This window comes from Plecotus auritus (assembly GCF_963455305.1).
Source record: "Plecotus auritus genome assembly, chromosome: 1".
Taxonomy (NCBI): domain Eukaryota; kingdom Metazoa; phylum Chordata; class Mammalia; order Chiroptera; family Vespertilionidae; genus Plecotus; species Plecotus auritus.
Window position 1 is genome coordinate 231,485,973 of NC_137770.1, and position 72,089 is coordinate 231,558,061.

Genomic DNA, 72,089 nt, shown 5'->3' on the forward strand with positions numbered 1-72,089 from the left:
TATAATCAAGGCTGCTATGAAGCTTATTTTGAGCTAGTTTTTCCAATCAGGAGGTTTAAATTTGTAGAAAAAAAGAGGTAAGTATATGGACTCTTATTTCCTCTTCAATTTGATTCAAAACTATTATTATTAGTGCCCCGCTGCCACATTTAAAACATGCTGTTAGGTATAAGCATTAGTGTATACAATATACCTTGGACATCGTCTCACACTCAAATATATATAATGTAATAATGATGTGCTATAAAATATTTAAATACCATTAGGATAGACATGAGTGGATAGGAGGGGCTTTAAGCAAGTGGTCAGTTTTCAATGGTGGGTGGGATATGGACAAGCAGAAATACTGAGAGGGACACATTCCCAGCACAGAAAACAGTAATGTAGGGTATGTATGTGTGGATGTGGATGGGTTTTCACTCTATAGTAGTCCTTATCCTTGGTTGCATAGGTATCAATACCTGTGCTTAAAGAACAAACATTGCATTCTGAAGATACAATTACAGCATGTAAAATGTCAGGGGGGAAAACTGGAATCGGGTGCCTGAATACTATGAAGCTTCTTGGTCTGCCTCCTATTTCTGATTCTCTGTAGGTTTGCTTCATTGCATGTTTTCCTGTCTATGTGGCTTTCCAGAGCTCTGGGTTTTATTTAGGTTCCATTAAAAGAATAGTCAAACTTGGGCTGGAATCTCTTAGCTTCACCTCGAAATTTCCCAGGGGAAATATTTATTGGTCCATTTTGTTGAAGTTTTCATCTAGGGTTCAAGCAATTTTCCTAAAGCATGAAAATCACACTGAGGAAAGATGATCTCTTGAGTCCTGTTGGGGCAACCAGTTGAACAGGGTAGGATAAAAGTCTCAAATTCCTATTTAAAAAAAAAAGAGAGAGAGAGAGATCTAGAATAACCACCCTGCAAATATTCATTGAGGTGGTGAATATTTGAACATTTGACATTTTGATGTCATAAAGTATGAATATACAATTATAAAAGGTAATAAAACTAGGAAAGTTAATTGGGTTGATGTCATGAGAACTTTTAATGAAATTCCAAGGAATCAGAATGGAATGATTAACACAAGAAGGAGACACTAAAAATATTTAAATAGGGAGATTCATGTGGATTTGATGTCTGATTTTATATAGGAGAAATAGAGTAATGGGATGAGAGATTGTGAACAAATACTTCTTCAATACCTTGCTCATGTTTATGCTGCATTAATACAGCTTAGAGTTTTAAAAAGTGAAAATGTCTAGCATCTTCTTTCATTGGTATGTCCACATGCTCAGACTTTTGAGGGTGCACTGAGCAAAGGCCAGAAGAATGGGCATGTGACTTCCATTCTCACAGAACAAAACAAATGGCAGGAATTCTCCAGAGGGAAAAGCGATACTACAGAATGGGTTATCCTCTGCAATCGATAGCTATTAAATGAAGAGGGGACTTTGTAGACAAATTAATTTGGGAAATGCTGAGTTAAACAATTTTACAGACGTTTCTTATTACCAAGGCAAAGCCAGACCTTTAATATAGTAATGTTTTGTGTATCTTTAAAAGCAGCAGTACAGTATGCAGGCTCTCCCATATTACCACAAAACCACATTTTTAGAGGGAAACCTCCATGGATTAATATTGCTTGAAATGCAGTGTGAAATTCTGTTAGCTGTAGAGCTTTCTTAGGATTGAAAATGCTCTATTTCAATGGTGAATATCATTAGGATATTTTATCTTAAAGTAAAGTGATTCAACTTGAATCAGGAGATACACTTTGTACTGTGTTAAAGTGGCTGGAAATTATTAAAACAATGGACATGGTTCTCATCTGCTTTCAAAGTTATGGTCATCCTTCTGAGTATATGCTGAGTGAGGACCAGGAGAATGGGTTTGTGACCTTTGCCTCCCTAATAGAAATAAATATATGCCATGATTTTTCCAAAGGAGAAAATTATACTACTTAATGGATTTTAAAGACTTGCTAGGGCTGTGTCTAACAGAGAAAAGTGCCACCTACACTGACACTAAGGCCAGGGAAATAGAATTCAGAGTAACATATGAGAGACCTAGAGGACAGTGAGCAAAAATAGTCCTGAGATGTAATAGCCTAATGTCCTGCTATATTATGTAGAGGACCAGTTTTAGGAAAATGACTTTGAAAAGTGAAAGTGAATGTTGTTGATCTGTGGTCAACTCGTCCTTTTAGAAACAATGATCCTATATAATAAAAGCATAATGTGCAAATCAACCAAATGGCAAAATGGCCAGTCGGTGGGGGGTGGGGCTGGTGATCAGGCGATGCCAGGCCAGCCAAGGCGGGTGCCAGCAGGCAGAGGGAGGGAACAGCGATGGGGTGGGGGGGGGGGGCAGCAGCAACCAGCAGTGGGGTGATGGGGGCCAGCACCATCCCCTGATAACGCGCCTGGTCGCCTCCTGCCGAGGGAGGCCACTGGCAATAGAGGTAGGGTGATTCAGGGCAGGGTCGGCCACTAGCTGCCTGTGCCTTCCCCTGAGCAGCCCGCCAGTCACCTCCCAGAGAGGGAGGCTAAACTGCGGACATCCCCTGAGGGCTCCTGGACTCCAATAGGGCACAGGCCAGGCTGAGGGACCCCCCCCCCTCAAGTGTATGAATTTTTGTGCACCAGGCTTCTAGTAATAATAATAAAAACTTTCAAAGGAGAGGGTATTTATTTTTAAAATATGCATTCTTTTATTCTTATATAACAATAAATCTGAACATTCTGAATCACTCTTTGTCCAAGTGTGTTCCTCAAATGACCTATATCATTATTATTTAGGAGGGCTACACTGGAGACCTGCTGAATCAGAATCTCTAAAGATCTAGCCTGAAATTTTGCAATTAAATAAATACCCAGGTGAGCTAATGAACATGGCATTTGGAGAATCACTGCAGCGGGTTTTCCTGGTACAAAGAATGGATAATTGGCACTATCATTTTTAAAAATGTCCAAAAGTACAGGCCAACCAAATACACAATTATACATCGTTCAGTTGATGACAGTGCTTTCAGTGTGATGACTTCAAAGATGTATAAGGTATTGTTCCTGCTCTGAAAAGAATCTACACGACTCTGATATTAAGCCAATAAATAAAAAGCAAATCCTTGGTATACTGTGAAAGTCACAGAAATATAATTTGGCATTTCTAGAGTTCCATTCCTACAGGTAAAAGTTTTTTCTATAAATCTATCTCTCAAAAGTGGTTTACAATTAGTTTATCTACTGAGGAGGTGGGTATAAATGCTAAGACTTTCATATACAATGAATTTTTAATATGTAATTCCTCCCAAGCCTTCTGAAGAAATGTCTGTCAAATTGAATGGTTGATGCACTTTGAACACTTAGCTCCAAAAACAAGATGACATTTTTTCATTAGTTTAAGATTTCTATGCCAAAGTATCTGTCCCAATAATAATAAAATCTGACAGTATGGATCACGCAGCAGTGGTAATGTGTTCTTTGGAAGATATAAATGACAATTTGTTCAAATCAGACATTTAAAAAAAAAATTAAAAAGCACAGGAGCGCCAAAACTTTCTATTTTACCATTTCGGAATCATTCATTTGACAATATTTACATCATGTCAGCCATATTCCTGACTACTTTGTATTTAAGCATGAATTATGAATTGTTATTATATATGTAGTCATTAACATTTTCAAAATATGGTCATGTGCCAATCAGTTCATATGTATCTAAAAAGAGAGATGTTTTTAGGTATAAATTCTAACATAATTACTCTGTGCTATAGCTGAATTCTCTGTGCTTCCTGCCCCTCCCTCCCCGCCCCCCCCCCCCCCCCCCCCGCCACTTTGGTAGCTGCAGCACTTGAAATTCCAGTCTATTCTATGCAAGGGGACTAGCAAATAGTCACATACCTCAACCTCAAACAAAGAAGAAGGAAAGCCTTCTCAGAAAAATAATGGGCGAATTAATGTGGTATAGCTGCTAACTTTCCACAGTGCACCAAAAGCCTTGTTTTTGTAATCGTGCCCCAACCTGAATGCATCCCTCAAGTAAAGGGCCACGTTTTATTCTTCATCGCCATCCCCATGCTATATACTGCATTATAGCAGGTGCTTAATAAATGTGAGCCAAACACAACTGAAAAGTCCATACAATAAGTTTGCTACAGATTATAAACTGCATACATGCTATAAGTGAATTATACAGATATTTAGAGAAATTATAACCCCAAATACCTCAGTGTCTACATTCAGGAAAAAAAGTCTATTTATTTTCTAAATATTCTATATTTTCTTTAGAGCGATGCTCCCGAATATTCCAACTAACTCTGTATTTCGTTGGAAATAACTAGGGTAAAATTTGGCCTCTTCTGGTACTATTTAATGCTAAGATATAATAATTTATCTTGAAAGAATTAACACAGCTTCTAAAGTGCCTTCTTTTCTTAAGAAGTAGCTTATGTTGGGGGAGTTTAGCTTCTTAAGACTTAATTTTTCTACACATGGAATGCTTATTTCCGTTTCTTTACCTAAAAAGTCCTTTAGAACAGTCTTCATTTTTTATTCTCTAAGCCACACTTCGTAGTCAAATCATATTTTACATGAATACTGCAGAAACTTCAAGTTGCACCCTCAGGGAAAGACTCTCATCCCATCTCCAGTCCAAGGAGAATTAATCACAGACAAGTATAACGTGAAGCTATAGCATTCTATAACATCACTAACACATCATTACATCAATAGAGTGCCAAGAACTTTCAGAACTAGAGAAGCTCTCATATTAAAGCTTACTTTAGAAAGAAAAAACTTCCTCTAGAGAAAAAGTCTCTAGGAAAACTTTTGGGGGTGTACATAGTCAAACACCTTCCACAAAACACTGAAACATGTCTGAGAGGAAACTAACATACCCATCCTCATTTTGGGGGGGTCGATATGTCTCCTAGGCTTCAGTTCTGTTCTTTCATTTTTTAAGATCTGTAAATATTTACCTCTGTTAGTATATAGGCCTTAAGGGAGGTAAAATAAATTTCCCAAAGCTGTAAAGTAAACCTTGTTTAATGTCTATTTTCAAAACATTCAGGACACAAAATGACATTCCACCAGCAAACAGCTCATAAATACCTTCAGAGTCCATTATGTGGACAAATATAATATATATTTAATATTCACCCGATGATATTTTTTCATTGATTTTTTGAGAGAGGGAAAGACAGAGAGAAACATCAATGTGAGAGAAACACATCGATTGGTTGCCTCCTGAATGTTCCCTGACTAGGGCCCGGCAGGGGAGGAGCCTGCAAACAAGGTACATGCCCTTGACTGGAATCAAACCTGGGACCCTTCAGTCCACAGGCTGACACTCTATCCACTGAACAAACCAGCTGGGACAACAATTACATATTAAATAACAAGAAGAAAGCAGACTTACTCTGTGTAGGTGTGCATGTATGCATGTATATATGTATGTGTGCAAGCCATGCATGTGTGCATGCATGTGCAATCTGCAGCTTTCAAGGCCTGTTTAGAAGGATTCACAGTGCAGAAATTGATGTTTAGTCTGAAAAAAAGAGGGATAAATATTGGGAGTGAGCAATCCATCACTTCTCCTTTTCTTTCGCTTGGTTAGTTTTTTATAATAAACAATTATAAAAATAGGCAAAAACATTTTTTTTTTCAGTCAGGATGCACTGGCTAACGTTCTAGTGATAACAACACCAAAATGACAGTGACGTATATCAAGAAAGGCAGCTCCCTTGCTCGTCCTGCATGCCCACTGCACATCAGCAGGGGGAGATCTGCTCAGCTTGCTACTTCTAATCACAGCAGCTGCCATTTTGAATATTGCTGCACAAAGTGCCAGAGAGAACGAAGATAGCTCCGCCTACCAGGGAGGGCAAACTTTTTGACTCGAGGGCCACAGTGGGTTCTTAAACTGACCGGAGGGCCAGAACAAAAGCATGGATGGAGTGTTTGTGTGAACTAATATAAATTCAAAGTAAAGGAGCGGAGGGGAGAGCAAGAGAACCAGATAGAACAGCCGGATCCGGCCCGCGGGCCGTAGTTTGCCCACGGCTGCGACCTTCTCTATAAGTTAAAATCTCCACATGAGAGCGGCATATTTCCATTCTTAGTTTATGGCCTAGAATTCGTCTCTTTGTCTCACCCACCCAAAAGAGGGTCAGCAAAGACAGTCCTACAAGATGACTAGACGGAGAGAAGAACCAGATGTGGGTATTTAGCTCTGGCAGTTCCCTCTCATATGGACTCCAATCCTATGAACAGGTCTTTGCACCAGTGCAGAAATACAGACAGGATGAATGGGGTGTCCCACTCACTAAGGTGGCAAGACTGGGCAGCATGGCTGGCGTTTTCTTTGGAGGAGAATAAATACCCAATTCACTCTGTCTTTCTTTGTTCAGTACTGTGGACTACTTATTATCCTGAGTCATTTTATTGTAGCCTGAAAAATTGCCTGGCTCATCCCTGAGATTAGGAGCTCTCTGAGAAAATTTACCATTTCTCATTCCTTTCGGCAGAGAGCCAGGCATATTGTAGGTACTCAATACATTTAATAAGTAAATGCAAAGTTCTCAGAATGCCTAAAATCTTTTAATCAGAGGGCTGAATGAGATTCATACTCTATTTTGATTATTTCTTATGAATAAAGCTAAACTCTGGGTCTTTATAACATGACTCTATTCAGTTTAGGTATGGAATCAACCATTTCTATAGGTAGTCATTATTTTTAATACTCAGGTTGTGCTATCCTCATATGTGATGCCATGGAGAGATATTTTTTGCAACTGCTGAATTTTAGAAGCCAATTCTAGAAACAAGCACTGCTTGAAAGCCAGAATTCAGTGTCAAAGACAATCTAAACAACGAAGCCTAGAGGCTTAGAGATTTCTGAAGATCATGTAAGTTATATCTTAGAAACATAGACATTTGCAATTGAATATGATTGCTTTTTTCAGGTGCATGTTTTCTTTTCTGCCCCCTTTACTTTTGCCTCATTCTCCCCTAAGGTCCAAAGAGTTGCTTTATTTCCAAACTTCATATTTTCACAGAACACTACACCAGCCAATGAACAGCAATGTATGTTTTGGTAGCGAAGAGGAAAGAAAGAGATTGATATCTTTTCTTGAAGCTCTGGAAGGTATATAACCCATACTTGGAGCCAGGAAAATGGTTCTTAACACAATTGGGGCCTTACACCTGCAGCAGTTGAGTCAAACAGCACTCAATTTGCATAGCTGAAGATTAGAAGTGGTGTTTTGCCAAAATAAGATTAGGAAATTCCTTCTAGAATCAAGAAGTATATGCTGGTTCTACCTAAAAATAAAATAAAATAAAATAAAATAAAATAAAATAAAATAAAATAAAATAAAATAAAATAAAATAAAGAAAAGAAAAGAAAGAGAAAATGATTTCAATATACTGCTAGGAACTGAGAGTGCCAACTTTACCCTAAATCACTCAACCAATACAGTTATGCCTTTTTCGTCTTATTATTTGTTCTTTGTTGGCAATTTGCATTTAGGATTCAGATAATATAAATTAAAAGCTATCACTCTCCATATACTCTTTGTCTGACTTTAATTATCCTCTCTGAGACTCAGCATTTTCAAAGAATATGAGTTAATGATAAACATGTTGAGGAAATTAAATGAGATTATGATAAATAACTAGTAAAGTATCTTTCACCTGGTAAATACCTCCCAAGGGACGTATACAGATGACCAAGAGCATCAACATTGTTATCATCAGGCCAAAAAATAGCTTAGTAAAAATGATCTATAAATGCATTTATTTTTCTTAACTGAATATTTTTACTTTCAAATTTGGGTTTTTATATTCATATATATGAATTGTTTAAATAAGTAAACACAATTAGATTTAAAACAACAACAACAACAACAACAACAAATCATGGGATGACCTGTCTGTGTTATGCTGAAACAATTCTTATACTTGTAGATGTGTTCTAGAAACACACATGATACTCCAGGGCTTCTGAGGAAATTTTATAACCACAGATATGAACATAATCTAAGTACATCAAAAGTCACTTACTCTAAGTCTGTACATTTGAAGCATGCTCACAAAAATGATTTGAAAAGAAGCAGGGAATACTGTAGCTGAAGAAGTTTAAAGATGACCTAGATTGTTGTACCAGAATTATTTCAAAACTGGCCCAAATGGCCTTAAATAGAACTAAACTAGAACTTTTTCTGAATTTAAACTTGAAATAATATGCATGCATTTTTATTATATAGCTCTATGACATGTCTCACAATGCCTTACACAGAATTTTAAAGAAGAAAAAAAGAAAAAAAACTAATGGTACCAAGACAAGGTTAATGTTAGCTGGGGCTCTTGTTTATTCTCTCCCTATTTCCAAATTGCACTTGATCTTAGTTTCTGGCTTTGGACCCCTTTTGATTTGATTATTGAGTTTTGAGGATCTGTTTTTAAAGTAACTGAGGAGCTGAAAGCCTTTCACTTCCATCCACGCTTACTGGGAGCACACAGACATGTCGTGGTAGCTCTATCCTCAGGCCCTTATTTCTTCCCAATAGCAAGCACCACTCAAAAGTATGAGAGCAGCTTGCATTAGCCCTAACATGCAAGCCCTCTCATTGCCTCGGAGACACTCGGGCAATTTATGATCATTTGTTGCAAAGAGGCTCTGCCATTTCTCTCAGCCAGGAGGAAAATAGCATTGCCTCCTCAATTCCATCTCAAGGACTCGCCTAATGCAGCCCCGGTGCTCTTTTCTGGATAGAAAAATCTACAAAGGCTTTGAGAGCTCAGATCAAATATTTTCGCTGTCAGCCACCAGAGGCATTCTGCCCCCTGCCTGCCACAATTACAGAACTTTTCTAGCCAGCAGAAATAGGCAATCTGAGATGTCTTCTAATGCTCCTGTCAATATTGAACTATGGATTGCCTGAAAAAGAGTCATTCTTTTCACTTAGTAGCTCAAGTGCATTGTGAAGGGTCTTCAACAGTCCGTGGCAGTCTGGGACATGAGGCTTAGAGGCTCGGCTATCCCCAGTCATGAATGTCCCCCACCACTTGCTACACACAATTACTGACTCACTGCTGGGTAGATAGTGGGAGCACTTGTTCCAACATGGGGCCTCATCCACAGGAGGAGACAACACCAACAAGAGGAGCTAGGATGAAAGAATGTGACAAAGTAGAATTTAGAGCATGAGTGGTTGTTTCAGCAATGAAGTTGAGAGAGAAAAAGAGATTCTACATTCAGGTCTGTTAGTGAGGAGAGAACTAAAGGAATCGGCAAGCCTGGGTAAGTTTGTTTCTTTTGTTCTTTTATTTTTTAAATATATTTTTATTGATTTCAGAGAGGAAGGGAGGGAGAGAGAGAGAGAGAGAGAGAGAGAGAGAGAGAGAGAGAGAGAGAGAGATGAAAAAGAATCATTGATTCACTGCCTCCTGCATGCACCCCACTGGGGATCGAGCCCACACCCAGGCATATGCCCTGACCAGGAATCGAACCTGTTCTGGTTCACAGGTTGATGCTCAACCACTGATCCATGCCAGTAAGGTTCTTTTGATCTTTAATGGGAAGCTATCATAGGCCGAGTTAAAGTTCCCCGGACCTGTGAGCTCAAAAAGGGGTAGAGAAATACATTGTACACAGTGACTTTCCCTTAAATTAGTACAACAATGTCAAAGCATTTCTTATTGCAAGAAACCCAATATGTCTATAACCACAATGCAACCAGATGTGAGATTCAAGAGCCAGTGTTGCTATAGATACTGTAACTACTCCTTCTGGGTACAGGTGACTTAGGATAACCAAGAGTATGTAGAGCAATATGAGAAAAAAGGCTGTGTCTCAGCTATGCTTTGTTAGCTATATAGGATTTCCAATTTAGGTAACAATGAGACCCGTTAAGTGATGGTGTTCACCTTAAATACCTGAAGTTTGAAGAGCTCGCCTGTTCTATAACTGCCACTTAACTCTGTCATCATTAGCTAATACATTCTTTATGGATGCTCGCAAACACAAAAGTGAAAATAACATTGTCTCCATATTTTTTCAAATTGAAAATACAAACTTAACCCTAAGCCCTTGATGTGCCACGAGTGAAAATAAGTATAAAATTATAGGGGCTAGAGAAAGAAAAAAAATAGAAAATGATACAAATCTCCACATAAGTTGAAATGCAAGACCTTTTAAAAACCATTTCAACCAGAGGAAATACCATTTAATTATTGTTGAGTTTTATCTGTATATTAAAAAGCAAGGAGAAGCCAGAACCAGTCTCAAAAGTTATTTAGTGAGGCCCTCCTATTTCAGATCAAATATCCATTGAAAGACCAAGCACAGAGAAAAAAAGTCAGACATCCACATTCTCAGGGTTTATAATCTGACGGAGGACACCAAATGTCAAAACAAAAAAAAAATACTAGTAAAAGCACTGAAAATCAAGGGATAAGTAAGCGTGGCACAGGGTACAAATGAAGGAGTAATTGATCGATTTTAACTGGGATACATGAAAATGCTTTTCTGGGGACACTGGATCTTAAAGGTAAACTAAGATTTCAGCATGAGGAAAGAGATCACAAATACAGTGGAATGAGAAAATAACTTGAGAGAATGTATATGGCTATGAACATACAAGGCCCATTCATAGAATGGGGTAGAGAGCAGAATAATAGAAACCTAGTGTGTGCATAGAGTGGCTAAGTTCTGAGGACCATGATTCAGAGAGATTTATATAGACATTACATAGAGCTTATATTTTTATTGTGGTAAGAAATAACAAAAAAATTACCAATTTAACCACATTTAAATGTACAGGTCAGTGGTATTAAGTATATTCACATTGTTGTGCAACCATCACCATCATCCCTCCAGAACTGTTCTCATACCCACAAACTGAAACTCTGTACCCATTAAACAAAAACTTCCCGATCCCCTATTTCCACAGCCCTTGAAACTATCATTTTACTTTCTATCTCTATAGATTTGACTATTCCAGGCACCTCACATAAATGGAATCACTCAGTATTTTGCCTTTTGTGGCTGGCTTATTTTACTTAACATAATGTTTTGGAGGCTCATCCATATTGTAGCATGTGTGAGAATCCCACTCCTTTTTAAGGCTGAATAATATTCCATTATGTGTAAATAACATATTTTGTTTCTTCATTCATCCAATGGACACGGGTTGTTTCCACCTTTTGCCTGTTGTGAATAATGCTGCTATAAATATTAGTTTACAAGTACATATCTGTTCAACTTTTTGCTTTCATTTCATTTGGGTATATACCTCAAAGAAGAAATGCTAGATCATATGGAAATTCTGTTTTTTAATTTTTCAAGGAAACTCCATACTTTTTTCCATGATGTGGAAGCATCATTTTGCATTCTCACCAGCAGGGCACATGTTCTATACATCCTCACCAACATTGGCTATTTTATGTTTGTCGTATAATAGACATCCTAATGGGTATAAAGAGATATTCAGGCTATTTTACTGATTTATTTATTTATAATTTTTTTTTAGAGAGAGAAGAGGTGAGAAGGAGAAACATCAATGCAAAGCAAAGCATCCATGGTCTGCCTCCTGCACACCCCCTACAGGGGATTGAGCCCACAACCTGGAATGTGCCATGGCTGGAAATTGAACTGGCAACCTCTTGGTTCATGGGATGATACCCAACCAACTGAGCCACACTGGCCAGGGCCAGGCCATTTTCAATTACTATTTTTCAGAACAACATTGCAAGGATGACTATTTGTATTCCAATTTTAAAGAAATAAACTGAGAGACCTGAAGTAATATCTCCAATTATCTTGGTTAGTAAACGGTATAATTTGGATGGTATTTGAAACTAGGTATGTAAAAATGTAAGTACATGTTTTATTATGATAAGAGCATAGTAGTTTGTTTATACAACATTAATTAGTATGGCCAGAATTTGTGGCAGATGAGACATGATCTTGTCAGCTCATCTGAGCCTTATCAATCCCACCTTGCTGTGCCCTCCATTTTATCTACAAGTGAGGCCTTGTACCCCCACATTGTGCACAGCAAAGGCCTTCATCCACTTGTCTTAATTTATTTCATACATATTAGTATACCCCAGCATTTGAACTCATAATTTGCTCCTTTATTTAGAACGTCTTTACATCCTTTCTGCCAATAGTTCAAAACCACTTTTAGGTATTCTTTCCTTAAACGTGTTATGGAGTCTTTTGGTTTTGGTTGTCTTATGCCACCATGAAAGAGATACATATGATTCACCAAGGCTCCAAGTAACTCTACTCAGCATAATTCCTCAGGAACATGATTCTTGTTTTTTGTTTTTGTGTTTTTTGTTGTTGTTGTTTTCTTTTCCTGAAACATAGAGTAGTATCAAGGAAGGGTCAAACTATTTGTGTAAGATAATTTTGGAAGCAAAATTAAGGATTCAAGAGCATTAAGGATTCAAGAAAAAAGAATTTAGAAGCTATTACAATAATGGTTTAGGTAAAGGGAATGAAGATCTGATCTAATGGGTAAGTAGTAAGCATGGAAAGAGGCAGAAATGATAGGAGTGGTCATACATGCAATGAGGAGAATTTGGAATGGATGATGGCTTGTGGAATGGCAGAACTATTAGTCTAGATAAGGGGTGAAGAGTATGTTTAAAGGAGTGAATATAATAAATATTTTTGGATCTATAAATTGTAAAGTGAGTGAGTATATTTCTCTTGGAAAAGGTTATTTAGGTAGAAGAAGTCAGGGTAATGTAATGGTTAATTTTATGTGTCAACTTGATTGAGCCACAGAGTGCCCAAATATTTGGTGAAACACTTTTCTGTGTGTGTGGGGGGGGGGGGGGGTGTTTTTTGCATGAGAATAACTTTTGAATTGGTAGAGTAAAGCAGATTGCTCTCCCTAATGTGGGTTGGACTCATCCAACCAATTACTGGCCTGAATGGAACAAAAAGACTAACCCTCCCACAAGTAAGGGGGATCTTCTCCTACCTGACTAGTTGATCTGGGACATCAGTCTTTTTCTGTCTAGGATTCGAACTGAAACATCAGATATTCTTGGGTCTCAATTATGCTAACTTTTGACCTGTCACTATACCAGGGGCTCCCCAGGGCCTCCAGCTTGCTCACTGTAGCTCCTGGAAATTCTCAGCCTCCATAATAACTGAAACCAATTTCTTAAAACAAATAAACAAATAAATCCTGTTGGTTCTGTATCTGGTGAACCTTGACTCTTACAGATTTAAATATAAAAAAAAAATTCTTGCAATTAATTGGTAAGAGTAGGCAGAGAACAGAAAAGGGAAGTTAGGAATGAAGAGGCATTCAGATACATATGTATAATTAAAAGCAAGGAATAAGATAATTTCAAGAAATAATATGGTCCATAATACTGAAAGCTACTGGGTGGTCCCTACAAGGGCAAGAAGAGGCTATGGGATTTGACCATTGAATAACTTATTAGTGATTATGTAAGAGGAGTTTCAGTGAAACAGTGGATCCAGAATTGCACTGCGGGCGACTAAGAAACGAGTCTGAGATAATAAAACAGATGAAAAGTGTAAGTTATCTACACTGCAGAAAATGCAGCTAGCAAATTCGAGTGGAGGGCGGCCTGAGGAAGGAAGAGGATGGATATTTATTTTGGCACTGAGAGGAGAGCACATGGAAAAGTAGAGGTAGAAAATGATGGAAGGGGGAGTACATGTAAAGGATGCATAAGGGGAAAGAAAGCAAAAACACATAATTAGGAGTCGTCTAGAGAAGTCATACGGGTGAACTACGGAAAGGAATAGAAAGTTCTTTCAGGAAGATTTCTTTGAGGAAAAGGGCAAGTAAAAATTCAGAATCACATGTAACTGGCATGGTAGTCAAACATACAACTTTAATTAAAAACAAAACTTGAACAGATAAAGTCAGATATAACACTAAGTCAAAATACATAGAAACAAAACAAAACTTTCGCTATGTCAGAGTTATTAGTCATTGTGTCCCAGGAATGTCCCAGTGCTTTCTTTATGCAGCATTCCAAGAATTCCTCACTGAGACCAGGAGGTAGGCTTACAGTGCCCTGTTTTAAACAAAGAAAACTGGAGGGCACAGGCTAAAGGATCTGCCTGAAGCTGTTCAGTTGGAATACAATGAATTACTTAAGTAATTCAAATAATGATAGTAGCTCCCATAGTTAGCATGTTTTGAAGAAAAACACAGCAGAATATAGTAATTATACAGCAGAGGACAGAGTGTGTATGGTAATTCACTGTCATCAATAACCAATAAATCAATAAATACTTATTGTATATCTGTTAATTACCCATGGGGTGAGAAAGGTGAGTGGCATATGGAAAATAATTAAATAATAGATATTAATTAAATTAATAAGATGTTTTTTCACTTTTCATTAGACAGGAGGTAAATATATTCATACCTTCCCACTTTTCATAACCACTCTTTCCCACATTATATGTATTTTTAACCACTGTCCTTTATGGCCTTTCCTTTCTCATATACACAAATGACTTTCTTATGACATAACATATTCTGTCAAGTATTACAGTTATTTAGATTTATTGTTAATATGTTTGAAAGGAATTGTAAATATTTGAAGGTGCTCAGCAAGTGCATATATGAAGGTTACAGTGAATGTTAAATCAATAAAAAGAATGAATCAATGAATCAATTACTTTAATTGTACACATTATTTCTGCATCAAGGAAAAACCAAGTGTGTCTGCAAATCTAAGCATGAGATCATTACAAATTAAATAAAATAAGAAAAAATAAATAAAAATTCCATTAGCAATAAAATTCCAATCAAAGAAAGAAATGGAATATTAGAAAGGAATTTAAGAAGAAATATGAACAAAGTGTTCAATCCTTTAAGAAAGGTAAGTTGACATTGACAAAAATATCAGCATTGCTGGGTTAGCAATATAACAGCAGAAAAAGCAACTGGTTGCTTGAAACACTGAAGAGCAGAGGAAAAAAGACACCAACAAAGAATAATTAGACATTAACTGCATGTGAGCAAAGTAGGTTCTGGTATTTTCCTGAGTTTCAACTTAAGTAGCAGCCATTGCCACGCTCCAGAATAAAAGCAATTTATCATCCATGAGCAACTGCCAAGGAGAGCATCACCAGGGACATGCTGAGCTGGTGTTTTGACTGGGCCCATGTTTTCATATAAAAGTATTGAATTGGTCTGGACTATGGAGAGTTGCTAAGCTCATCGTCAAGGGGGACATCCTCTGTTATTGGAGCGATGCTATCTTAGTTACTATCGTCTGTCATAGGCTGGAGGAGTGGGAAGGAGAGGTACACACAGGCACAGCTGCAGGCAAATGAGCATTTGGTTTTTAAGGAGCTCCCTGTTACTCCACATAGAGGGCCTAATTTAGGCCAGAGAACTTTGAGGGCCCTGAGATCCCATCTTAAATCCCCACAAGCTTAAGTAAATGTGTCTTAAAAGAAAAAAAATATAGCCCTAACTGGTTTGGCTCAGTGGATAGAGCCTCAGCATGTGGACTGAAGGGTCCCAGGTTTGATTCTGGTCAAGGGCATGTACCTTGGTTGTGGGCACATCCCCATAGGGGGTGTGCAGGAGGCAGCTGATCGATGTTTCTCTCTCATTGATGTTTCTAACTCTCTATCCCTCTCCCTTCCTCTCTGTAAAAAATAAATAAAATATATTTAAGAAAAGAAAAAATGTATACATTAACAGTACAACCACGTTCTTTTATTTGTAAAAACAGATTAGATTGTAGTCCCACTGACAACATCTATAGAGAAACACCCACCAACATATAATGAGAAGCTGTGTGTGGCTATAGCAGTCTCTACCCATCCACCAGAGAAGGAGAAATGTTCAGAGTTTGGAGAGGTGACTAGAGATGCTCTGAAGGTGAGGGTGCATTTCAGAACTTTTCAAAGGGCACATCCAGAGTGTACTGCTGGCTGTGAGAGCGTAAATGATTGGCATCCTTCACGGGAGTATAATGGGCTGGTTGCATGCTCCACTAAAGCCTGACGTGACAAATGGATGGGCTTGCATGCAGGCCTCAGAGAGGCCGAATGGGATCAAGTGACATGGGTTTCTATGGCTGTTTAGACAATAGGTCTCTGTTTTCCCGTCTTGGACACAGTTTCCGTTGGAGGGTAACAGATATCATCTTCCTTTCGTCAGAACACAGCTGCAGCATCTGTCTTGGGATTCTGCTATGGCACGGATGGGTGTGGATTTTCTACAAGAAATTCCTGACTGGTGATAGGCACCAAACACCCACCCCTAGAATGCCACCAGCCATCCCCACTACCCCACCACCCTGATGGGCACATGCCTTCTTGCCAGGGATGCAGGTCTAAAGGACTACTTTTGCCTTTTTAAAAAAACATATTTTATTGATTTTTCACAGAGAGGAAGGGAGAGGGATAGAGAGTTAGAAACATCGATCAGCTGCCTCCTGCACACACCCTACTGGGGATGTGCCCGCAACCAAGGTACATGCCCTTGACCGGAATCGAACCTGGGACCTTTCAGTCCACAGGCCGACGCACTGAGCCAAACCAGTTAGGGCTGATCTCTGTTTTCTAAGAAGCATCTCCAAGCATCTCCATCTTCTTTGCCCTCAACTGCTAACGGTCAGTAGTGCTGGGCCAGGTCTGATTGAGTGCTTACCGCTACTAGACAGGAGTATTTGGATTAAGTATGAGGAGTTGAAAGTGGACTTGAAAATGTACCAACATGTAAAATGATTATTGCCGTTATTACTATACTAGAGGCCCGGTGCATGAAATTCATACACAGGGGGAGGGAGGGCTGTCCCTCAGCCCAGCCTGCACCCTCTCCAATCTGAGACCCCTCAAGGGATGTCCGACTGAGCCAAACTGGTTAGGGCAGTTTTGCCTTTTCCAAGCTTGTACAGGGTAAGGATATGCATGAAATTAACTATTTTTTCAAAGTCTTTCAATAGCTACGTTTGGAAATCAGCAAGAGAGCTGCAGGGTCAGAGAGAGCTTTTAACCTCGGTAAGGATGAGTCCATCCCCTAATCTGAGTGTTGTAATGAGGTCCAACCTCAGTGTCCAGGAGAGTAGAGACAGCAAGCAAGTATATGGTACAGAATGATCACCCAGCATCACTGCCCCAGTCCTTTGCATATTCCCACCTACATTTCATTATCATCGTTTTAAACACACAGAAAATTGAAACAATTTTCCAGACCTAAAACTAACCTGTCATCACCTAAAACTAACATTTTACTATACTCATTTACCATATATTTATCTATCCATTCCCTTCTTACTCTTAATCCATTTGTCAATGTGTTTCTTCAGGTTGCAGGCATCAGTGAACTTTCCTGTCAATATTTAGGCATGGATAGCATTATGAGAGTTTTCTTGCAGTAGACAGAATAATGACACCCTACCTGCACCAACTGTCCACATTATAGTTCCCAGAACCTGTGCACATGCTAAGGGACATGGAAAGATGGCAAGCAGTAATTAAAGCGGCAAATGAAAATATGGATGTGAGTCAGGTTTACTTAAAAGAGAAAAATCACCCTGGATTATCTGGGTGGGGACAATGTAATCATAAGGGTCCTTAAATGTGGAAGAAGGAGGCAGAAAAGTTAAAAACAAAGAAATGGCATCGTGACAAATTGCTGAGTGAACTCTGAAGGGGCCACAAGCCAAGGTACGTGGGATGCATTAGGAGCTAGAAAACACACACACACACACACACACACACACACACACACACACACACGCACACGATGGCTTCCCTAAGCATCTACAGTGGAACACAGCTGCCAACAGCATTGAGGAGACCCACTGTGAACCCTTACCACCAGAAATGTTATGTAACACATTTGCCTTGTTTTATGCCACTGAGGTTGTGCTAATTTGTTATAGCAGCAAGAGTAAACTTATATACTTCTTTTACTCAATATAATGTTTTATAAGGTTCACCCATGTAATAGTATGCATTAGCTTTTTACCCTCTTTCATTGCTGCGTAGTATTCTCTTATACTCATGCTCCTGTTGAGGGATACCTGAAATGTTTCTAATTATAGAGTTTGGCAGGAGTGTTTGAGGATTCAATGTGATCTGCCCTCACAGTGACCAATTCCATCTGGAACCATCTGCTTCCAGCCCCTCTTGCCATGTAACATATTTCCATATTCTAGGTATTAGGATGTAGACATCTTTGCGTGACCATTTTCCTGCCTATCATGCTCTGAAATGAGTATTTAGCATGAGTTTTAAAAAATCACATCACACCCATGACAATATTTTGAAATTCAAGCCCTTTTGCTGTGGGTTTTTGTATGCACTTTATAAGAAATGTTTTTATAGAAATACGATTAAACCCAGAATTCTCTCCGCATCTCCACAACTCCCAGCAACTTCCAGTGTCTACAGTATGTATGGAATATGATGGATTTAAAAGCTAAACTCCTTTAGCCTCATAGTTAATCTGTTCTGAGAATTGAAAAATATCACTGCAGATAGGATGCTCAGTCTGAAAATGTATCCCCTTATTAAGTGTGTTACTCTGGTATATTAATGACTTTGACAAATAAAATTCTTTTGTTTCTTTTACAAAATCAATGTTATTAAATGAATATTGGCTTCCAGTATTAATAAAGAATTAAAATGTTACAATTATTCAATCTAAAGGGAATTTTCCTCTAGTAAATCTGTTCTTCATTAATATTTTATTAGTTGATCATTTTTCATGTACCAAATTTAGGTTATAGGATTTTTTTTCAAGATGCATCTCTTTAATCGCATAAAGTACATATTATAATCTATAGCAAAAAGACTTGAATTTCAAAATAGTCAAATATGAAGTGATATACATATTTTAGAATATAAACCCATCTTTTATGCTTGACATTAGAGAGAATGCCTCACTTCTAACCCAAAAGTACAATAAGAAGGGCTTCTCTTTGTTCTACCTTTATTTTTAGTTTTTAAATATATTTTTATTGATTTTAGAGAAGAAGGGAGAAGGAGAACGAGATAAAAACATCAGTGATGAGAGAGAATCATTGATTGGCTGCCTCCTGCATGATCCCCACTGGGGACCGAGCCTGCAACCCAGGCATGTGCCCTTGATGGGAATCAAACCAGGGACCCTGCAGTCCACAGGCCAACGCTCTATCCACTGAGCCAAACCGGCTAGGGCATCTTTGTTCTACCTTTAAAGGAAAACTCTTACATTTAGCAAGATTACTCATAATTATTTTTCTGGCATTCTGAGTATTGTCTCATTACTAACTGTTTTCTGTAGGCTTACAGTACGGTGACTTATCTCATGTCATTGCTCTCTGGCTGGGAGACTTTCCTTCAGCTGTGGTTCCTTCTGCTGTTCTCTTTCAGGCCAGGGGAGGTAGCATAAAAAAAAAAAAAAAGAACTCAAAAGTTGTGCATGATCCTTGCTTGGGAGCAACCAAATATTATTTTCTTTTGCAAGAGAATCATGTGAGTGTTTGCAAATGCCAGGCTTAGCACATATACTACTCATCTCTTTGATCCACATAACAATACTGGGAGAAAGGTATTATTCTCCCTATTTTTCTTATGAAGACCTGTATGTGGAAACTATCATTCATGGTCCACACACTGGAAACATAACTTATGTTGGGATAGGGAGAGAATGGTCTCTGTTTTCTTTAAAAAAAATATTTTATTGATTTTTTAATAGAGACGAAGGAAGAGGGATAGAGAGTTAGAAACATCGATGAGAGAAAAACATGGATCAGCTGCCTCCTGCACACTCCCTACTGGGAATGTGCCTGCAACCAAGGTACATGCCCTTAACTGGAATCAAACCTGGGACCCTTCAGTCTGCAGGCCAACACTCTATCCACTGAGCCAAACCAGTTAGGGCTGATCTCTGTTTTCTAAGAAGCATCTCCAAGCATTTCCATCTTCTTTGCCCTTAACTGCTAACGGTCAGTAGTGCTGGGCCAGGTCTGATGGAGTGCTTACCGCTATTAGACAGGAGTATTCGGATTAAGCATGAGGAGTTGGAAGGGGATTTGAAAATGTTCCAACATGTAAAATGATTATTGCCATTATTACTATACTAGAGGCCCGGTGCACGAAATTCATGCACGGGGGGAGGGGGAGCTGTCCTTCAGCCCAGCCTGCACCCTCTCCAATCTGAGAACCCTCGAGGGATGTCCAACTGCCCTGTAGGATTGGGCCTAAACGGGCAGTTGGACATCCCTCTCACAATCCAGGACTGCTGGCTCCCAACTGCTCACCTACCTGCTTTCCTGATTGCCCCTAACCACTTCTGCCTGCCAGCGTGATCACCCCCTAACCACTCCCCTGCCAGCCTGATCGATGCCTAAGTGCTCCCCTGCTGGACTGGTCACCACTAACTGCCTTCCCCTGCAGGTCTGGTCCCCCCCAACTATCCTCCCCTGCAGGCCTGGTTGCCCCCAACTGCCCTCCTCTGCTGACCATCTTGTGGCAGCCATTTGTGTCCACATGGGGGCAGCCATCTTTGACCACATGTGGGCGGCCATCTTGTGTGTTGGAGTGATGGTCAATTTGCATATTACTCTTTTATTAGATTGGATTTGTTCCCTCTCACCTGGTTACAGCACAGAACGACACTGATTAGTGTCTTTCACGTTAAAGGTCGCATTCATAACTACATGGAATCTACAATCATTTTTTTCCCTTTGCTCCTCAATATAAATCAGTCTTTTGCTGATCCTCTATATTCAACCAGTCCTAAACCCACCTGTAGATTGCTCCAGACCCCCACCCCATGGCACCCACCACTATCTCTGTCCTACCGAGGAAGGATGCTCTGTAATAGGATATAAGATTTCGGAGACACATTTGGAAAGAAGACTGACTCCCCCTGTAGATATCACAGTGCTAGAGAGTTGGGGATAGCAAGTTTTGCTGTCCAGGTCAATTCTGACCTATTAAATGTAACTTCTGAAAATAAAAAATAAAATCATTTTTTTAAAAGTCTTTGTGAAAACACTGAAGAAGGGTTCTAAAAACTCAAAGCTCTAACATGAAACCAAGATATGGGCATTTAGGGTGTGCAGATCCCCTTGGGAATTCTCCAAAGCCATTCTGCCACCTGGTGGCCTGACACTTGCTATCCAACAAGGCAAAGAGAAAAGAAGAAAAGGCCTGCAGGACTGGGCTTCTGAGCAGACTTGTCACTCCTTTACTCCAAAGAGGCACTTGCAAGGCTCCTGCAGCCAGAATCTCAGTGTCCATCACTTTAGGTCCATCTCCATGGATCGAAAAGAGCCCAAAGCTGGCTCTTTCCAGGGTGCCCTGGAGACACAACGTGCGGGGAAGGTGGACACAGAGAGCAGATGCATAGGTCAGAAAGGAACCCTAGAGATCCTTATTTTACACATGCAGGGTTGGAGGTCCAGATAAAAGGACTCATTTAACTCAGAGAAGCGGAACCCATGCTTCCCAGGAAGAAATCACACCGCAGTGCATCTCACATGCTTTACCTTGTAGGGCATGTGGTTTAGCCTGTGTGTTTATTTAGCAGCAAGCACTCTGTGCAGGTACAGAATTAATATTAGGGAATAAGTGCTGTCTACCGCTGTATTACATATCCTCTGTTAATTAAACAGGGGAACAATGGGTAAACTGTAAGAAATAGAATCAATAGATCCAGCTGAATATAATGAGCTCAAATTCAGTGGAAAAATAGAGTTGGGGGAAATCCAAATGCAGTATATTTTATGTAATTATTCTTATATAATTCTGTATTTGATAATATGCAGTGAAGCCTTTTGTTTCCATTTAACATAACATTGTGAAATATTTGGCTCCTAAAAGTATTAAGATGAGGAAATGAGAAGGAGCTAAAAAGAAGCCCTTTGTTTTTAAAAGTATTCTTTTGTGTTTCTACCTGGTTGTGAGCCTGTCCCCTGAACTCATTGCTGCCTCATTTAACATTTTTTCTACACTCTCAAATGCCTCACTGGAAACTTTCATATTGAAAAAAAAAATAGAGATGCCATTTAATTCACCTTGCTTTCCAGGGAACAAAAATTGTAAGTGGTTTCAGCACCGGTAAACAAAGCTACAATCACCCAGCCTGTGTGGCTCAGTGGTTAAGTGTTGACTATTTATCAGGAGGTCAAGGTTCAATTCCCCATCAGGGCACATGCCTGGATTGGGGCCTCAATCCCCAGTAGGGGGCATGCAGGAGGGAGCTGGTCAATAATGATTCTCTCTCATCATTGAAGTTTCTATCTCTCTCCCTCTCCCATCCTCTCAGAAATCAATACAAATATATATATTAATTATTTTTAAAGAATGCTATAATGCAGAAATTCCAATGGCAACATACAAGAACAATTGTATCTACATGTTTTCTGTTCATTTATTTAAAACACCTCTCCTTATCTGCTTCAAGTGGGAATATTCTAAAAACTACATTTGTGGTGACCAGCACTGGTAATGTATTTTTTAAAATATTGTTAAAAGCTAAAAAGCAGGCAAAAAATAGTTCTGAATACAGATTGGGAATGTAATAAGTCTCATTAAATAGGGTCACATTTTCTGCTGTGATTTTACACTTTTCAAGGGTCAGGCAGTGTTCATCTTACTTGTATGGTCTACTGTCTACAAAATGTCTGCTATATATCAGATACTATTATTAAATATTTGCTCCATTAATTTCAAATTAATTGCAGTTTCTAACTTCACGTGAACCCATGTCCTCCTGTCACCACAAACTCTACGCAGCAGGAATCTCAGAAACGAACGTGGACAGGCAGGAAAGGAGCAGAGGTGGGTGGTATCAGGGAAACCCGATGGCATAGATTCAATTCTGGGTCACACTGCACTAGGAATGAGTCAATGGGGGAGTTATTTAACACCTTGAAGCTACAGTTAGCCCTATGTAAAACTAAAGGCAGAGATAATATTTACATCACATGATTTTCAAGATTAAATTGTATCATCTTTGTGCAAAGGGTTTAGTTAGCAGAGTGCCTGATTCCAGAAGACACATCCTGTGTTAGCTCTCATGGGTACTGCTACCCTGTATTAGTTTCCTATTGCTGCTGTAATGAGGCTCTGCAAATGGCTGAAAACAACACAAGTGTATTATCTTATAGTTCTTGAAGTCAGAAGTCAAAATTGAGTCTTACAGGGATGAAATCGAGCTGTCGGCTATTTGTGTTTTTTTCCACCTGGAGGCTCCAGGAGAGAATCTATTCTTACCTTCTCCAGCTTCTAATGGCTGCTGCGTTCCATGGCTCCCACCTGCATCAGTCTAATCTCTCCTTCCCTCATCACCACATCTTCTCCATCTTCTTGCCACTCTCTTGTAAGGACCCTTGTGATGACACTGGACCCACCCAGATAACCCAGAATAATATCCCATTTCAAGATCCTTAACTTAATCACATCTGCAAAGTCCCCTTCATGCAAAGTCCCTTTTATCAGCTAACATGTTAATAGGTTCTGGGACTTCAAAAGTTGACATCTTGAAGGCCTTATTCAACCTACCATATATAACAACATGATAATGAATCCCTTCTATGAAGAGATATTTAAAAATTCACAAACCTGTGAATTCATTATAGTAGTTATTTTATTCACAATCATCTAAGAGGGAATTCTTGCTTCTTTGTGGGTTGTATATGTTTATTCATTTAAGTGAATTCGGTCAAATCTCGGGAAATGTGGGCATTTGGTGTGGTGTGTCTGAAACGGGGCAGAGGATGTGTCCAAAATTTGATTTTAAAAAGCCCCATGACATTTCTCTTAGCAATATTATTTTCTGGCATACCTCCTCAGGTTAGGGAAACAAAATAAAAAATAAACAAATAGGACTACATCAAACTAAAAAGTTTTTGCACAGAAAGGGAAAACATCAATAAAACAAAAGGATAACCTATTGAATGTAAGAAGAGAATAGCCAATGATACATCTAATATGAGCTTAATATTAAAAATTTTAAGGAATTTAGACAACTCAACACCAGAAAAACAAACAACCCAATTAAAAAGCGGGCAGAAGACCTGAATAAACACTTTTCCAAAGAGAACATACAGATGGCCAACAGACATATGAAAAATTGCACAATATCTCTAATCATCAGAGAAATGCTAATCAAAACCACAGTAATAGATATAAACTTACACCTGTCAGAATGGCTATCATCAATTAATCAACAAACAACAAGTAATGGTGAGGATGTGGAGAAAAGGGAACCCTATTCTACTGTTAGTAGGAATGCAGACTGGTACGGCTACTGTGGAAAAATAGTATGGAATTTCCTAAAAATAAAAAATAAATAAAAATAGAACTGCCTTATGACCCAGCAAGTACACTTCTGATTCTATATCCAGAGAAACGCAAAACACCAAATTTGAAAGAATATATGCATCCTCATGTTCATTGCAGCATCATTTACAATAGCCAAGATATGCAAGCAACCCAAGTGCCCATCAACAGATGAGTACATTAAAAAAGCAGTGGTACATTTATATAATAGAATACCACTTGACCATAAAAAAGAATGAAATCCTACCTTTTGCTACAGCATAGATGGACCAATAGGGTATTATGATGAGAGAAATAAATCAAACATAGAAAGACAAATACCATATGGCTTCACCTATATGTGGAATCTAATGAACAAAACAAACAAAATAGAAAGAGACTCATAGCTACAGAGAACAGACTGATGGTTATCAGAGGGAGAGGCGGTTGGGAGTTGGGGTTAGATGAAAGAAAAGATAAAGGGATTGAGCAGTACAGATTGGTAGTTACAAAACAGTCATAACAGATGGGATGTTAAGTACAACATAGGAAGTATCTATCTATCTACATATATATATATATATATATATATATATATATATATGTATAAGCCCAGCAACCAGGTGGTGGAATGACCAGAACAACTGGTCGACCAGTTGCTATGATGCACACTGACCACCAGGGGGCAGACACTCAATACAGGAGCTGCCCTCTGGTGGTCAGTGTGCTCCCACAGTGGGAGTGGGTCCACAGCCGCTTGGCTGATCAGGATGAGTGGTGCTCCCACAGCGGGCTGATCCCCACAGGCCTCACCCCCCCCAACCAGTGCACAAATCCATGCACTGGGCCTCTAGTAGTCAATAATATTGTAATTACATAATAACTATGTAAGGGGCCAGGAGGGTAAGACTACTTTTTAAAGTATATGATTGTCTAACCACTATACTGTATACCTTAAACTAATACAGATTAATATTGAATGTAAGCTATAATTAGAAAAAAGCCCCATGAATATTTTGAATTTGTTCAACTTTTGTACAATATATATTTATTAATGTTTTAGGAGCTGAAAATTTTAAAATATCTAATCACATTTTATGTTGGAACACTAAATAAAAATTTAATAGACATGACAACCAAAATATTTCTCTCTTAAATTGTGAAAGTCTCCACAAATAAAATATGAAGGAGCCTAAATTGAGCCTGAGATGAGGAAACAAAACCACTAGAAAGAATATTTGCTGGTGTTTAGTATCATCATTTGTTTTGTTTATCTTAAGCAGCTCTGAATTTGCCACATTTGGAAATGCTTTTTCTCTCCTCACCACCTGTGATGGTTAATTTTATGTGTCAACTTGACTGGACCATTCTCTTATCTCTGTTTCAATTGACAGGCAAAGTTGATTCTGCAGAGTGAGTCAGTGGAGATGAGAACATTAATTTATTTGAGCACATTTATGTCAACATCACTCTAAGGAAAGGTGCCAGTCTGCTATTCAGATGTAAAACATTCTAGGTCATTCTATTCTCACTTTTGTCCCTTAAAGCACTGTTTAAGTGATCCATTCAACATGCTGGCAGGGAGCCAGTCTGCTGTTTACATAATGAGGAGGACCAGAGAAATGGGAAAAGCACTGAGCTGGGAGGAAGATCCCTGTCCAATCCAGTCAGGTCATGCATGCGCTCTTAGGTCCCAGAAAAATACACACAACGTCTCCGTGTGTCAGAACTTTCAGATGTTAAATGTACAATATTTCATTTAAAAAATATGTTTTTTATTTTAGAGAGAGAGGAAGGGGGAGGGATAGACAGATAGAAACATGGATGAGGAGAAATGCCATTGATCGGCTGCCTCCTCCATGCCCTTTACTTGGGATCAAGCCACAAACTGGTCGTCTGCCCTAACTGGAATAGAACTGGTGTCCTCTTGGTTCCTGGGTCTATTCTATGCTCAACTGCTGAGCCTCACCGGCTGGGCTAGGATTTTCTTAGATAGGATCCAAGGTCATTTATATCTGTGAGGTTTCATGATTATAAACAGATCATAAACATAAGTCCCGATACTATAACAATATCATCAATTAAGCAAACATGCATGTGTACAATGTATTCAATAATGTTGAGAATGTTTCATAATATTAAATCTTTTAAATTTCACAAAATGCTGTGAGCTAAGTATTGCTGCTGTCCTCACTGTACACATAAGGAAAGTGGGGCACAGAGGTTTTATCTTATCCAAGGTCACAGAGCTTAGATTTAAGTGTTGTAATTCTGGCTCCAAAGTGCTTGTCTCTTTTATTCTCCCACACTAGTATTTTTCACAGAAAAATAATAAGTAGTGATCATTCAGGATAAAAAAGAATTGAGTCAATGTAATGCTAATATTGTTTTATATTTACTACTGTATATAGCCCTACATGTTTGCCTTTCATTTAATTTAGTGTGTTTTTATTCTTATTCCTATAAATAGCTTCCCTGCCTGTTCTGTTGCCCATTAATTTATCAGAAACATTATTATTTAAGTTTTAATTCCATACGAAAATGATTGGAAAGTCACCTTAATATCATGAAATATGATACAGATGCTAAATGATAACAGTCAAGGGCAGAAGTCTCTGGGATCTAACATAAGTAGATTCTGTGCATCAACTATCTTTCTATACATTCACTGAATTAAAATTTTCTTTATATCAGAGAAAACTTCTGAGTACTGAGTGAATAAATGAAATTATAGTGGGCATTAGCATCCTCACATTCAAACAAGAGAATAGCGGCTCATAAGGTTTGACTACCCCTACCCTGATCACTGTAACACATGTAGTAGTAGGTGGTGAGCCAGTCTGAAACTAGTGCACTTCTTTCTTAGAACAGTATTCTTTTCCCAAGGCTACCTCGGTCCAGCGAGCAGTACTTGGAGAAGCTTTGCACCTATCACTCAATAAAGAACCAAATTACAAGCTTCCAGATTCATAGACATGAAAAAATATATATTCTATTCTTTCTAGATGTGAGATACATAGATCATTTGTATTAATTTTATTCACTGTCACTCTCCCAAGCTCAAATGCTTATATAATTCCTTTATCTGTGTAAAACCAATGGGTGAGTCAATTCTTATTAGCAATGATGTCCTTCTTGAACCAATATTAAGAAGGTTTGGTGATACCACCTAATTAACTTTATACATAAATTCAGATTTTTTCATGCAGTGTTTAACTCTGTTTAAAAAAAAAAAATGAATGCAGTTTATTTTCAACTAGACGCCCAATGCACGAAATTCGTGCATGGAGTGGGGGGGGGAGTTCCTCATCCCTGCCTGCACCCTCTCCAATTCGGACATCCCTCTTGCAATCCGGGACAGCTGGCTCCTAACTGTTCATCTGCCTGCTGGCCTGATCCCCCTAACTGCTCTCCCCTGCTGGCCTGATCCCCCTAACTGCTCTCCCCTGCTGGCCTGATCCCCCTAACTCTTCTCTCTGTGGCCTGATCGCCCCTAACCGCCTCTGCCTCAGCCCAGCCACCATGTCTGTCTTTGTCTGGGAGGACATATGGAAGATGTCTGGTCTAATTAGCATATTACCCTTTTATTAGTATAGATTATATTGTTTCTATATATAATCTGACAAAAATATTTCCTTTGCTCTAATCTCTATGTTAAATAGAATATATCTTCCTACCCATATCTAAAGAGATTATCTTAAATATCATTTTCTCAAAACAACTTTCCTTAGCTCCTTACACATTATTATACTCTGGAATTTCTGTTTAAATTTGGAGTATCTATTTCTCCCACTAGACTTTCAACTCCGTGGGAATTCATATTTCTTACTGTCTGTCCCCAAGGTAGCCACATTGCCACGCCTTGAAAGATGACAGTACAGGATACACTGACCCTTTCTCACTTGCCCCCTTCTTGATGGTTGGTTAGCTGAAGGTGTGTGTGCCTTAGATGCCCACGTTTGTTTAGGGCGGGGGGTGGGGTGGGCTACCTCTCTCTCATGTACGCATTCTCTGTTCCTGCCTGCGTTTAGGCAATCTCTGCCCGCAGAAAGGCAGCCTATCCCTTTGGGTAGGTCCGTTCAATAAACAAAGGCTGGGATGTTAAGTGCTATAATGAGCCCTGCCAGTGCGGCTCAGTGGCTGAGCGTCAACCTGTGAACCAGGCGGTCACGGTTTGATTCCCTGTCAGGGCACATGCCCAGGTTGCAGGCTGCATCCCCAGTGGGGGGCCTGTAGGAGGCAGCCAATCAATGATTCTCAAAAATTGATGTTTCTATCTCTCTCTCTCCCTCTCCCTTCCTCTCTGAAATCAATAAAAATATATTTTTTTAAAAAAGGAGAAAAAAAGTGCTATAATGAGCACATAACCTCACTTTTTCCTCCAATCCAGGTCTCTCAATAATAAAACTGCCATGTGAATATTCACCTGGAAATTTACATGTCTACCTTCTCAAATTTTTGCCTAGCACAGGAGGCAGGACAGACGTGTTTGTTGACTGGAACGTTGACAGGGACATTGAAAGAACCTGAAACAAAATGTCCTGTGGATAAACGGCTGCTTCAAGTGTCGCTCTGGTCCTTGACCTTGGGTCGCAGCGGCTGGTCACAGCAGCTTATTGCAGCACGTGTTGATGGTGTTTAACAGCGATGCTATAAGTAGCATAGGGCTCAGTAAGCACATCTCACACTGACTTTTGTAGCTGACCTTGACTGATGCAGGTGCAGCTCTGACCTAAGCAGGCGTGAACGAGATAGGGATTAGATTATTGAGGGAAAGCGAGTCTTTTAGTTCCAGTTAAGGCTCACTTGAGACAGGCTTCTCAGGCACTGAAGGGTGAAATGATTTTTGTTCCACGTAGTGTTTCTCCTCGCCAGCCGGCTGAGGCGTCAGGCTGCGAAGGCAGGTGATCCCCATGTGGGCTGCAACGTGGCCAGTGAGGTCTTCGTCTTTGCATTGTCAGTGTTTTGTCCATGTTTCACTGGGCGACTTCCGATGCTTTCTTGCTGCCACACTTGAAAGGCACACGCGGGGCTGATCTCTGGACTTGTGTGGCATGCGTGCAGTCCCTGAGGGCCACCTCCTTCCACAGAGTCTTGGATTGACTGATGTGGCCACTGCATGGGCTGTGAATGTGGCATAATATCTCCAAGGTTCAGACTGCATTGATGCACCAAAGTATGGTGGTTTTATTAACACAGCAGGAAGAACAGAGAGCGAGGCAAATTAGGTTGGAAATGGCTTTTACTCGAACCTAAACTTCACAAATATTGAAGGAGGTTATCACAACGTTAAAACTAAAAAATGCAGCAAGGACATGTTATACCTGCATTCATCTTTGAAAAAGGTTTACTGATAAATTGCAAAGAAAAGAAAAAAACCTGCAGTGAGATATAGATTAACTTCAAGGTTTTAATGGACTGCGGCAGAGGAAAGGGTTTTAGATTTGGGAAGAGCAAACTGACAGATTGTCAAGGGATAAAGGACAGGGACTTCCCTAAGAGGTACCGTGAGTATTTTTACCACCAGATCAGATGAAATGAAATGAGCTACCTATATACCAAATGCTTTTCCTCAAGTAATGGCAGAATTTCTCAACAGTGAACTGGAGTGGCTTCCTTACAAGGCGCTCATATCCAAGAAAGCATTGAGAAGTATCCTCTCATAACAGCAGAAAGCAAACCTGAGCAACACCTGCTAGAGAACCATCTCATGAAGACTGGGAGAGCCATATGAAGCGGTTACAGATCACTTAAACATTTGAGAGGGGAAAACTAGATAGATCATAAAACACTTCAAGCCTTTACAGGTTTGTTTCAATATCATTGTGATCATTGAAAATATATGTTGTCCATTCCCCCCTCTCCCCCCAAAAAGTTGATTCAATATAATTTTTGAGCATTTTCCATTTGCCAGGCACTGTTCTTGCCTCTGGAGACATAAAAGGAAAAAGACTACAAATCCCTATACATGTGGAACATACATCTTAGAAGGACAGACAGAAAATAAACAAGATAAGTGAGTGACTGCGACACATGAGACAGAGTGACAAGTGATGAGAAAAACTAGAGAGCAGAGAAGAAAGAGGATCCACTCACTAAGGGAAGGAATAGTGACCAAAGAAGGTCTTACTAAGAGGAATAAGGCTCAAAGGGTAGCCAAGAGTATATTTTTAAAATACAAAAAAGGAGGAAGGGGAATGAGAGAGCATAATAACATTATATCTGTTTGGCATTATGTCTCTTACCAGGGAGCCTGATCATAAAAGTTCTAGAGGACTATGTAAGGAAATGAAAAGTCTGACCTCAGAGAGGAGGGGAAGCCAAAAAGAAAGTAAATGAATCACTATAATCAGGGCTCATCCTACACGTGATGGAAAAGGAAAATGATTACTGAGAATGTTCAGCAGGATACAACACCAAAAGTATGCTCCATGAAAAAAAAAAGATAATGGATAAGCTGAACTTTATTAAAATTAAAAATGTCTACTCTGTGAAAGAAAATGTCAAAAGAATGAGAAGACAATCCATAGATTAGGAGAAAATATTTGCAAAAGACACATCTGATTAGGATTTAAAATATACAAAGAAGTTTTGAAACTCAATAATAAAATAAGCAACTCAATTTAAAAACAAATGGGTCAGAGCCTTAACAGACACCCCACAAAAGAAGATATGCAGATGGGAAATAACATGTGAAAAGATGCTCACATCATGTATCACCAGGGACATACAAATTAAAACAATGAGCAAACCAATGCACACCTGCTTGGCCAAAACCTAGAACACTGGCAATACTGGGAAGGGTATGGAGCATCAAAAACTCCCATTCACCGCTGGTAGGAATGCAAAATGGTACAGCCACTCTGAGAGGGTGTGGCAGTTTCTGATAAAACTAGACACTCTCTTACCATGTGATCCAACCATCCGCCTTGGTATTTACCCAAAAGAGCTGAAAACTTAAGTCCACATCATATCCTTGTTTATAGTAGCTTTATTCATAATTGACAAAACTTGGAAGCAACCAAGATGTCCTTCAGTAGGTTAATACATAAATAAACTGGTATATTCAGACAATAAATTATTATTCAGTGCTAAAAAGAAATGGGATATCAAGCCATGAAAAGACATGGAGGAATCGTAAATGTATATTACTAAGTGAAAGAAGCTGATCTGAAAAGGCTACATAGTTTATGATGCTGAAAGGACAAAACTATGGAGACAATAAAGAGATCAGTGGTTGCCAGGAGGTGGGGGCAGGGGATGAATAAGCAGAGCACAGATTTGTAGGGCAGGAAAAATTCTCTATATGATACCAAGATGGCGGATACTTGCTCTTATACCTTTGTCCAAATCTAGAGAATGACAACACCAAGAGTAATCCTAAGGTAAACCAGGGATGTTGGCTAATTATGATGTGTCAATGTAGGTTCATCAATGTAAGAAATGTACATTTGTCTCTGGGGAAGTGTGTGAATAATGGGAGAGGCTATACATGTGTGGAGGCAGGTGTGGAAGCAGGAGGTATATGGGAAATATCTGTACTTTCCCCCAATTTTGCTGTGAACATAAAACTGCTCTAAAAAATAAAGTCTTCATAATTAAAAAACTTAATAAAAAATTTGCAACAATCAGGGGTATATTATTAAAAATAAAAAAGTCTTTACAAAAAAAACAAAAGCTCAGCAGGTCCTTCTGGAAAAGAGAAACAGGAGAGGACCAAAGCATTTGAGGAGCAGTCCGCTAGAGCAGAAAACGATGAAGTGGTAGAAAAGATGTATTAGTTATTCCAATTCTGAAAACCCAAAATCAGAGGAGGGGAAGGGCAATGTGTGAGGCGAGCATTTGTGGCAAGGTCTGAGTCTCCACTGGGCCTCCGGTGATAAAGTTCGGAGGTGAGAGATCTGCTGATTCTGCAGATGAAACACATGTGGAGAGAGGGAGCTTTGCCTGAGATCCAAATAGGAATTTAATAAATTTCAAATCATGGAGGATAGAGAAAAAAGGAACCAGCTGAAGTACCACTAGAATAAATTTGCAAACTCTTCAAGAAGGCTGACATGTCTCCCATGTCACCAAGGGAGTCAGTTTGCATAGGTGGGTCTTCCCCATCCCACCTGGTAGGAATAGTGCTGTAACTAACATTAACACATCAGGGAGTGGACCTAGAGCTCAGAGGTCTTCGACTTTGGACAGCTAGACTAGGCTTATTGAGATTCTGGTAAGGAGAGTCATGAAGACTTACTCTTCTCCTTGTTTTCAGTCTTTAACGAAATCAGATTTGATAGTAAATTTAAAACATTTAATTTGGGTCTGAATTGAACCAAGTACTGGGTTATAAGAAGAACATTTACATGGTGAAACTCTTGTAGATGCTATGCTCTCCAAATGTTGAGGGTTTGACACCAGTGCTGTAAAAATCTTGTGTGGCCTATTTTTTGAACTTTTAAAACTAGGGCACATGAGAAACTTTGAATACAGTATTGAAATTCAGAGGTCCTGAATGAGCAATATTTCTAGTAAATTGACCCAAACTACAAATGCTAAGGAAGCCTCCTCTACTCCCCTAGTGTATGAACTAATCCTATAGGATTGAGATTAAGTAGAGAAAGAAATTTAAGAGGGAAAAAACATACACATTTGTTTGGACTCTAGTTTCTTTTGGGTTTAACTTGAAACTTTTAATTCAATTTTAACTTAAAACAGAATGGGGTTAAATTTGGGGGCTTGGATTTCTTCTTTTGAATTTAATAATGGCGGACAATATTCAGCTTTGTACATTATAATGTTTTTAGGATTTTATGGCTTGAAATAATTTTGTGATGTTGTTTGCACAGGTCACCGTGCCTCCTGCATGATATATTGAATAACTGACCTGTCAGATTTTAGATAAAATGTGACCTAGGAAGTGAACTTCTTATTATAAGGTTGCAGGTTGTATTAGGAGTTATGTAAATTTATAAACTCTTCATTTCTTAGCTTCTGGGATCCAAATAAACTGTATGCCGGAGATCCAAGAAGACAACTAAAGTTGGTGTTGTGGGGATGTCATCAGGAGGTAGAAACAGATGTTTTCATAGACTGCTGGCCTTTTTAGAGAGGGCAGCCACAGCTTTAGATGGCCAGACCTTTATTTTGAATCGAAAAGGACTAAGGGGACACTCCTGGGAAAGTGAAGAGGGATTTCCTCTGCCATCCAGATGCCTATAAAACATCACACACCTAGCGACACTATCAATCGCATTCGCTCATTTGTAGGGTGGGGAGAGGGAGAAGGAAACGGACAGCCACGTCTGGAGGGAGTTCCTCTCCGCAGCCTCTGTGGATGGAGCTAAGCTGAGGACTGCTAGCAGGCATCAAGCCCCGCCCCTTTCCGAACTTCACGCCTCCTTGTGAAGGCGAGGTTGTCATCTCTATTTTGCAATCAGCAGAGTCCCATTTCAAAACCTCACAATGAGCCTCTGAGGTTGACACCATGAATGACCCTCACTTTAAAGATTAGGAGATTGTTATTCAGAATGAAACAACTTGCTCAGAGACACACACAGTAAATGACGAGAAAGGATTCACAACTGGATCTTCTCACGTAAAAGCACCTGCTGTTGCCAGGATACATAGCTCAAGAACTGGCCTTGTCTCCCTCCCAAACCATATCTACCACACCTTCACCTCAGGCATCTTGTTTCCTTCTGCCATACCATGCTAATAAGTGTTCGTAAATACCCTCCGTTCTCTTAGTTTCTTGTGCTTTTCCTGATTTTCTTGACTTTTAACTTAAATTATGCCTATCCATCCTTCAGCTGGTCGGCAGTCTGTCTTGTTTTATTCCAGAAGTCCTCTGCAGTCCCTCCAAATGCCCTCCCTCCCTCATTAATCCCAACAGCTCTAAACATATCACTTATCACAGTGGCACAAGGTAATTTTCTGATGATCTGGTTATCTGCTGTCTTACCTGTTTCTGAACATTTTGGTATTCTTGTACCACCATGGCCCTGGGCACACAGTAATGGTTTAGTGTTCACAGAATGAACTCCTTCTCATTTTCTATCCCTTTTAGTCCAATGAAATAATCTTACAATATATCCCAACTGACCAGCATTTGATAGCATTGAAGAGCTTAGACTCACCTGCAGACCCCAGGAACCGGTGGGACTCCCTCTACCTGATGTTGGATAATCAGACTAAACAATGAGTCTCGATGCTGATGCCTGAGGGATTGTTCTTTGCATGCTTCACTCATCCATTCATTACTAAGAGGTGGAAGTGTGAGACCTATGACAAAACATTCTCCCTTTGCTGACAGTTGGCTCTTGAGTGAATTACCCCTTCATTGAAGCCCTATCCATGGTTTTGAAATTATAAATATACTAGAGGCTCGATGCACGAAATTCGTGCAAGAGTGGGCCTTCCTTCCCCTGGCTGCCAGCACTGGCTTCCCTCTGGCACCGGGGACCCGGGCTTCCCACGCAGCCCTGCCTTCATCCGGATGGTCGTCTGGTCTAATTAGCATATTGCACTTTTATTATTATAAATATACTTACCATGTTTATTAGCCATCTCTTTTTTTAAAAAATGACTAGTTGTTTTTTTGTGTGTTTTTTTCTAATGAGCTTGATGGTCTTTATCCACTAGATCTGCCTAACTGTTCCATGCCAATGCTTTTATCTGGGGATTCACCAACTGGCCCACTATTTCCTATTAATCAGGGGGCATATCAGAGCCTTATTTGGAGAACACTGTCTCCATGTGACAGTGGAGAGAAGTGCCTGCTGTCCTCAAAGAGTTAACGGGCAGCTTTCACTTCTAGATGGACTTAAGCACTGAGGAAAATCCGCCTTAGGGTTTGGAGATGTTTCTGCACATTTGCGAAGTGTACACCACGGCATGACATGCAATTTGTCAAATTTTTTTCATTTGTGAGAAAGCAGTCCCGAAGTTAGACCTCCTCCCCAAAGTTTCTCTGCTGTCATTTCTGAGATTTAAGGAAGGTTCCTAGACCAAGTCCTGCCACTTCCACGGATGCTGCCCCAGCCGCTGGCGATAACTCACATTTGTAACCACTTGAAGTGCATTTACTCTCCGATGATATACATTTTACGATTCGTGGAGAGGGAGCTTTACAACTCATCTGATTTGAAGTAGGTCACACAGAAGTGTTAGAGTTTCAAAACTTGATCTGGCATGCACATTTTTCTATCAGGAAGTTTCACTATTTTTAGCCCAGGAGGGGACTTTGGGGATGATCTCATGCAATCCCTTCATTTTATAGATTAAGAACCTGAGACCTGGGTAGGTTAATTGATTTTCCCCAAGTCCCCAAGCTAGTTAGTGGCAGGGCCAACACCAGAACCCATCTTTCTCCTGTCTCACAGGCTAGCTTTCCACTGTACCAGGCTGCCTTCGGTCTCGGGCCACGCAAACCAGGCTTCTGAGGTGCGTTATTAAAGGATTATCTGTTCCCCCCTTAGGGTCAGCAGTAGATTATTAAATTTTATATCATTCAGAACTCTCCAAACTGGGAGGCTCTCATCTGCCAGACTTATTCTGCCAAAAAGATACAGAGAGAAGTAATGGCACACATAGTAGTTACGGAATTAGACCCTGAAAGCCATTAGCCTGGGCACACTCTGGTACAATCTACAGCCAGATTGTGTTGTGGTTAGAAAAAAAGAAGAGCATTTTTTTTGTCTTTGCACTTGCGTGTGCATGAAAACCTGCACGCAGCCTGCTCCGAACCTACACAGATAGCTCCCTAAGTACCTCCACTCTGACATCTGCCTAAGTACCAAATGAATCTGCCCTATGATAATGAATACAAAATGAATTAATAATGATATGTGGATTATGAATACAATTTACAGTTCCTCAGACAAAACAGTCTTTTTTAGCATGCACCTGCATAAACTACCTCCTGCAGGCCTTGGCTCAACCAGCCAGGTTCTCTCCTGGCACACCACCGCCATCTAGTGTCGCTGGGTAGAATGGCGACCTTCTGCAAAGCTTGTATCTTGAACTTGCTCTGTTCTCCCTGTCTGTGCTTTCTTACTACCAAACCTATATTTATTTACATTCATTTAAAAAGTCTGTGGCTCTCTTCCTTCTTTCAGTTACTTTTTTTTACAAACAGCTGGAAACTACTCCTGAGCAAAAATACTTGACAGTTTGTTTTATCACACCTCCCAGTCTGAACACTGTGTATAATCCCATTGTGAACTCAAAGCAGTTCTTTGTTCTAAAAAATAATTAAATGGCAATGTATTTATTTATCTCCTGCTGCCTTTAAATACAAATTGCTTTATGGGAGCCCACCAGATTATCAGACATTCTGAGAATTTCAATGTTGTTGTTTTTTGCACAATAAATTCAGCTTTTCTAAACTCCATAGACTGACATGATTAAAATTATTATAAGTGGTACTGGCTTTTCCCTTCCATCCTGTAGTGGCCAATTGCTGTCCATTCCTTGCTTCCTCCCTGCCCCAGCATCTATTCTTTGTGTCTGAATAGCTCCTGGTAGAGCGAGGGGATGCTAAGTAATGATTTATTTTTTCAAAAAGATCACTTTGTCTTCTCAGTGAAGAAAAGAGCATGGGAGTGTGTCAGGAGGGAGGATAATTAGGTGGCTGTTGTGGGAAGTCAGATGAGCAATAACTGTGGCTTCAACCAGCACAATGGTGATGAAGGTGGTGAGAAATGGTAAGATCTGGGACATATTTTAAAGCTAGAGTTAATAAGCATTGCTAATAAATTGCATGTGAAGTAACAGAGAAAGAGGAGACTCAAAGACAACAATATCTCAATTTTTGTCCTGAACAACTGATTGGGAGCATAACCAAGAGTTCTTTTTTAGACATTTTTTTGAGAGAGAGAGAGAGAGAGAGAGAGAGAGAGAGAGAGAGAGAGAGAGAGAGAGAGAGAAGAGAGAGAGAGACACACACACACACACAGAGAAACATCGATCTGAGAGAGACATTTTGAATATGAGATTTTTACTTCACATTTAGATAGAACCGTGTGGGATAGGAGTCTATCTGGCACGCTGGTTTCCTTTTGGGATATCAGTCTTTCTCTATAATGTGCAACAGGTAGGACTATCAATTAAGGTTCCTACCCGCAGTGTTTATAGGAGCAAGTCATAGAAAAATATGCAATGTCTGAAACAACTACATTAAAACGGGAAACTGTAGTTTCGTTTATTGAAAGTTCAGAAAATGTGTGTAAATGCTCACCCACTGCTAGAATTCATACTACAGCAACGATGTTAGAAACAACCCCCTCTGCTGTCCCTGGATGCTCCCTTATGCTTGGCATGCTCTGATTCTGATATGAAAAATTGAAATGGAAATGAAAACTAACACAATCTCTCTCTCCGCCTCTGTGCATATGGGAGCTTGACCCCAATCTCCCAGGCCCCCCGCTCTAACCTGATTCTGTGATGCTGCATCGCTAACACAGACCGTGTATTTCACTGTAACTAGGCTCACCCTATGAAAACTTAGTCCATTTATTTTCCAGATTACAGCTTTCACAATCATGTCATCTTTAAAAGTATTTGCTAAGATTTAGGAGGAAAGAATGTTGTTGCCAAGTAACCAGACTCATAGAAAGAAATGAATTAGGCAGTGCATAGCAGAAAGTGAAAATAAAAATTCTAAAAGAAAGTCTTTAAAATCACCATGTACAAACCTACTGGCATGGCTCAGCGGTTGAGTGTCGACCTATGAACCAGGAGGTCATGGTTTGATTCTTGGTCAGGGCACATGCCTGGGTTGTGGGCTCGATCCCTACTGTGGGGCATATAGGAGGCAGCCAATCAATGATTATCTTTCATCATTGATGTTTCTATCTCTCTCTTCCTCATCCTTCCTCTCTGAAACCAATAAAAGTATTTTTTTAAGAATATGTTTCCAAGTTTGATTCTCCTGGGTAAGATCATCCATGTTTGAAATTTCCAGCAAAAACAAACAAACCCCAAAACCAAAAAACAAACAAACAAACAAACAAAAACGGATGGGAGTGGATAAGTAATATCACCTCACTTCTGTAATCACATATTAACTGAATGCATATTTCTACAGCACTGTACTGAAAAAGCCCAACGCTGGCCTTTCATTAATTCATTTACCAAATATATACACAAGCAATGAATTGTAAAGGTGCTATGATGTGCAGTGATTGAATAAAATCATGTAGAATTAGGAAGTGTGGCATGTGCAGAAATAAACTTTCATAACAAACACTTGTAGGAGGCAATTGATTACGAGTAGAAAATGTTTCTAATTTTATCCATGTACTTTTGGTAAACTTACATACAATTCTAAAAATTTCCCTTTGCCCTTCACAATCTTTTCTACCATCCCTAGGTAATACACCCACTTTTCCTTCTTGTTTCTGAACTGCCTTCTACCTGCCCATCAAACCTGAAATACACAGATCACAGTGCAAAATTCATTTTTTTTCTTTTCTCCTAGACAAAAAGAGACTACTCATTTGATCCCTCTTACTGAAATAGTGAACAGAGAGCTTAATGGCTTTAACAAAATCTTTTATTTTATATGTCAAAGTCATTCTATTCATACAGTGCATTTGCAATGCTGACAAAATTTTATCCTATGCTCAAAACACTCTATGCCATTCTCCCCAGTTTTTGGCATTTTTCAACTCCATTAATATGGTTAAGATTTATGAATATGCGCTGAGGTAGCCACTAAAAGAAGGAATCATTGGAGGTAGGACTCGCTGACTAGGAAATATTTATTAGGTAATGCCAACAATTGCAAATCCAACTTATAAATACCTAAGATGTACTTGTGAATGAACAATATACATTTTCAATTGATTGGAGTGCTATGTTACATCTAAAGTTTGCCACTGTATATATTAAAGGAAAAATAAATGGTAGAAATTCCAGCAAGTTTCTTCAGCATATTAAACCAAAGATAATATGACAAAATCTGTGGGAGATACTGTTATTTATACTCCAATACCCATATGACTAACTTCTGGGCAATGGGTTATAAGGAAAGTGGCTGGTGAACGTTCCAGATTGTACCTTAAAGGGAAAGATTGTGGCTCTACCCTCACACCCCATTACTGGGAGCTGAGATTAAATGATGGGGAAGCATCGTCAGCTATGCAGGTTAGTACAACCCCTTAGAATGGCAGAGGAAAAAAAATAGAAGGATCCCAGTTCCCTGATGACTCCATCAAGCAGAGCCATCATACCAGCTTAACTTTAATGTGTGCAAAATGAACTTCTACCTTGTTTAAGTGAATTTGATTATGGACCTTTGCTTCAGATGGCAATTCTATATCCAAAGAATGCAATGTCTATTTCTGCAGGCAAAAACATACCTCCCCCCAAATCCTGTTTGTAGGAGTGCTACCAGAAGGGGTTTACCTTATAAAGTAAACTGTGGCTCTTAACCCTTGAATGTGCTAAATAAAGACATGGCAAGACTACTCCAGGGTGTCACATGAAGACTCTTTATATGATGTTAATGTGTACCCTGGGTGATTTATTGCAGAGAGGAAATACTACAGAAACCAGGTAAAATCCACTTTGCTTGGCTCTCTGGAAATTTTCTGATTTAAATTGCTCATTAAAAAAAGCCACTATGTCACTCGTAGTTTTACACAAAGGGTTTTCATTAATTATCTAGTATCTGTAAGTCCTATATTTGTCTATGTATTTGAGGAAGGACAAATGCCCAGTCGAATTAAGGTAGATCTGGGTTTGTAAAGAGCTCTAAAGTCTAGAAGCTGTAAAACTTTCGGCAACGTACGTAACCTCTCTACCCCAGCTTTCTCACATGTACAAGAAGATAATGCCAGTTCCTAACTCACAGGGTTATGAGGATTGAACAAGACCATGTGCAGAGAGCCCTTAGAAATTGTCTGCATGGAGAAACCATGCAATGTATGTTGGCTAGTGGAATTATTGGTATTATTACTATTACTGTACAGTATACACATATATTATAAGAAACTAGAGGCCCGTGCACAAAATTCGTGCATGGGGTGTGTGTCCCTCAGCCCAGCCTGCACCCTTTCCAATCTGGGACCCCTCGAGGGCTGTTCAACTGCCAGTTTAGGCCCGATCCTGGTGGGATCAGGCCTAAATGGGCAGTCAGACATCCCTCTCACAATCCAGGACTGCTGGTTCCCAACTGCTCGCCTGCCTGCCTGCCTGATTGCCCCTAACCACTTCTGCCTACCAGCCTGACCACCCCCTAACCACTCCTCTGCCAGCCTGATCAACGCCTAACTGCTCCCCTGCAAGCCTGATTGCCCCTAACTGCCCGCCCCTGCAGGCCTGGTTCCCCCTAACTGCCCTCCCCTGCCAGCCTTGTCGTCCCCAACTGCCCTCCCCTACTGGCCCGGTCAATCCTAACTGCCCTCTCCTGCAGGCCTGGTCCCCCATAACTGCCCTCCCCTGCTGGCCTGATCACCCACAACTTCCCTCCCCTGCTGGCCATCCTGTGGTGGCCATCTTGTGTCCACATGGGGGCAGACATCTTTGACCACATGGAGGCAGCCATCTTGTGTATTGGAGTGACAGTCAATTTGCATATCACTCATTTATTAGGTAGGATAATGAGACAGGTCCTGATATTGGAAGGACTTGTCATCTGGGACAGGAGATCAAATATCTTTCCAACTGTTTATAATACAAAACTAAAAATTCTTCCAACATCCCGTCCCTCCCTGTCCCATGACCGTTGTAAACATGTAGTTAATTCTGGCTAGATAGATTAAAAGATTTACTATTATCAATGGTTTTAAAGAGAGAGGAAGGAGAGAGATAGAGAGATAGAAACATCCATGAGAGAGAAACATGGATGGGCTGCCTCCCACATTCCCTCTACTGGAGATCGAGCCTGCAATCTGAGCATGTGCCCTGACCAGGAATTAAACCAGTGACCTCCTGGCTGATGCTCAACTACCGAGCCACACTTTCAGGGTAGACTAGAAGACTTTTTTAAAGGAATAACATTTAAACTGGATATTGACTGATAAGAAAGCTCTTTATAGGTCGAAGCGAGAGCCAGGATGAGTAGGTGTCCTCGGCAGAAGACAGTGTGAGTAAATGCACAATAGCCCCAGGATTACGGCTCATTTCACAACTGTGAAAAGACATGAAAGCTCCTTTAAAAGCCATAGTTTCAAAAGGAAAGGGAGATTTGGAGGCGATAAACTGACAAATAGTGGAAATAAGTATTTTGTCACTTCCGTCGGAATTGAAGCATCAGAAATAAACTGAAGGGCGAGAGCTAAATATCCTTTCCTGGAACCTGTAGCCAGGTGAAAAAGGAAACTGGCCACCAGCTCCCTGGGTCCTCCCATGAAAAACAGCACACAAACATCACTGAATACATCTGAACTAAAGCACAAGTAGCTTAGATTTCCACGCATGATTCACACAGAACTTAATTTATAGCGACATGAAATGTAAATTGGCCTCCTTCCCACTGAAGGAGACTGTGCCTTTAGTGGCAAATAAAGAACAATCAATCTCTGTGGGGTAAAAGGGCAAATCTTACTCACAAGACAGGTTGGTCTCCAATTTTGAGATCAGCAACTTGGATCTCTTGAAAATAGTTCAAGTCAGTTGAAATTCTGGGGGGAAAAAAGTATAGCATAGTGTTATTCCCCAAATCCCAGGATTTATTTCATTATCTACATTTCATGCGTTTTAATATGCCTTCTAAGAACTTGTGTGTTTAGGAAAATATTTTTTAAAAAAACTGAAGCAAGAACACAGAGATTTGGGACCAATTTAGTCAATATGCAAGATTGAAAAGGTAACTTGAAAATAATTTCACTTGCACCCTATCCATGTAAGTTACCTCTATCTCTACTGGGCATAATGACTATTAATATCTATGTATTAGTAGTAGTTAAGCTTTGAGAAAAGTTCTAAATAAAATGGAATTCTCAGTTATGATCAAAGTATTGATAAATTCTTTGTTTTATGATCAATCTAATATTTGTGATTTTTATTATAATCTCCCCACATGTTTCAAACATTGAACAAATATTTAAATAATTTTGAGAAGGTGTAAGAATTCCAGAGTAATATGTAAGATTGAGCAAAACAGATGTTTGACTTATCTCATTTCCAAGACCTGTTAAAATGATAATAAACTAATGCCACTAATAATAAAATACACAAAACTGTCAGAGCAGAGAGATCTAAAAGTATGGGCAGATCCCTGCCCAAGATTTTCATAAATTGAAATTTATTGAAGACCGAGTGAGAGTAGAATCTGATGACTAATGTAACCGGTCAAAAAAAAAAACAAAAACTAAAAAAACACTGAAGATCAGAGGTGCCCAAAGCTGGTGAGCCCTGCAGATGTCTGGGTGGTGTGAGACTCTGATGCACCAGGGGCAATACAAACGGATCCTAAGACACGGGCCCAGAAACAGTGACATTAATTGAAAGACTAGGTAAAAGTATGAGTTCCCCAATCTTCAGATGTGGAGAAATCCACGAGTGGAGCACTCAGGCAACATACACACATACAACAAAACCACAGTTACCACAAGACAGACAGGAAGGCAAAGAAACAAGGGCAAAGGGCACCAGCAATGTCAATGGGAGTTGGCACAAATGAGCAGCCTGAGAACCCGCTCCCCACGATCCTGAGCCTAAGCCACCTGACAACTCTTTCTGCTTACTCATATGAAAAGCTTTTGTGTATTTAGGTGCTTCTGATTGATTGTTGGTTGTCCAGTCTTTCTTTTTTATTTTGTAAATGGCCTCCAACAAATACCATTTAACATATGCAGGTGGGAAATGTATTTTCACTAGTTCAGTTAGCCAATGATTTAGTCATCCAACAAACGTAATAAAATATTTAAAAAGCATGTGGAAAAATACAAAAGGACGATTTACTGAAATGAGTTTAATAAATCCAAGGAAACAAATCAGAAATGTGAGACTTGTGTTTGCTCATGATGACGCTGATCTCTCCTATTACTGTTGAGTGTGAGTTATTTCTCAGTGAGACAATAAACAAGATGTGGCCTTGACCTCGCAAGTTCACGTTGTAGGGGATGCACCAGCCTCAAAAGTGCTGCAGTAGGGTATTCTATGTGCCATGGACATGGTTCAGGGAATGGGGTGGTTAGGAAACTGAGAATTCCAGAGTTCCTCCATGGAGTAACTAGGATAGAAACTGAAATTTTTAAAATAAAACACAGACAACAGTATAGTGGTTACCAGAAGGAACGGGGGTCAGAGGGTAGCGAAGGTTAAAGGAGGTCAAATATACGGTGATGGAAGGTGATTTGACTTTGGGTAGTTAGCACACAATGCAATATACAGATGATGTATCATACAATTGTACATTTGAAATGTACATAATTTCATTAGCCAAAAAATGTAATTAAAAACAAAACATAAATCTAAGGAAAAATCACTTCCAATCTCTTGAAGAGAATGAAAATATTGTGGAAGAAAGCCAACATGAGACCGTGGCTCCAAGTTTTAATATTCCCATTGGACAGGACAGCACTTTCAACAAAGGAAAAAAGTCCTTCTCTACATGCTCCCACACACGCTCCCAAAGTGTCTTTTCATTTACAGTTTCACCCATACCCATCACCCTCCTCATTTACCAGGATCGTAATTCCTTGAACAAAGAAGTCATCCAATATATGTTGTTGAATTACTGAATTAATTAATAAACCCACTAATTTTTTTAAAAAACAGTGTATAATAAATTTAATAACTTTACTAAGTTTTTTACAAACAAAATATATGACACAAGGCCTCTGGTCCTTGCTGCTGTATTTGGCCCCTTTGTCCTATTAACCTTTTTTAAAATCTTGACTTTAGAATATTAAATCACCTATATTAAAGAAGGTAAGTTTAGGCTTCTTAAAAGGCCTTCAAAAATATAAAACAACATTCATATGAAAGGCATAATTCATTTTATCATCATCATCATCATCATCATCATCATCATCATCATCATAGTTAGTAGAACATTCTTCAGACCTGTTCCAAATTCTCCAGATTTTAGTTTTTGCAGGAATTATTAATGGGAATTTGGGAGCCATTGCATGTTCATCTGCAATGCCTACTATTGTTATACATGTCATTGTGTAGAATCAATTGCAAATATACAAACTCTGACTCATCACTAAAGAGGTTTCATCTTACAAAAGTTACTATTAGTACATAGTACTTATAGCTTAGGGAAAACTTTCTCAATACTGCATTTTACATATTTTCTTGGGGTTTTATGAATAAACAACTACTAGTTATAACACACTTTCCACACTACCGACACAGGCTATGTACCTTTTCAACACTGCCTCCCTCATCTCCACAACAACTCTGTAAAGTAAAAAACTTTTATTCCCGTTTTTCAGATAACAAACTGAAGTTTAATTGGCTTGAATTATCTAGCCAAGGTCTTAAGAGTGAAAGTGACAGAACTGGGATTTGTGATGAAAGTCATTTTAGGAGACTTGAACATTATTTCTCTGAGCTTATTATGTATTTGGTGTGCCTTAGGCAATGTATATAAAAATCCCCCATATATTAGCCACACCTAATTATGAATATAATCTTAAAGACAATATGCTTTGAATTGCACATAATGAATCTATTTACTCAGCCAAATACTTCATTAGTGTCAGAGCTGACAGCTTACCTTTCTCCTCACGGCACTGAGATTGTCAATCAAATGGAATGCTTCCATTTACAACTGCATCCCATTATCTGAATAATATCCATGCAAGTTCAACTCCTACCATTTCAATTTATAGGAGCTAGTACCATGTCACTGACACGTGTAGGTGGTTCGAATATTTCAAGGGAGAAATATAATTAGGAGCATAGAACATATTTTATTTCTGAAGCCTGTAGGTGCTCTGCCTTATATTTTAAATTATATTTTGCTAATATATGCAATCTTTTATGTGGAATGAATTTTCAGTGACCCACTCCAGAGTAAGTTGAAAAAACACAAGGTTAGTTACAAAGTGGATTTTGATATGCTGCACTATATGTTCGTTTCCCTCTGGAATCTAGGGAGCACATGAGAAGTTTGGATGGCATGCTTTGCTTATCTGTCAGGCTTAGTATTGTTGCTCAGTGACACGTTAATAAAGATCCCTTTGTCTTTTCACTTACAATATTACCTCGCTGACATAATGCTAGCACCACCCTTAAATGTGAAATAGGACACCATTATAAGTTTATATTGTTAAAAGTAATTCATCCTAGTGTTTTCTTTTTTGTTTATTTTTTTAAAATACATTTTTATTGATTTTAGAGAAGAAGGGAAAGGGAGAGAAAGATAGAAACATCTATGATGAGAATCATTGATTGGCTTCCTCCTGCTGGGGATGGAGCCTGCAACCCGGGCATGTGCCCTGACCAGGAATCGAACCTTGACCTCCTGGTTCATAAGTCAACACTCAACCACTGAACCACACCCGGCTGGGCATCAATTCTGTTTTTTAGTTTTTAAAAAAAAGACTTGGTTGCACTGCTATTTTCTTCATCCAGCATGCTTTCTGAGGGTCAGTCTCTCACCACCGTTAGACTTCTGATGCATCAGGCATGGAAGCAAACTCTCCCAAGGACAGCCTACTTCACACGCTGCCAGCTGGATGAGGATCAGGAATGTTTTCTTTCAATAGCATATCTATGAAACTCTTCTTTCCCCTGTTTCTCCATATGAATCTCTGATACTTCACAGTACGTGTGGGGCTACAGATCTGAATAAACTTTGTTTTTTTTTTCACACAGTAACAGAACCTCCTTCAACAGGTTAGTTATAACACATGCTCCCCAGTGAGACAGTAAAAGTAGTTCCATTTGCATCCTTGTCGATGATGCTCTACACCTCAGTCTGTTGGAAGGGACACCGAGGGGCTCTTGCTCAAGGTTCCTGTCTCTGTCTTTCTCTCTGACTGTCTTCCTCCCCACCTCAGCTCACTAATTCCCTCTCACTCTTTGTCTCTACTCCTCTCCTCTCGTTTTATTTCATCTAAATACATTCACCCACTCACCCACAAGTCAGATTTAACTTTAAAATTTTACACAGCTGAGGAAAATCAGGTTCAATATGAACATCTAAGATTTAACATTTCAGAACCTGCTTTGAGCATTGGCTTTGGAAAACACAAAATCCACGTGTATAAATATTAGCCAATAATCTGGCTTATCTGTCACTTGATTTGCGTTGTCCAAGTTTCACAGAACATCTACTTTATTATCTTTCTGCTTTCAAATTACTGTTATTCATTAACTTGTAATATCTACTTTATTTTTTATTAAAATATTTAATATACAATGTTATATTAGTTTCAAGTGTACAAAAGTTATTCAACATTTATACACCTAACAAAGTGATCAAATGACATGTCTGGTAACCATCTGACACCTGACAAGGTTATTATGATACAACATAATAACTTAAACATAATAACATAAAAAACTTGAGACCCACTGATTCTTTTGATCATGACAAGGCTTCCGTTCTGCTGATCTTGGCAATGCAGCAAAATTTAATTGAAAATGAAAAATTAAAGTCTTCCAAATTAATGAATATATATGCCCATGACAGTTCCTATTCAAAGACTGGGTAAATAACTATCTACACAATATAATTCACATGGCCTCAAGAAAATTACCTACCCCAAAATATTTCTTTCCACTCACCTATGAAATTTTTTCTGAAATGTCTCCTTTTTACTCTGGCTAAGCCACTATGCTCTCTAAGGGCCCTGGTTAAATGCAAATGTTTTTCATGATCCAGGACACAGCGGGAATTTCTAATGCATTTTTTCATAACGTGGAGACAATACCACAACCCAAATGACATGAAACGCAAATCAGGAATATTTTAATTGGTAAAAGTTTGAAAATTTCAGAACTCTATTTCTAGAGAGCTTGTCCAATATTTAATATGGAATACATAATGGGGAAGCAAATATAGTCAGTAGATCCCTTGAGAAAAAAGGGACACCAAAATGATAAGTTATAATGATGAAGATTATCTCCTTCACAGTTTGTTGGTCTCCAGCATGTTAACTCATAATAACTAGCTAAGTAATATCACACTTGTGTAGAAATTTTCTGGGCAGAAGTATTTGCTTTTTTTAAATCCATAAAAGTATCTAATTTATAATTAAAACATCAAAAACAGATCAGAAGATTATGGAAAAATATTGCAGCCCTCAGTGTATGCAAGTCAGACATTTTCAGTTTTTTCCCTATTACTGGCACTGGGAGGACAGTTAAATCCACTTTCAATTCATCCATCTGTAAGATTACTATTCTGATTATTAAACATCTCTAAAGCCTTCACAATGTCCTGAGCATAGATTATAACATGTACAAATACATCATCTGTGCCCTCTAAGGGCATAATGAAGCTTACCACCTACTTCTAGAAAGGGCTTGGGGATGGAAATACTATTTTAAAGTGCCAAGAGCTACTCGGAAGAAATGTGCTGTATAATTACAAATATTATTATAGATGAATGGACATGTTCCATTAAACACTACAATTGGTTACCAAGACAGTTTATGGGGTCTTCCTCCCTGGAGAGAAAGAAAACCAACACAAAACAAAACACAAACAACAAAAAACCCAGCAACTAGCTATACATCTGCCTAGGATGGTGAAGGTGGTGCTGTGCCGAGTACAAAAAACAAATGAACTCTCAAAGTATATCAATACTAGAGGCCCAGTGCACGACACTCGTGGACTTGGGGGGGGGGGCGGTCCCTCAGTCCGGCCTGTGCCCTCCTACTGTCCTGGACCCCTCGGGGGATGTCCACAAAGGGGTCCTTAGCGCTTCTGCGGAGGCAGGAGAGGCTCCTGCACCACCGCTGCGCTCACCAGCCATGAGCCTGAGCAGTGCTCCCCCTGTGGAAACTCACTGACCGCCAGGGGCAGCTCCTGCACTGAGCGTCTGCCCCCTGGTGGTCAGTGCACGTCATAGTGACCAGTCTTTCCGCAGTTCCATCGATTTGCATATTAGGGTTTTATTACATAGGATTAGCAAAGTACAAAGTCAAAAAGAGATGAACTAAACAAACAATTAGATTGAGCAACAGAAAGAGAAAGAGCGTAGGATCCAAAAGAGTTCAGAATTAGGAGATGAAGAACTATTCAGATAATTTTATTTATTTTTAAATTTTTTATTATTGACACTATTGAAATGTTTCCTGTTACCACCCAGCCCCTGCCCCCCAACCTTGACCCTCCCCACACTGTTGTCTCTTTCCATGCTTTTTATTGATTTTAGAGAGATAGGCGGAGGGGGAGAGAGAGGGAGAGGGAGAAAGGAAGAAAAGGAGGGGGAGGAGAGAGAGAGAGATTGACATTGACCAGGAATTGAAAATCTTAAACAGGTGAATATTTACTTAAATAATTCCCAGGTACCCTCTAAATTTTTTTGTTTCTCAAACATATTTATATATATTTTGTTTTGAGAAACAAAAAAACATATATATATATATGTTTAAGGTCAAAACTGGGCATGTTAAGAAAAGGCTTGAGGCCAAATTTCTCATTATTGAGGCCTAATGAGTTGGTTAATTAGATGAAGTTACAAATGATAGTAACCTAGAATATTCTAAAAATGAGGTATTCTAAATTGAAACTTTCATAATCAATTCCTGAAAGTAGTTAATCGATTATTTTCTAAATTTAAGACATTCTGAGGGAAATATTTCTAAATTGCAGTCTTCCTTGCTTGAGCCAACCAGTACAATAAGCTAAATTATCCTATACTAATAGGAGACCCTTCAGAAATTGAGATGTTTATAAATTTTTCAATGATTCAAAGACCTCCAGCATTGTATTTTTTTTATGTATTTAGATCCAGATTCACTCAGAGATAGGATCATTGGAAAGAAACCAATGCAAATGTTCAACTGTATTAAGAAAGTTCTTGATGTGAGCTCATTTGGGGTCATTTATTTCATTTTCATAAAAATCTTAATAAAAGATGAGCAACTGGGTGACCTTCAGAGAAAAGATAACAAGACTACCTGTTCATGGGATTAATTATTGACTCAAAGACTGGGAAGTAGCCTTCAACTGAGTTATTTTCACAATCTCTAGAAACTCCTCTTCTTCCCTGGCATTATCACCAAGGTGAATTGACAGGAGTGTTTAAAAGAGCAATTGTCAATCTTTTTTCATCTCATGGCTCACATAAACTAATTCCTAAAATTCTGCGGCATATACCAAAAAATATATTTTTGCTGATCTGACAAAAATATAGAAATAATTTTGATTCATTCACACTGGATGGCTATTGTGTTGGCTTGCTGTCATTATTTTATTTGACTATCTAAGGGAAAAGAGATCAGTGCTCCTGACTAAAGAGTCAGGTACTGCATGCTTTAAAAATTATTGTGGCACACCAGTATTCCTCTTATGGCACACTGATTGAAAAATCACTGTCTTAAAATCTTACCTATTGTTTCTGCATCACAAGCCCAGTGGACTAAGTCAGTCTCTTTGTCAGCTTCCACTCACTCTTCTCTGTGACTTGTGTGAAGAAACATGTTGAGGTAGAAAGAGCTGTGGTCTAGCGTTTGAGAGATCTGGATTCTTGAGGTTTGTTGTATAGCTTTGATGTTGATTTTATTTCTCTGGATCTAAATTTCTTATGCAAAAAGATAAAGGTTTTGAATTAAATAATTACGTATGCCCTTCCATTGTACAGACTTATTATTGCATGGTACAATGCATTTCGTGCAATGTTAATGGAAAACAAAGTCTTCCATTATGAGTTTCTTTTTTTATGAGGCTCCCATGTCACTTTGCAAATACCCATGTTGAAGCCCTTATCATAATTTAAAATACCAAAATGTACAAGTCCAAGGAGAACTGGATTGAATCTAGGCCACAGCCAGTTTTTGTATTTTTTTGTCTGTACATTAAAAAATAATAATCTAGCCCTAACCGGTTTGGCTCAGTGGATAGAGCATTGGCCTGTGGACTGAAGGGTCCCAGGTTCGATTCCGGTCAAGGGCATGTACTTTGGTTGCGGGCACATCCCCAGTAGAGAGTGTGCAGGAGGCAGCTGATCGATGTTTCTCTCTCATCGATGTTTCTGACTCTCTATCCCTCTCCCTTCCTCTCTGTAAAAAATCAATAAAATAGATTAAAAATAATAATAATCTAAAAAAGGAAGAATTAACATGAAATCAGGATTTGGGATTCTGTAGAAAGTTCACAGATCTTATGGCTAATTTTGAGAATTAAAACAGACCCCTTATAACAGATATAATAACAGTAACAATAACATACAATGTACATAAGCTTACTATTGCCAGGTACTGTGCTAAAATGTTTTACATCATTTAATTCTCAAAATTACCCTGTAAGAGAGATAACATTATTCCCAATATAGAGATGAGGCATACAGAATAAATATTTTTCCTCAGGTCAAACCATTCTTTAACATGAATGATGAATATTTTATCTGAGTTTGAAACAAGGCCAAAGTCATGTGTCTGAAAGTAGGAACATCTTCAACTGCATGGATCCATGGAAAGTTACTATTTCCAATAACACTTAGCATATGTTAAGTCCAAATGTCAGCTGGGTCCTAGGAATCTCCTAGCATTCTTGTAATTTGCTCTCTCATTCTCAGAAAGAACAGAATTAATATTTTCTACTCTTTTTTTCAAATTATCACCATCACACTCTGTCCCTAACTCTCCATGGAGACTGCTTCCATCTGTTCTTACATACTCGTGCTTTCTGACTTTCAAATGAATGAATTGCCCCTATGATAATCTAAGGTCAAACCCACAAATTGTGTTCAACATTTCTTCCCTGATTTGCCATCTGAAGATTTTTCTCCACTAGTCATATGCTTCCTCTCCTATATTATCAACTTCCCCTCCTATCAGAATGTAAGCATGCTCCATTCTTATGTCATTAAAAAGATTCCTTGACTCCTCCCATTTCTTCCAGTTATTGACACAGTTATTGGCTATTTTATCTTCTAGTCACTGACCTAAAGTTACTGACTATTGGTTTCTCTAGTTCCTTTATTCCATTGTATCTTCAACCCTCTTTATCTAGGCCTTTATCCCCATCAAGTTCCTGGAAATGTTCTGCTCAAGATCTAAAGCAAGTGCTGGTGAGGATGTGGAGAAAAGGGAACCCTCATGCACTGCTGGTGGGAATGCAGACTGGTGCAGCCACTGTGGAAAACAGTATGGAGTTTCCTCAAAAAATTAAAAATGGAACTTCCATTTGACCTAGTAATTTCACTCCAAGGAATTTATACCAAAAAATCAGAAACACCAATCAGAAAGAACATATGCATCCCTATGTTCATAGCAGCACAATTTACAATTGCTAAGATTTGGAAACAGCCTAAGTGCCCTTCAGCTGATGAATGGATTAAAAAGCTGTGGTACATCTACACAATGGAATACTACACTGCTGTAAAAGAGAAAGAACTCTTACATTTGCAACAGCATAGATGGACCTGGAGAATATTATGCTAAGTAAAATAAGACAGTCAGAGAAAGATAAGTATCACATGTTCTCATTCATTTGTGGAATATAATGAACAACATAAACTGATGAACAAAAACAGATCCAGAGATACAGAATCATAGAACAACATAGAACAAACCATCAAAGGCAGGGGAGTTGGGTGGGTAATAAGAGATCAACCAAAGCCCTAGTTGGCTTGGCTCAGTGGATAGAGCATCGGCCTGTGGACTGAAAGGTCCCAGGTTTAATTCCCGGTCAAGGGCATATGCCTGGGTTGCGGGCTTGATCGCCACTGTGGGGCGTGCAGAAGGCAGCCAATCAATGATACTTTCTCATCATTGATGTTTCTATCTCTCTCCCTTCCTCTTTGAAATCAATAAAAACATATATATATAAAAAAAAGAGATCAACCAAAGAACATGTATGCATATAAGCATAACCAATGGACACAGAGTATGCAGGGCGGTGGGGGAGGTGTGAAGGCTGGGACTGGGGGCTGGAGGGAAGACTGGGAAAAGACAATGGGGGAATAAGGGAACATATGTAATAATACTTTCAACAATAAAGAATTAAAAAAAAAGATCTAAAGCAAGTTCTCACTTGTCAAATTCAATGAGCAATTATCAGGCCTCAAAGTTCCTCAGCATGATTTGATATAGTTGATTTCACCTCCTTTTAGAATCGCTAAATTTACTAGGCTCTTAGAACGCAGTGTTTTCCTAATTTTCTTTCTATTGCTTTATATGTTATTCAACTATTTCTCAGACATCTGAACATATTTGGTTACAAGTTCCATGATAGTCTTTTCTATCTTGACCACCACTCAAATGCCTACTCAAGGTGCCTGGAATACAGTAAGAACTTAATAAATATTTTTGATAGAATATGTAAACTAATGAATTGTGGAGACCTTCTTATCTTTCCCATTAATATAAACAAATACAATATGCTATGACTCAGCCATATATATCAACACGTACACAGAATTTAGTAATTTCAAGTTTATTAAAACATGATTCGCTGTTTTTTTCTGTCTTGTTACCCTGGAATTCATTTTTAAGATTATCTGAGTCTCTACTAGTACTTCCTCCTTTAATGTTCTTATCTTGCTTATATTCTTCCTCTTAGGGTTTAGATTTAAATATGTGCTTTCCACTGCTTTTGCTAGTTTTAGGTTCTATTTCTGTATGGATCGATGTTCATATTATGGAAATTCACACTCTCACAGCCTGGCTTGCCACGTTCTAAGATTATAGTACAGCTTTCCTCAAGTGGATACAAATCATTGTTTGGTATTTCTTTTAACGTGACCCTTTTGATAGCAAAATAATACCTTTAGAAAGTATGGAAGAGTGGAAGTCAGCCAGCCCTTACACTAATTACTCCTCCTAGGCTATATATAGTATTTTTATTCATATACTGAGTTACCGTAAATGTTAATGTGGACTTTCACATATCCTCTAGAGGCAACCTCTGCTTCCTACTGTCATTGTATTTTGGCATTTTTGCTTTGTGCTAATTCTATTTCTTCTTTGCAATATCATTTTGATGCTCCTGAATACTTCTGATGTCTACTGCCTCATCTTCCATCTTCTCAGCATACACATTGTTTTAAATCTTTGCCATAAATGTGTGGCTTCCATTTCTGTCTTTGAGGATTGATTTTATAGTAAATTACAAGCCAATTGCTGTGCTCATTCCTTTTGACTAGTAAACCAACCAATCACCCTGTCTTTATTTCTTGGTTATTTTAAGAGGCTTCTCTTTGCAAGTCTGATTATAATAAAGACAAAGGGTTAAAAGGGAATTCAGAAAAGCAAAAAGTCACTCTTATCTCTTCACATATTCTTTATAATCATTAAAATCAATGTGCTCACTACACAAAGGAATGTCTTCATCTATTTTTTAAGATTATGTGTTTATGTACTGGTATGCAATTGAGTTGAAAATTTATTCTACTTATTGTTTAACAAAATTTTAACAATTAATACAAATTGCTTAAATAAATTAATCCAAAAAATTGGAAGAGGTGTTAGTGTTCTAATTGTACATTTCTTTCTTTAGTAAGGCAACAGAAGTATTCAATAGAAACATACTGAGCCCCTTTATATGCACTCTGTGGGGCTAGGTAGACAGAGTGAAGAGCATAAAAATGAGATATCTATGGAGACACAAGGATTCTGTCTTCAGGTTTTCAATCCTCATCTCATTTACAAATGAAAGATTCACACAGCTGGCTTAGCAACGTGTATTATAACAAGAACTGGAACACAGAAATGTTTTTCTCCTTTTCCTTTCACTGTTTCATTTATTGAAGAAATGCAATCTTTACTATGTAGTAGTAACAATAGTAATATTAATAGGAGTTAATATGTACTTATTTTCTATGCAACATGCATATATTTGCTTTATTAAATCTAACTCTGAATGAAAGCCCTGTTATATATGCCTTTAACTTAACTTACTACAGAATTAAAAATAAGAGAGAATAACATTAATATAACAGACATATAATGTAAGGAACAAATCCAAGCCTTATATACATATAAGTTTTTAAATAGTCACATTAACAAAATCAATTGTACATCTTATTTACTAAAAATAACAAAGATATTAATATTTAAAATGCCTGAGATAATTTATTGTTTTTCTCAAACTATGTGTTCAAAATATGGTGTGTATTTTACATAAACAACACATCTTAACTCAAGTTAGACACATTTCAAGTAGTCAACATGTGTCTGTCTAGTAGCTACTGTATTGGATACCACAACTCTACAGTGGGAAATGATTATAAAAGTAAATGTGTTGTTCCCTAGCAAGTCACATCATATTACATCACATCATAACATGTCATTATATGTAATTATATAATAATGCATATTATATGTGTAGTATATATGTGGGTGTGTTAGGTATGTGTACACATATATGTGTATATGTATATATGTATATGTATATACACTATAGGCTTCTACATGCAAATCAACTTTTATCTACTACTCAATTAAAATAATGCAGTAATTACATTTCTTTAAGAAAACATGAAATCTAATTCATGTTAAAAAGAAATGGCTGTGTTGGTATTATTAAGACACAGTACACTAGTCTTCATCCCAATGTTAACACTTCTTAATAAGATACTTACAAGAATTAGGTAACCATATGAGAAGTTGCCATATGTGATGAGATTAAACTAGTGGTTCTCAAAGGGGCAATTTACCTTCCCCCACACTCAGGGCATTTGGAAATGTCTCGAGACATCTTTAATTGTCAAGAATGGAGGAATGATTAGTGGCATCTAGTGCGTGGGAAACTAGAGACACTGTCAGGCATCCTACAAGGCCCTGGACAGGCCCCTGTTAACAGGGGATGTTAAAAACAAAGAATTATCTGGCCCAAAGTGTCAGTAGTGCTAAGGTTGGAATACTGTGGTTTAGAGCCTTTGTACTACGTAAGACAAAATGCCAATATTTTGTCATCATCTTCACCTGAAAGGTGAGAACACAGGCTTGGAGATTTTAAATAATTTGCCCCGATCCCAATAGCTTTTTGGTGGCAGAGGCGGGTCGAATTCAGGTCTGCCACAGCCATGTCTGGCTCTTATCCCGCCTGTGTAGAACTGTGCTGCTCATGCGCCCTTGGTTGAAAGCCACACTCTTGTTTTCTTTTGCTTTGCTTACAATTTTCAGTCCTTCACAAAAGTGCACTTTTGTAAAATCCAAAAGAAGAGATTTATTTACAAAATAAAATAGAAACATTTCCAAATTTAATCCCCTGAATTTTTATCCATAGACTCAACAGACAATATTAACTCGTTCAAAGGTTATTAAGGTTTCTTGATGTTTGCTCTTTCCTCTCAGTTTCTGTGTTCTCTTGCTGACCAGTACAAATTGCAGGGTCGGGAAAAGCTTCAGACCACAATGTGAATAGCCTTGCAATAAAGCATGGTGGAAATTATGCTACTTCTTTAATTAAGAATAAAGTTTAAAGATTATTAGTTGATTCCAGTTTTTATGAATAAAACCTCCATTTTCTATTTAAGCAGTATCATTACATTCACATGAAAAAAACTAGTTTTGTCCAAAAAAAAAAACACCAACAGCAACATTCCTAGTAGATCTAAAATGTACAATTTAAAAAAAAGATGGCTCCTTTTCTGGAACTAAAAATAGAAAACGAAAAGAATTTTTAAACTATAACTTGCTTAAAAAGGGAATAGCTCCAAACAGGTCTTCCAAATTAGAATCAATAACCTATAACCAGGAAAGCAATGCTAACTTTTAATTACACTGTAGACACTGTTTCTACATGTTATTCTGTTTGACAACATTAAACCTCACTTAGCTGCAGGCTTACTGTTTTTTTCTCGTGAGGGTTGACTGTGCACCCATTGATTTTACTGTCAGGGCAGGAACACAGCCATTCAGACCAGATAGGAGTCAATGGGAAGCTTCATACAGCATTAGACTGTCCCTGCAGATCTGACACAGGCTCAGAGCCATCGACTGGCTCTGTCAACACCATTAAGTCCATGTTCGCTGGGCATGGGAAGGTAATTTGATTTAAGGAATATTTTTAAAAGATTAGACTTAAAAGACTAGATTCTCTTATGGACAGAATTGTGTCCCCTGAAGTTCACATGTTAACATCCTAAACTCCTGTACCTCAGATGTGGCTGCATTTAGAAACAGGGCCTTTAAAGAGGTCATTAAGGTAAAATGAGGTCATATGAGTGGGCCCTGATCCAATATGACTGCTAGCCCTGTAAGAAAAGATTAGACATGCCTGTGCACAAAGGGAAGACATGGAAGGACACAGCAAAAAGGTTGTCACCTGGAAGCAAATAAGAGAGGCATCCGGAGAAACCCTGCCCAAAACTATGATCTGGATAGGTAGTCAACAGAACTGCGAGAGAATACATTTCTGTTATTTAAGCCCACTGGACTGTAGTATTTTTCAGTAAACAATAACAAACAAATACCACTCAAGTTACTAGTCGCTTTATATTGAGAAAACATTGACAATGGCTGAAAACCCGGTCTTATACATCAAAGTCACTAGAAGCACAGAGGAGATAATAAGAGGCCAATAAATGTTAATTAATTGCTAAATATATTTTTAAAACATTAAATATATTTAAAGGTACATTTCAACATGAATAACTTCACTAATGATTCAAATAATTCTCATTGGGAAACATTGAAACCAAACTAGCACTCAACAAATTTAAACAAAATATGTAAGTAATGTGAGCAGGAATTTTGGCAAGGAAAAATTTGCCTGAATAAAATCATCAGCATAAAGAACAAAACAATGCAGTTTTATGAAACATCCAATTACAGAAAAGGCTAAAGTGGAATGATTTGTTGGATACAATAAAATGATGTATCATCAATGTATTTCGATCTTTCAAATTTATTTCTCGTGCTTACTGTGATTGAGGGATTTTTTTTGGAAAAAAAATTGTTTTCTGAATTTAACTCTAGAGTTAAATTTGAAAAAACACTCTCTCTGAACAAATAATATTTTTGGAAATAGGTTCTACTACAAAATTAAATCTTTACTGATGTAATATGTGAGAACTTAATCAATAAAATATTAGAAACAGTATTCAGAGTTCAACATTTCCTCATCCTATCTTATAAAGAGGGACTATGCTAATTGACCATCATGTCCTCACAAAGATGGTAGCACCCACAGACAATAAGGAGGGAATATGCTAATTCACTGCCATGCCCTCAAAGATGGCAGCGCCCACAGCCACAAGATGGCAGTGCCCAGTCCCCTCAGCCCGACGGGGCAGCAGGTGTGCGGCATGGCTGGACCCACCCCCAGGTGGGTCTGGCCGCTCCGCGCCTGCCTCCAGAGTCCCCCAGTTAGCCCCCAGCTGCCCAGGGCCGGCCCAAGGCGCAGGCAAGCCACCCAGGGCTGAAGATTCAGGTAACCAGGTCCTGCTGAGGCTTGCGCTGCTGGCAGTGGCAGCAGCAGAGGTGTGATGGGGGCATCGCCTTCCCCTGATCGCCGGATCGCCTCCCGCCTCTGAGGGCTCCCAGACTGTGAGAGGGGGCAGGCCAGGCTGAGGGACCCCCCTTCAGTGCATGAATTTTCATGCACCGGGCCTCTAATTGAATCGTAAGTAGTAGAAAACTGACATATTTTGGCTATGAAGAGAAAAAGGTTAGGAAACAGGACGAGGAAGCTATTCACACTGAGGACACCATGGGCAAGGCCAGTATTCTCATTAATTAAATTTTCTGAATTGTGTCCTTACATTACAAATGGAGCAATAATCCTAAAAGTTAGTATGAATCTAATTCCTTCAGTAAAGGCAGAAAGAAAAACACATGTAATCAAACATAGCACCTATATTTTAAGAAATGACTTTTCATTTTTAGGAAGCTAGAAGGATAAAATATTAAATTTCTTAATCCAAGCATCACTTCATCTAATTTTACTGCCTACACTACTCCTGAATTTTTCTTCTTTAAAGCATTTTAATTGAGCCAGTAACTATATATTATTCTGGCACTTCCTTAAGAACACAAACTTAATTCATTTAAACCAATAAGTAATATAGTAATTTACAACTTTCTTACTTCCCTCCAGGTTCACTGTAAACACTGCTAGATCAATGCCATCAAATACGTTAAAAAATAGGAATACTAGTATGTCAATACAGCACTAAGCATCACAGTCATTCTCAGCCATCCAAACTGCCATTGATTCAGTCATTTTCTTTACATTTAGAAGAATGTAGGTTCAAATATCAGGCTTATTTTATGCAATAGAAATATTGTTCCAACAACACAAATTACTTGTTTCAATACAGCATCCTTTCCCATCTCAAATGTTTTTCAGTGTCCATAATGCTTTGCAGTGTTCATAAATGACTGTGTGCGCGCGCGCGCGTGTGTGTGTGTGTGTGTGTGTGTGTGTGTGTGTGTGTGAGCAAAATCAAGCATTCACATGTTAAGAAAAGCCAAAGAGGAGGCTTCTGTTTAGGGTAAATGGATTTCTGATTTCAATTTTTCTCCCTAATTTATTCTTTTTTTTCCCTGGGTTAATATTACTAGGTTTGAACATTCCATTTTTTGGGAACTTATCAACAGTATATTAGCAAAAATACTAGTTATATTCTAAATACTATTCCTAAGGCAATGAGGCAAAATGTAAAATAATTAAAAGATTCATTTATAACTTTGAGTTTCTGCTCTGTCGAAGACTAGATAACACAATCATTTTACAGTTACTTATGTAGATCTGACAGGGGCTTTCATCTAAAGCTACCTGTTAATTCCATGGTTTTGGAGTGAGCTTGAAAATATGTATTTAAAAAATAAATCTCAACACTAGTTATTGACCAGGCTGAGATTAGCTTCCCGAGTCACACCATAAAATTCGAGATGAAGTTACTTTTTTTTGCATTGTAGGTGGGATTAGGCAATGAGAATCTTGCATATTACTTTCTGTGCAGATCCCGAACCTTCTATGAGCCTTCCACTCTCTTTCTTTCTATGTTAAAATAGTTCCTATCCCCATCCCTCTTTTTATTTTTCAGAAACATTTTTTGTTTTTTGTTTTTTTTTTCCCCTGGCCAAAACTAACCTACACAATCTATACTCTTTCCCTTGTTCCACTTGGTCATCCCCTGGAAGGATGATGTTCCATTAACTGATCCCACGCTTACGTATATCTAAAATTTCCACTTGTGCATGTTTTTATATTCATTTCCCAGTCTTTTGTTCATTCATTTAACATTTTTAGAGCACTTGCAATATGTTGAGCAGCATCAGGCAACTAGAGATACAGCAATGAACAGGACACAGAGAGTTTCTGCTCCCACCAATTTAACATTCTAGTGTGTGTGTGTGGAGGGGGTGACGGGCAAGTAAATAAGTAGGTCCAAAGTGTGGTGCTTAGAATGGTAACATCATATCATAACAAGCATGTCAAACTCGCATCTGGCAGGCCGGCCCGCTGGCCGTGAGTTTGACATGCTTGGGAGGATGATAGAAATGCAGAATCTCTGGCCCTAGCATAGATTTCCTGAATCAGAATCAGATCAGACCTTCCAGGGATGTGTGCGCACATATAACCGTGAGACCTGTCATAGAGGAAATTGAGGGCCTCTAAGTTTATAAACCTTTGCAGGTCTCTGCTGCCTAAAATAAATATATTTTTTATAAACCTGCATTGCTATCAAACCAGATTTCTCAATTCAGACCTTTGCTTCCATTTCCCCAGTTTATGTTTCTGTCAATTATACTTTGCACCATTTTTTGAAATATAATTGTTTTGGGGTTTTTCTTTGCATCTTTTATTTTCCCGTGTTTCCCTTTAAATCTTGAATAATACTATTAGTGGTAGTGATAATGATGTCAGTTTGCTTTGATTGAGCACATACTATGTGCCAAGTGCTCATCTAAAAGCTCTATGTTTATCAGTTCATTGAATTCAACACCACACTGAGGTAGGTAACATTATTGCCCTCATTTTACAGATGAGGAACCGAGGCACAGAGAGGTGTCCTAATAACAATCCATTACAAAGCCTTTCCGGGTTCTCTCCAGGGCTTACGAGTAGTTCCTCCTCTGAATACTCCAGGAGCTTTCTCTGTGCCTCTCCTAAGAAACTGGTTACTCCTAACTAATGGCTATTTCCATATTTCTCTCACCACATTTTCAACTATACATATCCTTCCAGACTTAAATATTTTACTTTCACGGCACATATTTGCAAAGTAATTACAATGCAGTAAGTATTCAAGTATAATTGTAGGGTTGACTAATTTAATATTTGATATTATGTTTCCAAGTAACAAATATTAGGTGTTAGAATTAGAAGAGAGGTATAGAAGACAGGGTTTCCTTTGCAATGTTGTAACAATGGCTTAAGATGTTGCTTTAGAAACTGTTTCAGTTTAATTTCTGTTCCTTAAAATGAAGTTTCACATCAATAGCAACCTGTTGTTATCCTTTTATTCTCTCTCTCACTCATTACTGCTTTTTATTTTTTTAAAAATCACTTTTAACTCACTTCTTCATAAAGCTCAATGAAAATAAATTACCCCACACTTTGTGTGGTGTAGCTGGCTGGAAGAATGTGACCCAATAAATTATGCCCTATGGAGCTCAGAATCTATTCATTAAATTAGTGAGAAGACAGAATCAGGTAGAGTGCACAGTGTGGCTGAAGAGAGAGACTGATGACATCTAGTGATGACTTTTTTAGAAGAGGGATGAGCGAATCCTGAACATCTGTGAGGGTATTGACATTTAAGACAGTATGAAAGCTGATGGTGGCTGTAAATGCAGACAGGTGCACCAAAGGAGAAACAACGAAATGCATTAAATCATGCATGGATCAAATTATAAATGCCCATTTTTTCAGGAAATTCACAGAGTTTGTAGTATTGCCATATGTATGTTTGGCGGGAAGTAGTAGACAAAGGCATCAGGCAATGAAGATACCCATGTAGGTAGAAACCAGATAATGAACAAGTCAAAGCTTGGGGCCCACGTGGCATTGACATCATTAGTTTCTTGGCCAATATTTAGGTGTTTAATAAAAATTTTCATTTACATAAATTTGTATAAATTCCAGTTGAAAATCTAGTGACAACCTGTCAAAATAAAATTTAAGACATGTATTTAAATAACTATTTTTCCATTTTAATCAATATTTTATTTTTTAAAACAAATAAACTTTTTGGTTTCTTTTAAGTATGGATCAACAGATTAAATTCCTAGTATCCATCCCAAACTATCACAAAGGATAGTGAGTTATTATTGGTGAATCCATGGCTTAAGGAATATCCTGCCAACAAACTACAGTTAATTTTTAATAGTTTTCACCTTTCCGGTTTGTTCTGTGCAATAATTAAAATGGTGACATGGGATTCCATATATAGAACTCATGGAGGACATAGAACAATGTTTCTGCAACGTCTGTGATTTAATAAAAATAACTATAAAAATAGCATAGTGTTATACAATTCTTATTATTTGGTCATCTTTCAGAATTATAAACTCTTTCCTCCTTTATTTTCCCCTGGTCAAATGTTATAAAAATATAGGAGTACATTGGCTGAAATATATTTGTATAAGGGTAACATAGCTAACAACTTGATCCATAACAGAAAAATTACTCAAAATATTATCAATTCCAAAGATGATAAAAAAATACTGCCTTACACAGAAAGAGAAATTTAAAAAAAAATCTCATTTACCATTGCAACAACAACAAAAAAAATAAGATTCCTAGGAATAAACTTAACTAAGGAGGTAAAAGACCTGTACTCAGAAAACTATAAGACATTGAAAAAAGAGAGAGAGGAAGATATAAACAAATGGAAGAACGTACCGTGTTCATGGATTGGTAGAATCAACATCATTAAAATGTCCATACTGCCCAAAGCAATCTATAGATTCAATGCACTCCCCATTAAAATACCAACGGCATATTTCACAGACCTAGAACAAACTCTCCAAAAATTCATATGGAATAAAAAAAGACCCCAAACAGCTGCAGCAATCCTGAGAAAGAAGAACAAAGTTGGAGGGATCACAATACCAGATATCAAGCTGTATTACAAAGCCACTGTTCTCAAAACAGACATATAGACCAATGGAACAGAACAGAGAACCCAGAAATAGACCCAAGCCATTATTCTCAATTAATATTTGATAAAGGAGGCAAGAGCATACAATGGAGTCAAGACAGTCTCTTCAATAAATGGTGTTGGGAAAATTGGACAGATACATGAAAAAAAAAAGAAACTAGAATACCAACTTACACCATACACAAAAATAAACTCAAAATGAATAAAGGACTTAAATGTAAGACTGGAAACCATAAAAATCTTAGAAGAATCCATAGGCAGCAAAATATCAGACATATGTCGTAGCAATATCTTTACCAATACAGACCCTACGACAATGGAAACTAAGGAGAAAATAAACAAATGGAACTATATCAAAATAAAAAGCTTCTGCACAGCAAAAGAAACCATCAACAAAACAATAAGAAAGCCCACTGCATGGGAGAACATATTTGCCAATGTTATATCTGATAAGGGTTTAATCTCCAAAATTTATAGGGAACTCATACAACTTAACAAAAGAAACATACACAATCCAATCAAAAAATGGGCAAAGGATCTAAATAGACACTTTTCAAAACAGGACATTCAGAAGGCAGGGGAGAGGGGGTAAGAGATCAACCAAAGGACTTGTATGCATGCGTATAAGCATGACCAATGGACACAGACAGTAGGGGTTTGAGGGCATGTGCTGGGGGGTGTGAGTGGACGGGGAGAAGTCAATGGGGGAAAAGAGACTTATGTAATACTTTAAACAATAAAGAATTTTTAAAAAGACAAATAATATATTCCAAATTCTAAAAAATAGTAATAATAATAATGCCTTTGAACAAGTATAACACATCTTAATACTTTAGTTTATAGCAAAATAGCTTATAAACTACTTGATATAAAGTTTTGTATAACACTGGTGGAAAATTGAGCATCTATTTTTTCTTGCTGTCATTACCATTTGGGCATTACCATTTGGGTCAAGTTTGCCTCTGAGAGATCTATTCATCTTTTTTCTCTGTCCTGAGTTATCTCCTATGTAACCATGAACATGGCAGAACAAGAGTAAATGAGCCAAGTGTTATGAAAAAGGAGACATGTATTAATTTGAAAAATGACCCTCATCCCAGGAAAACAGCTGGTCATCTTACCAATAAAAAACATAATAATAAAATGTACAGTATAATATTGTCACATGATAAAGAAGTTTAAAAATATATATATATACAATATACATTTTTATACATTTTAATAATTATCCAAACTTGGAGTGATAATTCAATGAAAGACAAACATATCAAAACAAAAGAAGGTCATAACTTTCTGATTAAACAATTTAAAATCTATAAACCTTTAATATAATTTAAAAAGCAGATTTTAAAATATGTACATATAAAAGGAAGATAGATATTTTGAATTATTCTAGTTTTATCTAGCTATTTTATTTGGAATATGTATAAGAACAATTCACACTTATATAAATAAAGGTATAATTTTTACATTAAATTGAGTCAATATATATTGTGAAGTTTTTGATATAAGCTTATTTAATACTAGAGGCCCAGTGCACACAAATTTGTACATGCTGGGGGGCGGGGGTTGGCAGAGGGTCCCTCAGCCTGGCCTGCACCCTCTTGCAGCCTGGGAGCCCTTGGGGGATGTCCACCTGCCAGCCTAGGCCAGCTCCCCAGGGGACCAGGCCTAAGCTGGCAGTCAGCCATCCTTAGTGCTGCACTGCCGAGGAGGTGGGAGAGGCTGTGGGCCCAGCTTATGGTTGAGCGGAGCTCCCTGTGGGAGCGCATGGAGAACCAGGGGGCAGCTCCTGTGTTGAGCGTCTGGCCCCTGGTGGTCATTGCGCATCACAGCGACCAGTTGTTACCCCTTTAGGGTCAATTTGCATATTACCCTTTTATTATTTAGGACTAGTGGCCCGGTGCATGAAATTTGTGCATGGGGGGGGGGGTGTTCCTCAGTCCAGCCTGCACCCTCTCCAGTCTGGGACCCCTCAAAGGATGTCCTACTGCCAGTTTACAGAAATTAGGCCTAAAGCAGCATTCGGACATCCCTCTCACAATCTGGGACTGCTGGCTCCTAACCGCTCACCTGCCTGCCTGCTGCCTGATTGCCCCTAACCACCTGCCTGCTCGCCCCCACCTTCCCTCCCCACTGGCCTGTTTGCCCCCACCTGCCCCCCTACTGGCCTGCTCACTCCAAACTGCCCCCTCTTGCTGTCCTGATCACCTCCAACTGACCCCCACTGATGGCCTGCTTGCCCCCAGCTGTCCCCCCTGCTGGTCTGCTTACCCCCAACGGCCCCACCACCCACCAGCCTGATCACCCACAACTGCCCTTCCCTCTTGGCCTCTAACCGCCTCTACCTCGGCCCCACCACCATGGCTTTGTCCAGAAGAACGTCCAGAAGGTCTCCTGGAAGGTCTCCCAGTCTAATTAGCATATTACCCTTTTATTAGTATAGATAGAGGCCTGGTGCATGGGTGGGGGTCGACTGGTTTTCCCTGAAGGGTGTCCTGGATCAGGATGAGGGTCCCGCTGGGGTGCCTGGCCAGCCTGGGTGAGGGGCTGAGGGCTGTTTTCAGGCTGGCCACACCCCCTTCAGGGTGGGGGGTCATGCTGGGGTGTCTGGCCAGCCTGGGTAAGGGGCCGATGGCTGTTTGCAGGCTGGCCACAGCCCCTTCAGGGTGGGGGTCCCCACTGGGGTGCCTGGCCAGCCTGGGTGAGGGGCTGATGGCTGTTTGCAGGCTGGCCACTGCCCCTGGCAACCCAAGCTCCCAGCCCCTCCTTTTTTTCTTTTTTTCTTTTTTTTCCAGCGCCTCCTTGAGCGGAGGCCAGAGCAGGCTAGAAGCAGGTATCTGGGATTTATTTATCTTCTATAATTGAAACTTTGTAGCCTTGAGCGGAGGCCAGGGCCAGCCAGGGTGGGCGGGAATCTTGGCTTCCTCCATCGCCAGGGGCAACTCAAGCCTCCTGCTCACTCCAGCTCCGTGGCTGCCGCCATCTTGGTTGGGTTAATTTGCATACTTGCTCTGATTGGCTAGTGGGTGTAGCGGAGGTATGGTCAATTTGCATGTTTCTCTTTTATTAGATAGGATTACATTATTTCCTTTGTCCAGAGTTTCTTCTTGGCTGACGATATATTTTTATAGTAATAATTGCATCTAAACCCCAATTACTAAGTTTCATCATCAATAGTTGTACTTAGGAAAAATGTTCAACTAAAGATTGGTCTTAAGCTCTATCTAGACTACTAGGTAGATATATGTCAAGGCTCAAAGATCTTTTGATTTTCAGTCAATACAAGTTTATTCAGGATTATTGAAATCTTTAAAATAACCACTTGATAGGCTTATTTGCTTTGTAGTGGAGCTCACTGAAATTTATTAGGAATGTAAACAATTATAGTCTCTTCATACCTTCTGGATCCACTACCACACAACAAAAATGTGTATGTTATTTTTGCACGTTTTGTAACATTTCTCCTTTTCTCTTTAAAAGACAGGTATAGAACCTGAAACTCTCTTTTCCATGAAAACTCAGCCTGGAACCTTTCAGCCTGTTTTTCCCACATGTTCCAGCCCTTTTCCAGTGGTTCTAGTATTAGTAGCTCTACCCCCCCACCCTTGCCCCAGTAAAGCTGTATTTCATGGATAGGTTTAGTGTTTGAGCTAATAGTATTCAGGACAAAACAACACACGAATAATGGGAGAAAAGCAAGCAGAAAGGCAGAATTCTAGGTTTAGTCTGGAACAAAGAGAACCAGAACATGTGTTAGAAGATCCTTTGAGACAATTCTGCTCCTGCAGGGTTCAGTCTACATTTCTGCATCAGGGTCAGCACATTTTCTGTAAAGGACCAGGTAGTACATATTTTAGGATTGCATGATTATGTATATGAGTCCCTGCTTCCCCAATTATAGTGAATAAATACATACCGGGCATCCAATGTGCTATTAGCACTTTAATAGAAGCCAGCATGGAAACATCACTGTGTGGTTCAGAACACCTCTGATATCCAGGTTCCCAGGCATGTGCAAACAACCTTTTCTTGTTTGTTTGTTTTCAATCAATCTTTGACAAGTGGGTGGAGGAATCATTCATGCGGTGATCATTAATAAAAAATGCTTACATGACATACTATTTCTCTCTTTTCCTCTGTTAGAAAGAGTGGAGAGCAAAAGAGGGAAAAAGGATCAGGGACAGAGTAAGAGAGAGAACAGAAGTTGGGGGCATGTTAAGGTAGTCAGACATACTGATCCTGTATTCCCTCTACCCTCCCTGCCACTACTAACTAACCACTGCTAACTAACAAATGCAGCATATAAAGCCTGACAAGCCCTCACAGGGTAGTTCTTTATAAAAGGGACTGCTGATTTTGCAATTCTAATATTAACAAAAGTAAATATCACTGGATAGGACTTATTTACAAGAAGCAAAATATAATTTTTGTATTAATATACTTAATTTTATCACCTGTAGAATTGATATACCCACAAGCTGTATAATATACAGAAATAATCCCATTATCATGATATGAGGAGTAATGTTAATATAATACATAATAAAAATTGATATTTTGTCAGAATATTAAAGCATATTCATGATGATAAATATACCTCAGGAAATAAGGATCCTGCCCTAGCTGGTTTGGCTCAGTGGATGGAGCTTCAGCCTGCAGACTGAAGGGTCTTGGGTTCAATACCAGTCAAGGGCACATGCCCAGATTGCGGGCTTCATCCCCAGTGGGGGACATACAGGAGGCAGCTGATTGGTGATTCTCTCTGATCATTGATGTTTCTATCTCTCTCTCCCTCTCTGAAATCAATAAAAATATATATTTTTTAAAAAAGGATCTTTCCTTCTCTTCTAAAAAAATTATAGTCCTATCCAAAAAGCAGGAAAAACCCTTTATACTTTCAAATACTAGAATATTTGATTTGAGGGTTCTAGAAATGCATAAATTTCTTTTTTTTACCAAGTGATTGCCATTTGACTTAGCCAAGGGACAATGACTAATTTATCACAGAACTTCTTAGTCTATTTGGGAAAAGACACAAGTAAAGTAAATGTTCTTTGGTTTGTTTCTTTTCCTATTTGTGATGATTCCTTACCTTTATTTATTTATTTATTTATTTATTTTGGACTATTTGTGTCACTTCATTCTCAAGCAGATAAGAATAATGACCATAAACTAGTATAATAATATTTTGATACTTTAGAAACATTTCAATACTTAAAAATCATATGAACATAGCCCATATAAGTATAAATAGACTCAATATATGCCCTGCTATGCTAAGTCGAACCCCAAAATATGAATAGCATTTTAGCCGTTGCATGTTACATAAGGCTGAGAGGTTAGGTTTATTAAGCACCTCAATATGTCATTTGCAATTAGATGAATTACATAAACATTTCATCAAATTCATACCAACCTTATAAAATTAATATATTATCATCACAACATGTTGCTTTCAAATTTCATCTTTTAGCATGTTCGAAAATTCTATTACATCTCCTGCATTCTGTGTCCATCTTCTTTGGCAACCTAGTTTGCCTCTCTATCTTTCTTACTAATTGTGGCCTGAGCACCCCAAGGAAATGACTTCCCTTAATCCAGACAGCTCGAACTACAGAATGAAGAAGAGTGAGTCCCTTATCTTCGGCCCTTGAAGAGTACCTCACCAACAAATAAAATCTGCTGCCACTCTGCGAACCCAATGGAGAAGTTTATCCAATCTCGGTATTGTAATTTGGGTGAAAGTCACTTGTAAGGGGCACCATGGAGAAGTAATTTTCCTCTTATTTTTCAACCTCAAGTGCAGTATAATCTCATACCTTGCTTATTTTTTTTTTTCTGATAAAATAACTGGCATGAATCTAAGCACTATTACAACTTTTATCTGTTTTTATTTGAGAAACTATGGCAGGAAGTACTTTATGACACTAGCTCTGCAGAACCTATTTCCTTTCCAGGTTCAACTGTCATGACTATTTATGTACCCAGCGACGGAAGCAGTAAAATAAAATCAATTGGCTTAAGCCAAACACTATTCCATAATCTTTTCTAGTTCTCTCAACTGACTGCCACTTGACCAAGACCTCACTCAAATGAACTTACACATTAAATTACTCAATGAATAAAATGATTTCCCAAATGCTTTCCAATTAAAAAATCACTTGGAGTTTTGTGGAAGCATTCTGTAAAACAATTAGTATTGCTAACACTTCATTTTGATACAAGTTTTAAAAAATCAGATGCTGCCCTAGATGGTTTGGCTCAATGGATATAGCATTGGTCTGTGGACTGAAGGGTCCCAGGTTCGATTCCAGCCAAGGGCACATGCCTGGGTTGCGGGCTCAATCCCCAGTAGGGGGCGTGCAGGAGGCAGCCGATCAATGGTTCTCTCTCATCATTGATGTTTCTATCTCTCTCTCCCTCTCCCTTCCTCTCTAAAATCAATAAAAAAATATATTAAAAAATAAATAAATAAAATAAAAAATCAAATGCTGGTTTTTGTCTGTTGGTTATCAGGCCCTCAACCCCCTGCCTGCAATATGTTCTTACAAAAGCTTGTATTTTTTGCACTGAAAATTGTATGTCTCTTTCTTTGGAAGAGAAATATACATCCTTCTTTTGGCCTGTGATTTATGGGTCTTCCTGTGGGAAGAGTGTAATTCATGACTGCATTGTCAGGTGTGGCCATTTGACTTTCTTTGGGCAGAAGCAATGCATTCCAAGTGGAAGTTTAACTACCCATTTTGTATTTCTGCTAACTCCTGCTCACTTCCTCTGCCATGAGAACTGCGTGTCCCAAATAGGGCCTGTTCTTTCGTATCTAGTTCCAGAAAGAGTAGATAAATGAAACTAAGATACCTGAAAGTCACATCTACTAACATGCAATATGAACGAGGAATAACACCAGTATATCTGTAAGCCATGAAGATTTGTAAATGAAAATGGGATGCTTTCATAAAATAAGCCTGAAGACGTGGCGTCGGCTTGTAGGGATAAGGCCAAAACTGTTACTGAATGTTTGAAACAGTCACAACATGTTACAAAGATGCAAAAAAAGTTTGTGACACTCTCACCTCTGATGATTAAGGCAGATAATGTGGCAAAAAAGGTTTTGCTATAAAGAGGATGGAATAAGTAATGTTACCAATGAGACTTAGTTGTTAGTAGCTATATTTGACAAGTTTACTGCAAGAAACAGATTGGCTTAGCATAGAGTTGACTGGTTTATTAGAAGGGGAAAAGTGGGAGTCCAGAAATTTCAAGGCTTGGGTCTTGAGAGATGTAAAAGATAAGTTTCTGTTACCAGACAAAGACCAAATCCAGGATGTGGTTATCAGTGACTTTATTAAAAACAGGAAAACAAAAAAAGCAGCATGCTTAACTCACTCAAAATCCTTTTAGATATCTCAGGGGAAAGATACTGAGGGTGTGGCACTACCTTAAAGGCTGATAAAATCAAATTACCTGTATCTTAGTTTAGAGAGAGAAGCACACATCAAAAAGAATTATGGGTCAAGCTATTAGGACAATTAGCCTGACTGGAATCAAATAAATATGAAGCTGGCAAAGTTCCTAACTTGCACTTTCTAAATAGCTACCAGCCTAAATTAAAAGACGTCATGACCAGTTGAGATGTAACTTAATCTTTAGGCTGCCAAGCTTACATGGCAGCATAATGATGGATAAAAAAAAAAAAAAAAAAAAAGTATCTCGGGTCCTAAATCATAACTTTTAGTTCAATATTAAATAATACCCTTAGGTCCTAAAAAAAAAAAAAAGACCTCAGAGGGTGAAGATCAGGAATCAAGAGGGGAGCTATTCTTCTGGACTAGAACTGAGGCCTACTCAAGAAACACTACTGTCAAGATTATGGGTTGAGCCCTAGCCAGTTTGGCTCAGTGAATTGAGCGTCAGCCTGTGGACCAAAGGCTTGATTCCAGTCAAGGTCACGTACCTTGGTTACAGGCTCCTCCCTGGTCTGGCCCCTGGTTGGGGTTTGTAAAGGAGGCAACTAATCAATGTGTTTCTCTCACATAGATGTTTCTGTCTTTCCCTCTGTCTTCTACTCTCCTTAAAAATCAATGGGAAAATATCCTCAGGTGAGGATTAACAAAAATAAACACCAAAAAACATAGCTGATTATGAGACAAAACCTTGTTTCCTTTGTCCTTTTAAAATTTTAGGGTTTTGTTTTTTAAATCAAGATTAGCTCAAGTAGTGACCACGGCAAGACCTTGGGTCTTTAGCTCATTGCTGAGACTAAATGGAGCTTTTAGACTCTCTTTCCTGTGCAAGAGTTTTGCATGCACTTTGCATAAAGAGAAAGGACACAAGTATATTTGATACATGGCCTTATCACTTCCAAATATACTCTCTTCGGTTTACCGATGAAAGGTTACAGCGTTTTCCATAACATGTTAATTTCAGCATCTTCCCCAGCCACATTGTAAGGCTTGGCCATATGACATGATTGGCCAGAAAAAAAAAATGCACATTTAAATGACAAAAAACAGTTAAAAGCAGAAAATGTAAAAGCCATGCATGCTTCCATCAGCAATCTTGCTCTTTAACCCTGTACCACAAACAGTCGACTACAAACACATTTTACTCCTGCAGCCTGGAATAGAAGACACGTGGAACAAAGCTCCCTCCACACCAAAGCTGCCAGCATGTAACGGAGATGGAAATACACCATACTTGTAATCCCCTGGTATCCTGTTTGTAACTGCAGCATAACCTAAAAAATCGGACAGAGTCCTATACCTGCAAGACTGAAGTCCTAAAAATTACTCTTTGCCTGACACCTTTGCAGCTGGTTCTGATTAATTACTGCCAGTTGGAGGTACTTGCATAAAATTAGAAAATAGAAAATAGATAAAATGCAGTTTTCTACTTCTGGCAATGGCATCAGCAATTGTGCCTCCTGGGATCCTTCATCCTTAAAAAAACTGTGGGTTCTTAGTTTTCAGAAGCAGCCCCTTCTCTCATCCATACCTTCAGCCTATGGTTCCATAGTTAGTGACCCACAGACAGTACTGCCTTTTCCTCTTTTTCTATTCAGGACAAGGGCAGAGTCACAGCTCTGGGTAGCATCCCTTTTCTTATTTATATCTGTTGCCCCAATCCTAATCTCTAACACTTCTATAACACATTTTCTATATTGAATTCCTTTCTGATGGAAATACTTAGACTATTTGTTTTCCAGACTGCATCTGACTGGGACAAACAAGATATCAAAGAAAAGAAGTTCAGAGCATCTGCTACAAGGTAGTTAAAAAAAAAAATTAAACGAAACTAAATCTTAGGGCCTGGGGAGGGAAACGCAGAGAGAGAGAGTGAAATAGAACAGGGATGATCACTATTACTACATACCAGGGCACTGTGTAACCACAAATATCCAATCAACCATGTGAAGCAGATATCCCATTCTCTAATTTGTGACTAAGAAGACACCTAACTTCAGAGGTATTACATGAATATCCCAAATTGCTCATCACTGACGGGGGTAGCATTAAAAGGCATGTGTGTGACTTTAAAGAATACTGTAATCCCCCGATTTTGCAGACCTCGATTTAACAGATTTTGAATGTAACAGACAAAATTTCTGATCCATATGTCATATGTGAAAATTAACACCCTGTTAATTTTAAAATGTTTTAACCAAGATTTGATGATA